General features: G+C 35.7%; 1 protein-coding gene across 2 annotated transcripts; it reads left to right on the top strand.

Moving 5' to 3' along the window:
- Positions 1-15,727: 15,727 nt before the first annotated feature.
- LOC131168086 (probable plastid-lipid-associated protein 13, chloroplastic) lies at positions 15,728-70,656 on the top strand. Of its 2 annotated transcripts, XM_058127287.1 has the most exons (7): positions 15,728-16,062; positions 17,151-17,272; positions 17,353-17,436; positions 29,245-29,341; positions 32,443-32,659; positions 67,498-67,550; positions 69,461-70,656. In XM_058127287.1, the coding sequence occupies exons 1-7, from the start codon at positions 15,778-15,780 to the stop codon at positions 69,554-69,556; spliced, it is 954 nt and encodes a 317-aa protein (XP_057983270.1). In that variant the 5' UTR covers positions 15,728-15,777; the 3' UTR covers positions 69,557-70,656. The 2 variants fall into 2 exon arrangements, with proteins under 2 accessions (XP_057983270.1, XP_057983271.1); XM_058127288.1 differs by lacking the exons at positions 67,498-67,550; positions 69,461-70,656 and adding an exon at positions 56,206-56,246 and having other exon boundaries at positions 15,760-16,062.
- Positions 70,657-72,089: the final 1,433 nt, after the last annotated feature.

Genomic DNA, 72,089 nt, shown 5'->3' with positions numbered 1-72,089 from the left:
TATGATACACGGAACCACAGCTTGAGAGTCCCGGAAGGGTTGAAAAATACTTTCTTTGCAGAGTTGAAATAAACTACTGTTATATGATACGGCACGATATCGTAGCTAGATGTACACGTGCAACCACACGTACTAAACGATGTGGGTACCAAGATGGTCGGCTAGCAGGGTGAAACCATTGGCTGATATTGGTCCAATGGAGGCAGTTGGATCATATGTAGGTACTCGGCAGTGTCTGCACGAACAGGGCATTGGACGAGTACCAGTGCACAACCCGAGCCACGGGATAAAACTGGTTATAGGGATATTTTGCTGTTGGTCATCTGATAAATCATTAAATGGTCGAAAGACAGATGTGGGGAATTTTGTAATATGAATGATGATATACCTGATGCATTACTGTATTGAAAATATTTGATTTATATTCCAGATGTTGAATGAAAATATGCATGTATGCAGTCACACACTGTTGTAACTCCTTCTTCCTTACTGAGAGGTGTCTCACCCTATCTTACAACCTTTGTTTTCAGGTCCGTCCGTGCGTCGGTCCTAGTAGATAAAGGGACTGGGGAGGTTATTTTGGTTAGCTTACGTAAGCATCTAAATTTTGTATTAAACTTGATGAAAGTCCTTTTTGGAGGGTTGTAATATGACGATTACTCTAAGTCCGAATGTATGTAAATTATGGATGTATTAGTAAACTCTAGTATAAGGCTAGTAGTAATCCCAATGGATGTTTATGTTTTTCCGCGACATTTACATCATGATTATGTATGATTTACACCCGTATGTCCCTGTTTAAGGCGGGTTGTTTCCATATCTTGAACAGATATAGGTATTTGATGTATGTGAGTGACACTTGAGTCCGTGTAAAGGGCCAGGTCGTTACATACTGCCTCCTTCTATTTTTGTTTCCATTTCCCTCCCTCTTTATTGTTTAAACAGCATTGTTCTTTGGGTTGTTACAACTGTACGACTTGGTAGGAAAAACAGTGATAGGTGAGGCGTCACCTATCAATCACCGGGTAGAAGATCAGGTTTCCTTGTGGCACATGAGGCTAGGACATGTTAGTCAACAAAGCCTAAGGAGCTCGAGAAACAGGGGCTGCTTGAGGATAGAAAACTTGAGGATTTGTCATTATGTGAGGAGTGTGTCTTAAGTAAGTCTATAAGGCTTAGTTTTAAGAAGTCCACTCACACCACAAAACAGACTTTTGATTACATACATTCAGACTTGTAGGGGCCTGCTAAGGTTAGTTTTCATGGTGGTTCTAGGTATTTTCTGTCATTAATATATGACTTTTCTAGGAAAGTATGAGTTTATATTCTAAAACATAAAAGTGATACTTTTGAGAAGTTTAAAGAATGGAAAACCTTAGTTGAAACTCAAGTAGGTAGAAAAGTTAAAACATTGAGAATAGATAATGGATTAGAATACTTGTCAAATGAATTTTCTAAATTTTGTAAAGCCGAGGGCATTGCTAGATATAAGACTATTAGGGAAACTCCCCAACAAAATGGATTAACTGAAATGATGAATATGACTATTCTTGAAAGGGTAAGATGCATGCTAGCTACTTCAGGTCTGGCGAAGACCTTTTGGGCAGAGGCTGCAACCACTATTGTATACCTTATTAATAGGTGTCCTTCCTCAACTCTAAACTTTTAAACCCCTCAAGAAATTAGGTCGGGTAAGCCTGCTAATTTTTAGGGTTTAAAAGTTTTTGGGTGCATAGCCTATGCCCACATTAGAATTGATAAATTAGAGCCTAGGGCTATTAAATCCATTTTTGTGGGATACCCAAAGGGGGTTAAAGGCTATAAGCTCTGGGTTACAAAATCTGGAAAACAAAAATGTATTATTAGCAGGGATGTAGTTTTTAATGAAATTGCCATTGGGGGGGGGGGGGGAACCAGAAAATTCAGATGAATTTGCCAGGTACTCTGATACTAGTGACCTACAGTTTGAGGTGGAGCAACCCTCCATTTCTCATAGCCATTCAAAAACTGATGCTGCAGATTCTGAGGTGCAACACTAAGAAACAGAAACTTATGGATTAAGTAAAACCTACCTTTTAGCATGGGATAGGGAGATGAGGGTCATAAAACCTCCTCAAAGGTATGGGGAAGCTGATATGACAACTTTTGCTCTTTCTGTTGCTGAAACATAAATTGAGGTGGAGTTTAGGACTTTTAGAGAGGCCATGGATAATAAAGAGGATGAGAAATGGATTCTTGCAATGCAAGAAGAAATGAAGTCTCTAAACAAGAATAAGACATGGGTGATGATGCATAAATCGTAAACGAAAAAACTCATAGGATCCAAGTGGATCTTCAAGAGGAAAGAGGGAATCCCTAGAATTGAACCACCTAGGTATAAAGCTAGGTTAGTGGCTAAGGGATTTATACAAAGGGAAAGGGTAGATTATAATGAAATATTTTCCCCTGTTGTGAGACATAGTTCAATTTGAATTCTATTATCTTTTATTGCTATAAATGACTTGCATTTGGAGCAACTCGATGTTAAAATTGCTTTCTTGCACGGTACTTTAGAAGAAATAGCTTATATGCAACTTCCTGACGGCTTTGATACATAAATGAATAAAAATCATGTATGCTTATTAAGGAAATCTGTATATGGGTTGAAACAATCACCTAGACAATGGTATAAAAGATTTGATTCTTACACGATTCAAAATATTTTCGTAGAAGCAATTATGATGGCTGTGTCTATTATAAATCATGTGATAAATGTCATATATATTTGCTATTATACGTTGATGACATGTTGGTTGTTTGTGGAGACTTGGATATGTTAAATCAAGTTAAATGCATGGTTAAATCTGAATTTGAAAAATACTTAGGACTTGCTGAAAGAATACTTGGCATGGAAATAACTAGAGAAAATGATAAAAAGCTTCTCTACTTGTCTCAAAAGTCTTACATTTCAAAGGTATTAAAAAAATATAGAATGAGTCATGTTAAAACTATTTTTGTTCTTGTTGCATAACATATTAAATTGTCTAGAAAACAATGTTTTGAATCAAGTTAAATGCATGCTTAAATCTAAATTTGAAAAATACTTATGACCTGCTAAAAGAATACTTGGTATGGAAATAACTAGAGAAAGGAATAAAAAACTTCTCTACTTGTCTTAAACGTCTTATATTTCAAAGGTGTTAAAAAGATTTAGAATGAGTCATGTTAAACCTACTTTTGCTCCTGTTGCACAACATGTTAATTTGTCTAGAAAATAGTGTCCTGAAATTGAAAATGAGTCACTGTTTATGAATAGGATACCTTATGCTAGTATGGTTGGTAGCGTAATTTATGCTATGGTATGTTCTATATCTGATCTATCTTATGCTGTAAGTCAAGTGAGTAGATTTATGAGCAAACTTGGAAAATCACATTGGCATGTTTTGAAACAAAATTTTCAATACTTGTCTGGAACAAAACAGCAAGGATTAATATTTGGAAAAAGGGATATGCATTATGAAATAGGGTTAAAAGGATATATAGATTTTGATTATGCTGAAAATTTAGATACTAGGAAGTCTTTGTCTGGTATGGTCTTTTCTTTTTTAGGTAGTGCTGTTAGTTGGAAATCACACATGCAGTCGGTGGTAGCCTTGTCTACCACGGAGGCTGAATATATAGCCATGAATGAAGCCTTTAAGGAGGCTATATGGATAAAAGGACTGTGTCTAGAGTTAGGAATGTATAGTGAAACCGTCATAGTTTATTATGACACTCAAAGCATTATTCATTTGGTTAGGAATCATGTTTATCATGATAGGTCAAAGCATATAGATGCTAGGCTGTATTTTGTGAGAGATATTATTTATAGTAGTGAAATAGAAGTAAGGAAAATTCCAATAGAGGATAATCCTTCTGATATGATGACTAAGGCAGTACCAAAATCCAAGCTTGAACATTGTTCAAATTTGGTTAACCTAGGAAGTTACTAGTGTTTGTTTTGCAGGAATGGCCATTGGAGATGCAAAGAGGAGCATGGGTCTCAAGCTTGCCAAGGTGGAGAATTGTTGGAGTGTCAAGCTTGCTGAAAAAAATCTAGACCATCAATGCAGCGGAGATCTAACGGCTGCAATCTATTTTTTCATTAAGGGCATTGCGGTAATTTTTCTTTTGGCTTGTATTTTATTTGTAAACTACAAACAACAGTGTTGGGTGGGTTTTCAGAGAGTTCAGTCAAGAGCCAAAAGAAAATTCGAGAGAGCACGTAGGAGGTTGGAAAAATTCAGATTTGGGGTTTCTTGCTTCCAGCGCTGGTTCATGCACGGGTAGGCTTGAAACGTAAGTACAGATCTCAAGTTGGGGGGGGGGGGGTTTCTTTCAGGAAAGTCAAGTGAGGAAGAGATGTAGAAGCCAAGAGCTTTTTGAAGGTGCGAAAAAGGGTTTTCTTGGGGTCGTTCGTGAGCTGATTTTGGAGGAGATCGCAAGCCCAAAGAGGTAGATCTGTGTATATATATATATATTCATTTCCACCATTATTAATAAAGTGTCTCCGAATGTGAGTTCCTGCCATGGATGTAGGCAAATTTTTTGGTCGAACCACGTAAATGTGTTCTTGTGATTTTTTGATCTTGCATGTTTATGTTTTATTGCAAATCTTGTGGCTTGCTGGTTGTTGTTCGGTGAAGAAATTATTTATTGATCAAGCTTGGCACCCACGCACACGTTGAAATAAGTAGGTTTCGGTTTTGTTGTTGTTGAGATTGTTATAAAAGAAATAAGCATATTTGTTTTGTTTGTGATTTTTGAAATCTGACAAAAGCATTTATATTTGTTTTAAAATCAGCAATGAGGATTATAATATAACAGTTTTGCATCACCCAACTGATATCAGGGAAAAATATTTTGTTATTTTATTTATTTAAAATATATGAATTAAAAAAAAATCGTAATACTTAGCAATAAATTTGTTAGATGTTAATTTCATAAAAAATTAATGACTAAACACATCATAAAATAAATAAAACATAATTCAATATTTTTAAATTCAAATAACATATCAAACATATAATTAAAAAATGCAAGCTAAAATTTCAAAATTCATATTTTATAAATTTAAATTATAAATTTGAATATTAAATTGTTACTGTGTAAAATATGAGTGTTAAATGGATAAAGAAAAACTCAAATTTATTAATTAGTTGATTTTTGTTCAGTCAATTCACCGACTTTTTCTAATTTTATTAAAGTTGTTATGTTATTAAATACAATATTAAACTAGACTTAGAAAGCAAGTCACAGTTTGACAAACTAGTCAACCTAAGTCATTTTTAATTTATATTTTATTTTTTAAAGATATGTTTAGTAATTTAATTTTGCATGAAATGCATATGAAATGAAGAATAGCTTCCCAAGAGGGGGGGTGAATTGGAAATCTTTTAATTTTATTTGATTTTTAAGTTTTCTAATTTTAATAACCCAACAAAATACAATATATAACAACACTTAAGAAAACTGGAATTTAAAATAATAATTCAATCAACGTAATCAATCAATCAATAACATTTAGGCTTCCATCGCTTTCCCTGTAACCTTTTATTATTCACTTTACTTGATTAAAGATTTCCGCAAATTAATCAACGTACTCCCCTTTTGGGTTTCCGCAAAAGATTAATCAAAACGTACTTTCTATTGATCAAGAACTTAATTTAAATCCTGCAACCTGCACTCACAAATTTTATAACAAAAGCGAATAAAGTACTTAAATTAAAGTAGGGAGAAGTAGACAAGAGTTTTTACGAGGTTCGGCTTCAACACAGCCTACGTCCTCGCCTTTGGCAAAAACACCAAAGGATTTCACTATCTCAGTTCCTTTACCTGGTGGAACAATACCAACTTACAATGCACTCCTTCAATTAGGCTAGAACCCGCCTCTCCAAATAACAACCCCTTATTTGGTTCAACGATTCAACAACTCAGAATCGTTTAAGAAAGATAACGAAGAATATGTGTACAAAAGAAAACTCTCACAGTAGAGTGAATTAATACACCAATCAGCTCACTTTATACCTCAAAGTAATTTAAATATAAGAAATTTCAAGCTCAATTACTTGGTATGGATTATCAAATAATTTTCCAAAGAAGATAAAAATTTTGATCGTTGGAAAACTTAATTTCAGAATGTAAATCGATTTCAGATCAGAGAGTTTATCTTAAAAGAATTTCAGATCCTTTGAAAATAAAATTTTGAATACTTGAAGATTAGTTGATCCAAAACCCTTAAAAAAAAACTTACTTTGATCTAAAAGCTTTGAATATCTCTGGATCAGAAAAGTTGTTGAAAAACACTTGATCTGGAAACTTTAGAGGATTTCTCAATTTCAAAATTCGTTTGAATATTTCATCAAAGTTCTTTCTCTCTTTCTTTGTACTTTCTTTTCTCTAATTTAAAATGTTTGAGATTAGAACTATTTATAGAGTTTTTTTTTGAAATCATCCATTACTCCCAAGGATTTCTAAAATTCATTTCCAAATATTTTGAAATAAATATGTTTAAAAGCATGGTTTAAAAAATCTTCTCTTTTTAAGCCCTTTTTATTTATTAAAAAAAATACTTTTTAGAGTATATATGTTTTAAAAAATATTTTTTATTTTCCAAATATTTTGAAATAAATATGTTTAAAAACTTCATTATTTCAAAAAAAAAATTTCTTTTCTTAAACCCCTTCTTTTTATGGATTTAAGAAATATTCTTTAGAGTATATATATAAAAACATATTTTTGAATTTTTATGAGCTTCAAATTTCTTTATACTTAAGATTTACTTTGAAGTACTTACATTTGAGAATATCCTTAAAAGTATAATCTAGTCTTCAAAACTTGTTCTTCCACCATCTTTGTAGTTGCATTCTTTCCTTTGAGCTTTTCACAATACGACTTCATTCTTCATGCTTTTTGTAATCCATGAACTTTCTTATACACTTGAGCTCTGTTATTTTCCTGAACACTTTTACTTGAAACATATTAAATATATCATTTGATTTGTTATCATCAAAATAAGAATTGTAAGCCTTATTAGGCCAACATTCTCCCCCTTTTTGATGATGACAAATCGAGAGCAAAAATATTAAGCTTTTGAAATTCATGGCTCCCTTTATCAATAAGTATGGTATATTTTCATGACTCCCCCTATCAAAAAGCATGGTATACTTTATAGAAAAAAAACTTCATTAAAAGTCACAAACATACTTCAACATAGCACAAACATACTTCATATTTTTGCACTACAACTTTCTCTCCCCCTTTGGACATCTATCAAAAAGGAGGGAAGGAGAAAAACAGAGATAATACTTCAAGTTAAAGTGCTAGTTTTAGAACACCAAAAGTTGCATAGCCAATAAAAACTTGAATACATAGAAACACAAGAAAAATCAGTCATAACTAGTGGCAAAAATTTTTGTGGTGTAAAACCTTGAGCCATAATCCATTACTTCTCAATGATATGAATCTTGAAATCCCCTGGCTTAATTCAAAGGATCTTTCCCAAAGATATGGAATTTAGTTGAATCTCTTTCCCAAGCATATTTGTTTTGATTCCATTTTCACATCGCTCCATATTTGCATAGAAAATAAGTACAATATTAGGATAATACCCTTTAGCTTGGTAGGTGATGAACCTATCCCATCCAATATCCTTGAAGAGTTCCAAGATTTCGGGAAAATCTGAATGAAATAACATTACGTTGAGTACCTTACCTAATATCGGTTCTGCTGAAGCAATTTCATTTCGGTAGAGGTGCTTGGCGTGTGGAGTGACTAACCATTTCTCCACTTCATGGTTATTGATTCTTGTGGAAGAGTAAGATCTTTTAACACCAACGGATTTTGGTCTAGGCATGGTTAGATGAAGAATAAAATCAAGGAAACTCGAAGCTAATGCTCAGTTTTTATGTGTAAAAAAAAAGGATTTAATGCTAGATTTCTAGATGTTTTTTAGCAAGATTTTTGTATAAAAAGTGATGGAGATGAAGGGTTTCTGAAGGAAAATGAATGGTCAGGTGCCTGGAGGGTTTTAAAATGACTTAGAATAGGGTTTTAGAACCCAACCTTCCGCGAGACAGCCGCCTGTCAACCAGAACAACTCCTAAATAACTTCCCGATTATGAAGCATGCCCAATTCTCTTCTTATAAATATAAATCTTTCTTCTGACAAAGGTTTTGTGAAAATGTCTGCTAATTGATCATGTGTATTCACAAACTCCAGTACTATATCTTCATTTTGTACATGATCTCTCAAAAAATGATGTCTTATATCAATGTGTTTTGTTCTTGAGTGAGATACTGGATTTTTTGAGATATTAATAGCACTTGTGTTATCACATTTGATAGGGATAGTTTGATATTGTATTTGAAAATCTTTTAACTGTTGTTTCATATATAATGTTTGAGCACAACAGCTTCCTGCAGCAATGTATTCTGCTTCTGCTGTGGATAATGCTACAGAATTTTGTTTCTTTGAAGACCATGAAACTAGAGAATGTCCTAGAAAATGACACGTTCCACTTGTGCTTTTTCTATCTATTTTACATCCAGTAAAGTCTGCATCTGAATAACTAATCATTTCAAATCCAGATTCCTTTGCATACCACAAACTTAGTTCAAGTGTACCTAGGAGATACCTAAGAATTCTTTTTACTGTTGTTTGATGTGATTCTTTTGGGGCTGACTGAAATCTTGCACACATACATACGCTGAACATAATATCTGGTCTACTTGCTGTTAAATAGAGTAGGCTTCCTATCATTCCTCGATAATGCTTTGTATCAACTTGTTTCCCTTTTTCATCTCTTTCAAGACTAGTTGAAGTACTCATAGGAGTTCCTATGGGTTTACTTTCTTCCATATTAAACTTTTTTAACATGTCTTTAATGTATTTAGTTTGATTTATAAAGATTCCATTTCTTGCTTGTTTGATTTGTAATCCAAGAAAGTAATTTAATTCTCCCATCATACTCATCTCAAACTCTTTTTGCATACATGTGGCAAATTCTTTACATAGATCTTTATTTGTTGCTCCAAATATAATATCATCCACATATATTTAAACTAGTAACAAATCTTTGTTTTTAGTTTTAATGAATAAGGTACTATCAACTTTTCCTCTTGTAAATTCATTTTTGAGTAAGAATTTACTTAATCTCTCATACCAAGCTCTTGGAGCTTGTTTCAGACCATAAAGAGCTTTTGTCAATTTGAATACATGGTTTGGATGTTTAGAATTTTCAAACCCTGGGGGTTGTTTGACATATACTTCTTCGTTTATATATCCATTAAGAAATGCACTCTTCACATCCATTTGATATAACTTAAAGTCCTTATGGGCAGCATAGGCTAAGAGCATCCTAATAGCTTCCATTCTTGCTACAGGTGCAAAAGTTTCGTCATAATCTATTCCCTCTTCTTGATTATATCCTTGTGCCACTAACCTGGCTTTATTTCTTACAACAATTCCGTTTTTATCTTTCTTATTTCTAAAGACCCATTTTGTTCCTATAATCGATTTATCTTTGGGTTTTGGTATTAGTTCCCATACTTGACTTCTTTCGAATTGATTTAATTCCTCTTGCATAGCAATAATCCAAGAATCATCATTTAAGGCATATTCAATATTTTTTGGTTCATATTGGGATAAGAAGGCACAATGATTGCAAATATTTTTTAGTGAGGCTCTAGTAGTTATTCCTTTTGATGTTTCACCTAAAATTTGTTCTTTTGGGTGATTTTTGTCATATTTCCACTCTTTAGGAAGTTTAAGTTTTTCTGAAAGGTTTTCATTTAATGTATCATTATCCTTTTCTTCCTTTATTTCAAGAACTTCTTCTTTTTGTGAAGTAACTTCTTTTTCATCATTCATATTTTTTATATTATAACAATTTGATTCATCAAAGGTTATATGAATTGATTCCATAATTGTAGAAGTTCTTTTATTATAAATCCTATAGGCTTTACTATTTGTAGAATAGCCTAAGAAAATACCTTCATCTGACTTTGCATCAAATTTTCCTAGGTCATCTTTAGTATTTAAAATAAAATATTTGCAACTGAATACATGAAAGTAGGATATATTTGGTTTTCTATCTTTCCAAATTTCATATGGTGTTTTATCTATTTTCGATCTTATAGATACCCTATTTACAATATAACATGCTGTATTTATAGCTTCTACCAAAAATATTTAGGTAAACTATTTTCATTGAGCATTGTTCTTGCCATTTCTTGCAAAGTTCTATTTTTCCTTTCAACAACTCCATTTTCCTGTGGAGTTCTAGATGCTGAAAAATTGTGAGTTATTCCATGTTCATTACAAAATTTTTCTACTTCTTTATTTTTAAACTCTCTTCCTTGGTCACTTCTAAAGCTTGTTACATTATAACCTTTCTCATTTTGTAGTTTCTTGCATAAGGTTATTAGTTTATTGCAAGCTTCATCTTTGTTTGCTAAGAATATTACCCAAGTAAATCTTGAAAAATCATCTACTATTACAAAAGCATATTGTTTTCCACCTAAGCTTAAGGTTCTAGTTGGACCAAATAAGTCTAAGTGTAGGAGTTCTAGGGGTCTTTTGGTGGATATTAATTTTTTCTTTTTAAAACTTGTTTTTACTTGTTTTCCCTTTTGACAAGCATCACATATCTTGTCTTTTACATACTTAATATTTGGTAATCCTTTTACAAGGTTTTTCTTAGTTAATTTAGATAGTAGGTCCATGCTAGCATGTCCTAGTTTCCTATGCCATAACCAACTTACTTCATTCATAGCTGCTAAACAAGTTATGTTTTGATTTGTTATTTTCTCAAAATTTATACAATAAACATTATTTATTCTATGAGCCATAAACATGGTTTCTTTATTTTTGGGATTCTTGATGACACATTTTTCTTTCATGAACATTACTTCAAACCCTTTATCACTTAATTGAATAATACTTAAAAGATTATGTTTTAGTCCTTCTACTAATAACACATTATCTATAGTAAGTGAAGGTTTCTTACCAATTTTACCTATACCAACAATTTTACCTTTGGCATTGTCGCCGAAGGTGACGTATCCCCCATCTTTTTGTATTAAGGTTGTAAACTTGGTCTTGTCACCAGTCATATGCCTTGAGCATCCGCTATCCAAGTACCATTTGTCTGTTGTCGTTGTTGTCCTAAGGCAAACCTATAATAAGGGACACTAAGTGTTAGTTTTTGTAACCCAAATTCTTTTGACTTTTATTGTTTTACTATTAGTTCCACTATTTGTCTTCCATTCTCCTTGGACTTTAACATATTTTCTCTTTAATGGACAATTAAACATTATATGACCTTTAGTCTTACACATATAGCAAGTGGTGTGTTCATGTTTGTTATTTGATGAAGTGCTAGCATAGAACATAGCTTCCTTGTTAAAGTATCCCATGTATAGCTTTTTATTCTTTTTATTTGTTTTACCATTGTAGCCTATTCCTTCTTTGTTTCCATGAAGACTTTGTTGTCCAATCATTTTTCAAAGTTCTCTTTACCTCTAGTAAAGTTATAGATAATCCTTTCTTTGTCCTCAACTATCTTTTTGAGTTGATTTATTTCTAAATCTTTCGTATTCAACCCATTTGTATGAGTTTTATCTAATTCTTGTTTTATTTCGTCTTCCAACTTATTAATATAAATATTTCTTTCTTCTTCAATAACTTTGAATGATTCTAGTTGCTTTACCAGTTCTTGATTCTGATTCTTCAAAGTTATATTTCTTTTAGACACTTTTATAAACCTTTTATGTAGTAAAAATAATTTAGTTTGTAATTCCTTATAAGGAGGCAAACTGTCACATGATTCATCACAAGACACATTTTGAGATTCTGTTGAAGAGTAATAAGAATTTACCTCTTCATCGTTTGCCATGAAGCATATGTTTGCCATCTCTTGCTCACTTGATTGAGTTTCAGTTTCGCTGGAGCTTGAATCATCCCAAGTAGCTTTCTTTGCTTCCTTCTTTTTCTTCTTGTCTTTCTTGAGTAGTGGACACTCTAGTTTAATATGCCCTGGATTTTTGCAATGATAACAAATTGGTTCATTCTTACCTTTATTTTCTTTCTTACTTGTAACTCCTTTTTCAGTTTTCTTTTTATAAAATTTTCTAAGAAACCTTTTATTTCTTCTATAGAATTTTCCTAATCTTTTAGTAATGAATGCCAATTTATCTTGATCAAGGTCACTTGTTTCACTTTCTTCTTCACTAGAACTATGGTTAGATGCTTTTAGAGCTATGGATTTTTTATTTTTAGGTTCAATATTCCTTTCTTTCAGTGCCATTTGATACGTAAGAAGTGAGCCTATAAGTTCATCCAAAGAAGTAGTTTTAAGATTTCTACCTTCCGTGATTGCTATGGCCTTTGGTTCCCAAATAAGAGGTAGTCCTCTTAGAATTTTCGTGATCATTTCATATGTAGTATAGGTTTTTCCTAAGGCACTTAAAGAGTTTATTATGAGAGTAAATTTGGTATACATGCTTGATATTGTTTCTTCAGAATTCATTTTAAAAGCTTCGTATTCACTTGTCAGCATGTCTATCCTATTGTCTCTAACATCAACCGTTCTTTCATAAGTTACCTCTAGTTTATCCCAAATCTCCTTAGCTATTTTGTAGGCCATGACTCGATTAAATTCATTTGCATCTAATGCACAATATAACGCGTTTATAGCGCTTGCATTAATTTGGAGCATTTTATAATCTGAGTCAGTCATGTCTTTCTTTTCTTTTGGAATATGTTTTCCATCAACTAACTTAGAAGGTATAAGATTTCCATCCATGACAACTTCCCAAGCTTTCCAATCCATGTGTTGGAGATATATTTCCATCCTCTTTTTCCAAAAAGTATAATTGTGTCCACAAAAGATTGGTGGACGGGTTGAGGATTGTCCTTCACCAAAGGGTGCTACTCCGATATTTGCCATTTGATCTTTTTATAGTTTCTTGTTAGGAATTTCTATAACTAGGCTCTGATACCAAATGAAATGAAGAATAGCTTCCCAAGAGGGGGGGTGAATTGGAAATCTTTTAATTTTATTTGATTTTTAAGTTTTCTAATTTTAATAACCCAGCAAAATACAATATATAACAACACTTAAGAAAACTGGAATTTAAAATAATAATTCAATCAACGTAATCAATCAATCAATAACATTTAGGCTTCCATCGCTTTCCCTGTAACCTTTTATTATTCACTTTACTTGATTAAAGATTTCCGCAAATTAATCAACGTACTCCCCTTTTGGGTTTCCGCAAAAGATTAATCAAAACGTACTTTCTATTGATCAAGAACTTAATTTAAATCCTGCAACCTGCACTCACAAATTTTATAACAAAAGCGAATAAAGTACTTAAATTAAAGTAGGGAGAAGTAGACAAGAGTTTTTACGAGGTTCGGCTTCAACACAGCCTACGTCCTCGCCTTTGGCAAAAACACCAAAGGATTTCACTATCTCAGTTCCTTTACCTGGTGGAACAATACCAACTTACAATGCACTCCTTCAATTAGGCTACAGCCCGCTTCTCCAAATAACAACCCCTTATTTGGTTCAACGATTCAACAACTTAGAATCCTTTAATAAAGATAACGAAGGAATATGTGTACAAAAAAGAACTCTCACAGTAGAGTGAATTAATACACCAATCAGCTCACTTTATACCTCAAAGTAATTTAAATATAAGAAATTTCAAGCTCAATTACTTGGTATGGATTATCAAATAATTTTCCAAAGAAGATAAAAAATTTTGATCGTTGGAAAACTTAATTTCAGAATGTAAATCGATTTCAGATCAAAGAGTTTATCTTAAAAGAATTTCAGATCCTTTGAAAACAAAATTTTGAATACTTGAAGATTAGTTGATCTAAAACCTTTAAAACAAAAACTTACTCTGATCTAAAAGCCTTTGAATATCTTTGTATCAGAAAAGTTGTTGAAAAGCACTTGATCTGGAAACTTTAGAGGATTTCTCAATTTCAAAATTCTTTTGAATATTTCATCAAAGTTCTTTCTCTCTTTCTTTGTACTTTCTTTTCTCTAATTTAAAATGTTTGAGATTAGAACTATTTATAGAGTTTTTTTGAAATCATCCATTACTCCCAAGGATTCCTAAAATTCATTTCCAAATATTTTGAAATAAATATGTTTAAAAACATGGTTTAAAAAATCTTCTCTTTTTAAGCCCTTTTTATTTATAAAAAAAAAAAAAATACTTTTTAGAGTATATATGTTTTAAAAAATATTTTTTATTTTCCAAATATTTTGAAATAAATATGTTTAAAAACTTCATTATTTCAAAAAAAAATTTCTTTTCTTAAACCCCTTCTTTTTATGGATTTAAGAAATATTCTTTAGAGTATATATATAAAAACATATTTTTGAATTTTTATGAGCTTCAAATTTCTTTATACTTAAGATTTACTTTGAAGTACTTACATTTGAGAATATCCTTAAAAGTATAATCTAGTCTTCAAAACTTGTTCTTCCACCATCTTTGTAGTTGCATTCTTTCCTTTGAGCTTTTCACAATACGACTTCATTCTTCATGCTTTTTGTAATCCATGAACTTTCTTATACACTTGAGCTCTGTTATTTTCCTGAACACTTTTACTTGAAACATATTAAATATATCATTTGATTTGTTATCATCAAAATAAGAATTGTAAGCCTTATTAGGCCAACAGCATATCATATTTTTTTTGGACAATATAATTATCTAAATTCCTTTTTATGAATTATTAGTACTGTTTATTTATTTATTCATATATTTTTATTTTTTCAAATAATAATTTAATTATATTAACATACTTATATCAATTAATTAGTTGATCCAAACCAGTAGTTAGGTATTTAGCTCACTTATGAATTCAAATTTGAAAAATTATTGTACTTAATTGACCAATTTTTTTAACTTAGTTTATAAAGTTAATATATATATATATATATATAAATATAAATTTATCTTATTAAAATTGTGCAAAGGAATAAAAGTGTCATTTTATTAACCTTATATTGGGAATATGAATTTGGTTTGGATCGAACAAATTTCAATACAATTTTATATTATATCTTATCAAAATCTAATATAATTCTAATATAAGACCTCTCAAGATATAGGATAAATGTAAAATTTTAATTTTGTATTAAATTTAATAATTAACTAACACCTGAAAGGTTTAGGAGCCATTTGATATCACTAAAATTGGAAATAGAAAAATAAAAACTTGAAACTAACAACCTATTTATTTAATATTTATAAAACTATAATAAATTAAAAATTTAGTTAACAAATATTCATTTTCGCTTTTAAATCTAATAATGTTATACAAATATAATTAAAATAATAAATTATAAAATAATTCAGATTGAAAAAAATTATAATAAAAAAGATAAAAAATATTGTAATTATTTTACTTGCTATACATTCAAAATTTACTTTACAATAAAAGTTTTATTAGACATTACAATTTAAAAATAACAAAAATATTTTGTAATGGACTTTATTATTATTTTTTAAAACTTATATATATTTATTTTGATTATATTTAAATTCATATAATTATTTAATTTTGATTTTAATTTTAATTTTAAAATGTATAATATGAATGAACTTAATATAAAATAATTATTTATTTTTTAAATATTTTTTAAAATAACTAAAAATCAACAATAAAAATAAAAAATTAATATTATAAAATTCACATCTGAGCTTCGAAACCCCTGCGGTTTGTTTCCAATGGCGACGGTACCCGGCTTGGTTCATTCAATCTGTGGACTTCCCTACCGTTCTTCGTCGTCCTCACCCTCATCATTCCCTTCATTTTTTACTTTTTCCAGTACGTCGTTAGTTTCTCCCACTAGCCCATCCGGTGGCGGGAAATGCTTCGGCGTCCAGAGGGATCGCCGGAGATCGCAAGCTCTAGTTTGCAGAGCGATGGTGCAGCAAACTGTACATGGAGCTTCGGCAGCTTACGCTAAGGAAATGGAGAGACTCGCTGCTAAGGAATCGCTTCTTCTCGCTGTGAGTTGAATGTCATCAAACCTTTTTTTTTATGACATATAGAATCTTTTTGGAAAATTTTTCAGTAGAGTAGCAAAGTTATGGTTTCTTTTATAATTTTGGCTCATTATTTCGGTATAATTTTTAGATTTATTGACTTATGGTGCGTACTCGTGCAGAAAATTCCTGTCCGATACGATAAATATGTGTTACTTTTGTATTCTATCACGTATCTGACTAGCTGATTAATATTTTGGAAGTACAGTTATTGCTTTTTGAAAAAAAAAAAAAAAAAATTATCGTAGCTTGAAGAGCTTGAAGATTTAACCGGTTCAATGGTTTGGTGAGTGGCTAAGTTATTACTGGTTTTGAAGTACATCTAGTCTGCTTTAATTTAAACACACTTATTCTAACGGAGTGCATTTTTCAGAATGAACAGTTGTGGCTTTGAGTCATCCTTTTCAATTGTTCCTGCTTTTAATTTTTCTTTGATGATGGTTTGTACATTAATACTAGCTCGTTGAATTAGTAGAACTGAAAATTATCCTGACTGATAATTGTGAGGTTGTATTTCTGCTGTTACCAAGCAGAAATTATCAAGTTATTTCTTCCTTTTGGATGTAAGTAAAAAAAATTATTACCTGCTTTTGATTTGGTAAATCACATACCTAAGCACTAAGGGCACTTTTTTTATTGAATGATTATTATACCTTGCTTTGTTCTCTGTTATACAAAATACGTTTTCTAGTTTATAGGGAGGAGCTATTTTGTTAAGTTCTTTTCTATCTTTTCTAAAAGTTGAAGTCATCTTTAAATTGTAATTCATGTGAATCTGAAATTTGTTGTTGACTTTGCTATAAAGGAGCAGATGTTTCCTACCTATGAGTTTTGTTTGTGGGGTCATTTGTGTGGGCGTCTTTGTTCATTGGTTTAATATATTCTATAAATATTTTTTTCTTTGAATTTTTAATTGCACTTTTATTCATTTTGGGAACTACATTGAATTTTTTAATTGTACTATGTATCATTTTGGGAACTACACTTGATCATTTTACCAATCATTGAGATTTGGCATTGAAAAATTAATTTTTCTGAAACTTCTATTTCAGTTTAAAGATTCTGGTGGTTTTGAGGCTTCAGTCAATGGAAAGACAACGCCTATGGAGCGGGTTGATGTGAATGAGAGGATAATTGGTCTTGAACGCGTTAATCCAACACCTCGACCCACAACGTAGGTGCTTTAGCATGACAAAGCATTTCCACATGCATCAATTTTGTACAGGATGTTTATTTGCTTGTTCAGCCATCCAGGTCACCCTTTCTGGAAGGTAGATGGAAGTTTGAGTGGTTTGGATCAGGAAGCCCAGGTTTATTTGCTGCTAGAAATATATTTGAGTAAGCACTATTCTTAATCCACTAAGAGTTTTCTTTATGATTTGATTGTTTTGTTATTTGTTGTCAATGCCAGATCTATATTTCAATAAGCAGTATTCTTCTGAATTTACTATAGTTTTTTTTTTTCATTTATTTGTTATTTGTTATTGATGCTGTTGCAACGTCCCGAAAAAGGGTTCGGAGTGGTGAAGAATAATCATATTGAAATTTGACGGAGTCGCCAGTAACCTATTATTTACCTGAGTGTAGTTAGAACACCTAATTACTACTCATTGATTGGTCACTAAACTAATCCTATGCCAAGGAACCAATAGTCTCAATCTGTTTTTACCAGTGCTGGGAGAATTTTAAACATCTTTCAACAGTCCAATTGGCACATATTCTCCTTAATTCCTTCAAATAGTTTGATTTGGCATCAACCTTGACCTGAGCTGGTAGTGCTGTGTCAACCTCTTTATTCAGACAACCCCTTGATAGCTTTGCTGGAGTTCGAAATATGATTGATATGCGACTTCCTCCTCTTTATGTACCGCCACTAAGTTATCCATCAGAGTAATTTTGGGTTACCTCGGAATTTTGGCAAGATAGTATGTAGGCCTAGCATGAATGCAATGCATGTGAGACAACTTATCAAGGAATTTATGTAACACTGATTAAATTCATTCATGCGGAGAAGGATGGAGCCCCTGTCCCAACCCTAAGTGGATTTATCACTTAAGGTTTTCACTAAGGCTTTATCAAAAGGGGGGGGGGGATTATAGTTAAAATGTGTAGTTCAAGCTCTGTTCATCATTGGTGAAAGGTTCCCAGTATGTCCCCTTATCCTCACCCAATAGGATTGGACAAAGTACAAATTGAGCGGAGTGGTTCACGTGCCCCCAAAAACCTTGTCTCATGAGAGCTAACGGTACTACACCCCTATCTAATCTTGGAAGGTAAAGCCCGAATTGGAGGCTCATGAAAGTGTGTGAGTTCACATATTTAGCCTATTCCCCTAAACCCCACATGTCATCAATCTTTACACATGCTTATCCACATGTATATGCATTCAAATATTCTCAAACATCATTCACAAAATATCATAGAGTAATTAAAAGACTCATTAAATTCAAATTTAGGATAATTTCTAACTAATTAATGCCTCAACTCTCCAAAGTTCTTAGCAGAGTCAAAAGGATCTGAAATGATGAGGAAGGAATGCTCATATTGAAATTTGGAGTAGCCACTAACCTATTATTTACCTAGGTGCGGTTAGAGCACCTAATTATTACTCATTTGATTGGTCACTAGACTAATCCTAGACCAAGCAACCAGTAGTTTTAGTTTGCTTTTACCAGAGTTGGGATTGGGAATTCAGTTATGCGAGAGGGAGGTATCAGCATTCAGCACTCCCTACACCCATTTGACGAACGGTACCTAATTAATTATGATTTATCCCTAAATTGAATTTAATAACCTTTAATTAACTCCTTTTAAAATAAACAAACAGATAAATAAATAAATAAATAAAAAAAATTAACAAGAGGTTAAAAACTTCAGTGCGATTTAGGAATGTCTAATAAGACCTTCACATAAGGGGATCTTGTTAGATAAACCTCTTTCAGAACTAATACATGTGAGGTCTAAAATAACTTATTGCCCTTTCTAAATCATAGGGACAAAAATGAAAGGTGCAAACTTGTTTATTTACCTGGTTTCTTTGCTTGTTTAACGGGAAATGACTTTACTAGTATTTTGACGCTGTGTAGCTCTGATGCCAACTTTAGGGAATAAATCAACAATCAACCACCCCACAACTTTCCTTCTTTCATAGTTATGATGATGACTGACTTTGCTCATCTATTGTATCCATTTCTACTGAAAATCCAATGTCATCTTCCAATGAAATTCTCTTGATTTGAGTCATGCATTCTCATTTTTAGTCTTTTCGTCATAAATTGTAGCAAGTCTCTTCTATGTTTTGATTTTAGGGTGGACTTTCAGACACGGGATGAAACATAGGCTAAGGATATGGTTTTTTAGAAGAAAAGGGAAACTAAGGCTAAAAAATCCCTTCCCAGAATAACATTTATGCCCCTAGTATTGCAAACCATTGATCTTACTTGTCATTTGGACAAACTGCTGACGTACCTTGCTAGAATCAGGTCATAATGTAGTTTATACTCAACAACGAGTTTGACAATTCATTTGAGACAAAAAAACGTACCAATCCAGTTAGCACTTTCATTTGGATCCTAATGTAAGTTGATGGAATTGGCTAAAGAAGAAAAAATTTAATGAGGCCCAAAATCATCAATTTTTTCGAGGGTTATTTGGCCAAGGATCACCTACGAAACATGCCCCTGATTAATTTCCTTTTTCTTTTGTACTTACCTTTTTTTACCACATCTTATGCTTTCTTTCCCCTGAGTATGGGGGATGATCTTTGGATGGTGTATTTAAGAAAGAAAATTTTTAAGCTCAACAGGGTTGTCAAGGGATTTCTTCTTTGATCCACAGTGTAGACATGCGATCGAGATGGCCCGGGACAGGCTGACTTTACAGAACATTGAGAAGAGAACCAATGAAACCTAAAAAAATACGCTTATCGATGGAGGGAGATTGTAGCTTAGGTTCGCCCTCCCAGTAGAAGACAAGGTAGCTATTTCGCTGTTTGTCAATACTCTCAGGGATCCATACTTCGGCCATCTAATCGAGAGTACTCTTCAAAGTTTTGCAGATCTAGTCACTACAGGTGAAAGGATCGAAAGTGCCTTTAGAATGAGAAAAATGAAAAGCGCAGGAAGGGTGTGAGGTCTTGCACCCAACATCCATTGTCTAATTATGTGTCATATGAAAATCTCTCACATGTTTTTCGTGCTTTTACCTCACAATTGTCTTGTATGGAGATTCCTAATACTGTGCAGGATGCTTTGAAAGTTCCTGAGTGGAAGGAGGTTGTCTTCGAGGAGATGAAAGCTCTTGAAATAAATGGCACGTGGGAGTTAGTTGATCTACCAAGAGGAAAGACAACTGTAGGGTGCGAATGGGTGTTTACAGTCAAGTATAAATCTGATGGTTCTCTAGAACGGTATAAAGCTTAATTGGTCGCCAAGGGATTCACTCAGACCTATGGCATTGATTACTTGGAGACATTCGCCCTAGTCGCAAAGCTAAACTTGCAGCTAATCGTGACTGGCCTCTTCTGCAACAGTTGGACATTAAAAATTCATTTCTTAATGGAAACCTGGAGGAAGAAGTGTACATGGATGCACCTCTAAGATTTGGTGAAAAGTTTGGCACAAAGGTGTGTAAACTGAAGAAGTCCTTATATGGGTTAAAACAGTCACTGAGAGCCTAGTTTGAGAAATTCACTCAGTTTGTTAAAAGTCAGGGATATAATCAAGGGCAAGGTGATCATACGATGTTTATAAGACATTTATAGGATGGGAAGATAGCGATACTGATTGTGTATGTAGACAATATAATTCTCACTCGAGATGACGTACTTGAGACGAGCTGATTGAAGACTTCCCTCTCATCAACATTTGAGATCAAGGAATTAGGATCTCTGAGGTATTTCCTTGGAATGGAGGTTGCTCAGTCGAAGAAAGCGATTGTTGTCTCTTAACGGAAGTATGTCCTTGACCTCCTTAAGGAGACTAGGATGAGCGGTTGTAGGCCAGTAGACACTCCAATAGATCCCAATCAGAAACTTGGAGATAACAAGGACGGTGATCTAGTGAATACAACTCGGTATCAAAAGTTGGTGGGAAATTTAATTTACTTATCACATATACGGCCCGATATTGCTTTTACTGTGAGTTTGGTGAGCCAGTTTATGCATTCACCCTGCGAGAAACATCTTGAAGTAGTTTATCGGATTCTTAGATACTTGAAGAGTACACCAGGCAAGGGTTTACTCTTCTAGAAGACCACACAGCCGAACATAGAGGCATACATTGATGTAGATTGGGTAGACTCAGTTAGTGACATGAGATCCACGTTAGGATACTGTACTTATGTCTGGGGAAATATGGTCACATGGCGAAGCAAGAAACAGAATGTGGTTTACAAGGAGCAGTGCCGAGGCAGAATATAAGGCTATGACTAACGCAGTTTGTGAGATGCCGGTGAACATGCCAATGAAGTTGTATTGTGACAACAAAGCTGCCATAAGTATTGCTCAAAATCCAGTACAACATGATCGCACGAAGCATGTAGAGATTGACAGACATTTCATAAAAGAATAGCCGATATCTTCACCAAAGGACTTTTCAGACCTAGTTTTGAGCTCTTTGTAAGCAAGCTGGGCATGATAGATATCTACGCTCCAACTTGAGAGAGGGGGGGGGGGGTGTTGGATTTCTAGGGAATAAATTAGGAAATTCTATTTCTTAAAAACTGAAATTACTATTTCAGTTTCTAGTAATTTCAGTTTGCTGTTTTCTAGCCTAGAGATCTGCTGATTTGATTTGCTGATTTTGTGGCCTTCCTAATTTGGCGGCCTTCCTCTACTATTTATCTTGTAATCGTGTCTCTTGAAATTCAATAAGAATGGTTATTCTTCTTCTTAAAAATCCTTCACCTCTTATTTTGTACTCAGCAGTTTCAAGGAACTCAATGGGATGTGTCTTGGGTCAGCATGACGTATCAGTGAGCAAAGAGTAGGCCATTTACTATTTGAGCAAGAAGTTTACAAAATATGAAGCGAAGTACTATGATTTGGAGAAAAATTGTTGCGCCTTGGTATGGGCCTTGAACATGCTAAAGACAATACGCTCTGTATTATACCACCTGGTTGATTTTCAAGATGGACTCAATCAAATACGTTTTTTGAAAAATCATCAATTATTGACAGGGTGGCCAGGCGGTAGATGCTGCTTACAAAATATGATTGTCTATGTCACAAGGAAGGCCATAAAGGGAAGCGCACTGGTAGAATACCTGGCAGATAGGGCTATAGACGATTACCAACCAATGGAATTTGATTTTTCAGATGAGGACATCGACGTGGTGGGTCAAGTTGAAGAAGGTCAGGACGGATGGACCATGCTGTTTGATGGAGCGTCAAATGTCTGGGGACATGGAATAGGAGCAGTGTTGATCTCTCTTGAAGATAAGTATTTTTCGGTTACAACAAAACTCTCATTCCCTTGTACCAATAATGTAGTAGAATATGAAGCGTGTGTCTTGGGTTTGCAAGCTACACTTTACAGGCGGGTTAAGAAGTTAATAGTGAAGGGGGATTCAACTTTGGTAATATACCAACTAAGAGTAGAATGGGAAACTCGAGATGCCAAGCTAATCCCTTATCAGCAATTCATCCAAGAAATGGCAGAAGAATTCAACAACATTGAATTTAATCACTGGCCCAGAGAGTATGATCAGATCTCTGATGCCTTGGCAACATTAGCTACATTATTCAAAGTAGAATCGGGAGTAGAGATCGAACCAATTCACATAAGGATACATATATATGGAGCTGGCATGTTGTGTAGTGACGGAGGAGATCGATGGGAAACCTTGGTTCCACGATATAAAACAATACATCTAGAGGCGGGAATACCCCCTTGAGGCCTCAGAAAATGACTGAAGGACCCTTCGGAGGTTAGCCATAGGATTTTTCTTGGACGGAGACGTGCTTTATAAAAGAAGCCATGATATGACACTCTTACTTTGTATTAAGGCGAAAGAGGCACATCAGATTATATAGGAAGTCCATGAAGGGGTTTGTGGTACGTATGCTGATGGACATTTGTTGACTAGGACGATCCTTAGGCTTGGGTTGTGACTTTTCCCGGTGGCAACAAGTGGTACCTATCAGAGCACTCACTGAGCACCCTACCCCTTTCGATAGGCCTACTCAGCAACCCCTTGGGCGGAGAGTCTTGCTTCGCCACAGTTCACAAGCGAGAGTTCTCGAGGATTATGGTGTTACGTATCGCCATCCCCTTTTGCTCTGATACCACAACTGTAAAAGCCCCGAACCCCGGTTGGGTCCGAGGGTGCAATTTTCCATAAATTAATTAATATAAGCAGTAGAAGTAAATATAAATTCGAATATTATACACCAGAGTACTCAACAACCGTATTTACATGGGTATTTCAAATAATAATATTTACATCATGTGAAATATACGAACATTTTTAACTAGTATTATGCAAACATTTATTCTAAACTATATTCTCTAATCCCGCCCAGATGCTCGCTATGCCTGATTTCTAGTACGTCCTGCATAGCTATCTGTAATGTGAAATAATAGCTGGGGTGAGATGATGCTCAGTAAGTAAAGAGTAGATTAATATCAATGTGTGGCTAAGATGAACTTTACAGTGTAAAAATTTATTTAATAATTTAACTGTCAAAAACTGTATTTGAATAATTATAAATTATTTTATAATAGTCGTTTGCATATATTTATATATACTTTCCTTTATACTTTTCTTTCACATCATCATTTAGCCCTACTAAACGGGGCCCTGTTCACATATATGTGTATACCTTCCTTTACTGTAAATCATCATGTAGGTCCTTTAAATATGACCACGTATATATATATGCATATTTTTCCTTCAAATCATCATTTAGGCCTAATAAAAAACATTGATCACATAAATATATAAATATGTATTAAGAAAACTCCTTTTGGCCTGTAAGTGTCATGTTTACCTTCATGACTAGGTTGTGTGGTCCGAAGACTAGATTTAGTTGGTTGGCTGGCCAAATTAAATCAAACATCATCATCAATAATTAGCGTGATTTTCCCTATTAAGTCCTGATCCAACCTAGGTGTGCACTCAGGAGAAATCCACTGCCATATTCCACTACTTTGTAAACAATGTGGCTGCACTCTATAAGCTACGGTACCGAACATTCATAACATTCAAGCTATCAGAGTTCTTAAAACATACAATTACAATTTATGCAATAAAAATAGTATCATAAAAATCCCATCATTATTAAACAAGTAATAATTATAACATCTTAAAAATTTATTCATTGCCCATTTATGCAATAAAATAAGTGCATGCCACATGATTTGCGTGCTAATAATTATTATAATGCTATAAATTACCCGAGAAAAGTTATAATATTTTTTAACAAAATATATTCAGGTATATTTAAATAAAAAGCGGGCATGATCAAATCTACGTACTTTAATTTAACTCAAGTATATTTAAATAGAAAGCGGATATGATCAAATCCACGTAGTTTAACTCAGGTTTATATTTAAATAAAGCTGATATAATTAAATTCATGTACTTAATTTAGCTCTGATATATTTATAAAAATCTGACATAATCAAACTTTCTTACAAATAAACTTGGATAAATATACATTTTATAAAAAAATCTGACATAATCTAGCCCACTTACATTGATCTATTCCACTAACGTGATAAAAAAATGAATTCCTAAAGTGAGTTGTGAAAGAGTGGAAAAGTGAGAATTTTAAGCGTATAAAAATTCTCCGTCCCCCACTAAATCTTTTTCTTCACTTTTCCTTCAGTTCCTTCTTTGAAATTTTCTATGAAAATGAATTTAGGAAAACGCTATTTGGGTAATTGTCGATTGTTTAATAAAAACTGTCCATTTTATTCCAATCAAAGTTAACTACTTCATGAATAAACTTGTAGAGTTGTATGTTCTGGAGATAGTTAGACTACATGGTGTACCAGTGTCGCAGTTCTGGAAAAGTTTGCAAAGAATATTGGAATCTCAACTTACCTTTAGCACAACATTTCATTCCCAGACTGATGGACAATCAGAGAAAACAATTCAAATATTGGAGGATATGTTGCGGGCGTGTGTGCTGGATTTCAAAGGAAGTTGGATTTTGTATATGCCATTAGTTGAGTTCGCCTACAATAACAGCTATCAGGCCAGCATAGAGATGACACCTTATGAAGCGTTATATAGTCGGAGTAACTGATCTCAATTATATTGGGATGAGGTTGGTGAACGATGACTTTTGGGGCCAGAGATTATATAGCAAACCTTCGAGAAGATTAAACTCATCCAGGATAGAATAAAAATAGCGTAGAGTCGACAAAAGAGTTATGTTGATACCCGTCGACGAGAGTTAGAGTTTGATGTAGGGGATAATATATTTTTGAGGATTGCTCCAATGAAAGGAATCATGAGGTTTGGAAAGAAAGGTAAGCTAAGACCTAGGTATATTAGGCCATTCGAGATATTGGAGAGGATTGGTCTAGTCGCTTACAGAATAGCCTTACCTCCAGCGTTATCCAAAATTCATGTTCCACGTTTCAATGCTGAAAAAGTACGTTCTAGTTCCAGACCCTTCTCATGTGATAAACTATGAGTCGTTGGAAGTCAACGATACTCTATCATATGAAGAAATGTCAGTCCAGATTCTAGACAAAAAGGATCAGGAGTTATGTACCAAGAAGATTCCATTAGTAAAGGTACTATGGCGCAATCATGCCATTGAGGAAGCCTTGTGAGAATTAGAAGAAGAAATACGTCAGAAATATCCACATCTTTTCAACTACACTTGATACTAAATCAGGTACCCATTTTAATAATTCAATTGATTTCCATTAAGTTTAAAGGTAGCAAATTTCGAGGACGAGATTGTTATAAGGAGGGGAGGATGTGTACCAATTATTAATGCACATCTTATGCATATTCCTCAAAATCTACAAAAGGACAGCTGAGGATAAGTAACTTATATATACATATGGGTTTAAACTTTTATGTCAAGCTAGTCCCTTACTCGCATGTATTAAATCTGGCACACAATGACTCCCTAACTCCTGTTACAATCAATATTAGAGCCAACATCACACGAATGACTATTAACTAGCATTGACAACTTGTTGACCAACTAGCATTGCACGTGTGTTTTTTTGTCCTTCATATTGTATTAGAGTTGATAGTTCATGATGGTTAGGCTAATGGAAATAAAAATACATTTGTGAACTAATTCTTATGACATGTTAACAACTAGAGGACTAATATGTTGTGTGACGACTAAAAGTAATGGTCATCAATGCTAATTAGATGGATCAAAATAGGCCAAGGCATGGAAGACAAAACTAGTTTACTACAACGAAAATGACTTTAGAGATGAGAAATTTTGTTTAATTGATAATAATAAGGATATGTACATTTAAGTTATCCTATAACATGAAAATTGTTTGCATATATAATAAGTTAGTAACAAGGATACTTGCATATAAAAATGAATTGGGTTTTAGTTGAAGTCATTGGGTTTTCAGACCAACTAGCCGAGTCAATTCGGGTTTAATAGCAATGATATTTACATGTAAATTGTAATATGAATTACAAAAATAAATATATATAGATTGATATGGATGTTAGCATTCAAATTGAATGCTTCAATACAACCACTGACAAGGAAAGGAATTCAATTCTAGTTTTGCTTCATCCCCGTCCAGTGCCACATGCATGCATCTGCATGCACCTCCTGCTTGCAGTTAGCACGCCATCATTTGACTTGGCAGCTTGCATGCAAGACATGCATGCATCCGCATGCACCTCCTGCTTGCATTTAGCAAGCCATCATTTCATTTGGCAGCTCGCATGCAAATTGCATGCAAGCTCGCATACAAACCCCCTCCCCAACGTAAAATATTTAATGCAATCTTATCTTCTCTACCCTTCTCCGCATGCATGCGCTAGATTCTGCATGCAAATAATTTCAAAAATACCTACCCCCAATTTCCTATAAATAGGATCAGTTCCTAAATTCATTTTATAGAAAATGTGAAAGAAGGAATTGAAGGAAAAGTGAGGAAAAAGATTTAGTGGGGGACGGGGAATTTTTATACACTTAAAATTCTTACTCTTCCACTCTTTCCCAACTCACTTTTGGAATTCATTATTTTATTACATTAGTGGAATAGATCAATGTAAGTGAGCTAGATTATATTATATTTTTTTATAAAATGTATATATATCCAAGTTTATTTATAAGTGAGTTTGATTATGTCAAATTTTTATAAATATATCTGAGCTAAACTAAGTACGTGAATTTAATTATATCAGTTTTATTTAAATATATACCTGAGTTAAACTATGTGGATTTGATCATATCCACTTTTCATTTAAGTATACTTGAGTTAATTTAAAGTACGTGGATTTGATCATACTCGCTTTTTATTTAAATATACCTGAGTATATTTTGTTAAAAAATATTATAAATTTTTTGGGGTCATTTATAGCATTATAATAATTATTAGCATGCAAATTGTGTGACATGGACTTATTTTATTGCATAAATGAGTAATGATTAAATTTTTAAGATGTTATAATTATCACTTGTTTAATAATTGATGAGATTTTTATGATACTATTTTTATTGTATAAATTGTAATTGTATGTTTTAAGAACCCTGATGGCTCGAATGTTATGAATGCTCGGTACCATAGCTTACAGAGTGCAACCACATTGTTTATAAAGTGGTAGGATATGGCAGTGGATTTCTCTTGAGTGCACACCTTGGTCGGATCAGGACTTAATAGGGAAAATCACACTTATTATTGATGATGATGTTTGATTTAGTTTGGTCAGCTAACCAGCTAAATCTAGTCTTCGGACCATACAACCCAGTCATGAGGGTAAACATGACACTTACAGGCCAAAAGGAGTTTTTTTAATACATATTTATATATTTATGTGATCAATGTCTTTTATTAGGCCTAAATGATGATTTGAAGGAAAAATATGCATATATATATATATATATATATATATATATATATATATATATATATATATACTTGACCATATTTAAAGGGCCTAAATGATGATTTACAGTAAAGGAAAGTATACACATATATGTGAAGGGGTTTTTGAGCCTTAGTTTCCTTTTTATTCTGAAAAACCATATCCTTAGCCTACATTTCGTCTTGTGTCTAAAAGTCCACCACTCCACCTTGAGATCAGAACATTGAAGAGACACTTACTACAATTTATGACAAAAAGACTAAAATGAGGATGCATGACTCAAATAAAGAGAATCTCATTAGAGGATGACATTGGATTTCAGCAGAAATGGGTGCGGTAGATGAGCATGATCATAACTATGAAAGAAGGAAAGCTATGGGGTGATTGATTGTTGATTTATTCCCTAAAGTTGGCATTAGAGCTACACGGCGTTAAAATAGTGGTAAAGCCATTTCCTGTTAAACAAGCAAAGTAACCGGTTAGATAAATAGGTTTGTACCTTTCATTTTTGCCCCTATGATTTAGAAAAGGGCAATGAGGTATTTTAGACCTTGCCTGTATTAGCTCTGAGGGGTTTATCTAACAAGATCCCCTTGTTTGGAGGTTTTATTAGACATTCCTAAATCGCACTGAGGTTTTTAACCTCTTGTTAATTTTGTTTATTTATTTATTTATTTATCTGTTTGTTTATTTTAAAAGGAGTTAATCAAAGGTTATTAAATTCAATTTAGGGATAATTCATAATTAATTAGGTACTGTTCGTCGGATGGGTGTGTAAGGGGTGCTGATACCTTCCCCTCGCATAATTGAACATGTGATCCCAGTTTTGGTAAAAGCAGATTGAGACTTCTGGTTCCTTGGCCTAGGATTAGTCTAGTGACTAATCAAATGAGTAGCAATTAGATGTTCTAACCGCACCTAGGTAAGTAGTAGGTTAGTGGCAACTCCAAATTTCAATATGATTATTCTTTGCCATTCTGGACCCTTCTCTGGGGCGTTGCGACAGATGTAATCAATTGTAGTTGGGAATTTGATAAAAGCATGCCCTAGATCTTAAATTTTAATTGGTGTGTAATTAATTTGGTTGGTGCAATTGTTGTATTGTTGCAGGAGAATTCCCTCGACTTTGGCAAATTTGTCAAAAATGGATGCTGTGATCAAGGATGGATATGCAAAAATTACAGCAAACATGAAAATTTTGAACTCTGTAATATTCTTTGACTGACATGTTTAATCTTTTGCTGCATGTTGTAGACACTTATGACATATTGTTATGTGTTAAGAGGCATTTTGAAGTATTTTATTCTTTATAAACTTGCTTTTCATCTTGGTTGTTTTCTCCCCTCAAAATCCATTTGATACTACACTTAATGTAGATGCCACATTTTTGTGTTTAAACTAATTACATTACATGTTTAACTTTGGTGTGGAATCTGGCCAAAGTAGCTAGGATCTAAATCATAGCCATCATGCAGTCTTGATTCTTGACGGGTTCTAAATCATCACAAAGGCATGGATCTACAGAACTCTCATGATGCATACTTCGAAATGTCGTAAATTGTTTTGGCATTCTGATTATCTAGAATCCATCCGAGAAATATTATTATTTTTTGGGTTGTAGTGGAGTGTATAAATATAGAACATCTCTCAACTTGTTGTGTAGATGTCCTTTAAATCCTGATTAATGGTTGTCCAGCAAAGAAAAATTGCAAGATATGCTATGAAAATTAGGGTTTATTTTAGAAAGATATATAAAATAGGCTTAATGGAGAAAATTGAAGAGTAGAAATATGAGAAGCTAGTTATGGCAGAAGTAGGAAGATGAGGATGAGGAGGTGGATGAATTGGAGAATTTACAGTCACTCCTATGGTGCTTCACAATCAGCTTGAACCCTTTATTTTGTCTAGCTGTCTCTGTAATTTTTCTTTGTTACGAGGACCTTATTTATAAATGCTTGAAACCATTCTGAGTAACCAACTGAAAACAAGTGTTATGTATAATGAAACCAGATATGGCTTCTCTATTATGAAAAGTTCTAAAACTTCTTGTCAGCTGATTACAATTTTAGACTGTCTTCATGGTTGAGCACAGAGCAGAGAAAGAGCAAGTTTAGGAACTTCTTAAAAACAGGCAGACAGATTTAGAAGCTTTAGAAAATAAGAATACAAGAAAATATAACTTATTAAAACGAAAAAAATCCCTAAATTCAAATAACACCCAACCAATTCATAGCAAAACCGAACCCTGTAACTAAATATCTATTACAATAATTATCAAGCAATTCTAAGAAAAGCCAAAAACTTATCAAATTCGCTAGATTAATTTGAAAACAAAGAACATCTTAGAACTTGATTTGTTCATTTCTTATAAACATCTATCTCTGTGTTATTTAAAAATATCTAAAATGAACCTTGGTAAAAGTTTTGATTGGGGTTAGGGAGATCCATGGTTAAATCTGTTAAATCTCACCAATAAGACCAAAGAGTTTCTGATGAACCTGAGTTGTCCATTTTATTAGCATCCACATGTGTGTTAATTTGTCTTACTGGATGGAGCTAAAACATTGTGGTTTCTTACTCGCTCAATTAAAAACTGGCTGATGTACTACTTTAAATCTTCTTCTTCCCTGGATTAAATTGATTTACAAAATTGAGGCAACAATATTTGAAACATAGAACTGCGGTTTCAACATAGTGGACTAACTTAGTACAGGATTATATTGCGATCAGGCACTCCAAAGCAGTCAAGTAAGTATTGTCACCTGGGAAGTGTATGGTATTTGCTTGTACACTTACATTGGTCTTCCTACTATCATTTGGAGTGTTTGTAGTTATGGGTCTGAGTGTGTTTCGAAATTAGTGTCAATGGTAGTCATATTTTTGCATCCAAATGTGGAACTTATCTCTGCACTTTGATGTCGCTGTTGACTGAGGGTTGACAGGTAGAATTTAATCTTTTGAGTGAAGCAGCTCATCTGCCCCCTCATTTCAAGAGCTTTTCCTCAGAATGATTTAGCATTATTTGTCTAGCCTCTTACTAAACACGAATAAACTGGGATCAGTGCAATTGACTGGTGGCCGTATGGAATTTCCATTGGACTCGTGTCAGTGTCTTAGCGATTGATGGAATGGGATGATAATGGGTTAATCATTATGTTTTATGGGTTGCTTTCGGCCTGTGCATTTTATTTTTTTTCCTCTTATCATGGATTTTCTGTGATCCTATGGTTACTCATCTAGGATAAAATGTGCAAAGTATCTGTAAGTTCTAATGAGAATTTTTTTTGGTAACCTGGAACTCTAGACCCCAAATGAGCCCTTCAGACCCTCCTGGACGGCATCAAACTGGAGGCAGAGGCTCGCCCCTTAGGCATGTCTATGTTAGTAGAGGAGGGAGTGTTTTGGCGAGGAACCAAATCCAGGGAGGCTGCATACTTTGGGCGTTCCCCCGAAGTCTGCCGCTGCCACAGAACCCACCTTTAGGGCAAGCTCTATTGAGATTAGACCACGAGAATTTCAATTTCCCCCTTCTTTTTATGAACTATTGACTAGTCAATATTGTGGTTCCCAGTTTAATGCAATTGAAAACCATGTGGTTCATTATTTGCATTTCATTTTCTCTTTTTCCACAGGCTTTAGATTTTCACATACATTTTTAATGTTTTATGAATAATTTCGTTTCCTTTATGGGAACCTTGTACAATTGATGCTATTGCATGGGCTAAATGCTTATTTTACCATAAGCATATTCATAGGAGGTAAAAGGGTGTCCCTCTGCCACAATGCTTCCTCTCTTTGCTAAGGTAGGGGGAGGGTCATCATGGTGTATGCAACCTTAACCCTGCTTTTATGCTGTGAGGCTGTTTCCTTGAGCTTGAACCTGTGCCCAACCAGTCACCAAGGGGGGGCTTATTGTTGACCCAAGGCCCACCCTCAAGCATATCCACAGGAGGTGGCCACAACTAATTATACCTGCGGTCAAATGAATGCCACAACCCACAGCTGTGTCTTTTGTTGACTTCCTTTCTGTAGATCTTCATTATATCATCAGCTGGTAGTTTAAAGAAAACTGTTGGTCTAAGATTTTGTTTGAGCCACTACATGATTAATTCAAGCTGGTTTGAACATGGGTGCTTCTCCTTATAAAAATGCAGTTAGATGTCTGAGTTTCTTAAGTATTTATCTTTGATTAATACGGATCAATGCTTTGACTTCCTATCCTCCTGCCCTGCCGCTGTCTCTGTTTTTAACTTATACAAGATTGTAAAATTTTTGAGTGCTCATGATGTGCTTTTCGATGAAATGCAGATAGAAAGCAAATTTACTATCTCCTCCAAGTTATCTGTTGAGGGACCACTTCGAATGAAAGAGGAATATGTTGAAGGGATTCTTGAATCACCAACAGTTATTGAAGAATCACTACCAGAACAGCTAAGAGGTGTATTTACTCAAGCAGTTAATGCAATGCAGCAGCTCCCTGTTCCTATCACGGATGCAATGGCCAATGGGCTAACAATTCCTCTCAGTAAGCATATCATTTAATCATCGTATCTTTTCCATTGCGTTGTTCTCAGAGTTGGGTGAAAACTCAAGGGCATTGAAACTTTGAACCCTTTTGATATGTTTGTCCAGGTTAGAACTGTGTATCCTGCTCAACTCAAGACTGAATCTGAAGAATTTGTCAATTTGCAAAAGACAAATTTTTTGAATGGATTTTGTGTTTCACTGTCCTAGTCCCTTGTGAAAACGTCCTTGAATTATTCTATTTGTTTACTTATACATGGGTTGCTGATACAGGATGGATGGCCACTAATAGGTTAGATAGGTTTGAGCCTGTTTGGAGGCATCGTCCTGATGGCAGGAAACGCAATTTAGTCACTTGAGTAGTTAGACATTTAGTTATTTTATCTTTTGGGATTATCTTAATTTTGTTGTCTGAGGGATTTAAATGTAAAGGCTGAGTCATAATTTTCATATTTTTAATTTTCTCTTAAATAATCATGATGCAATAGTGTTTAGGTAGGCTTGAGATTAAAGAAATTGGTTTGAACGTATTTTCCCTCTTTCTTTCTTCCTTTCTACCTCTTCTCCCCTTTTTTCATGGCTTCCCATCCTTCTTGAGTAACAGCAAAGGGCTGTCTATCTTCCAACCAAAAAAAAAAAGAAAAAAAAAATCCTTTTTGTGAATCTCTGCCCCCACTGTCAACAACATCCGTCCTAATCCTTAGTCCATCTCCATGCAGCCCCTGCCTGTTTGCTGCCATTGCTAGAACCACCATATATTTCAGGCTGTTAAGATGCCTCTGCCACTTGTCTTCTATGAAACTCGCTAGAAACTGCCTACAGGTGTGCGACAGCTGCACTAAACATCCTTTCTGTTTGCTCTTATCATCGTGAGCCTGCTGTTCCGCGTCTGGCTCACCAGTCATCAATTTCATCCATTCCTAATTTCCCACTACCATTCCTTGCTCTGTGACTCCACTTCTCCATCTGAAACCTTTAACCCACACTGTAGACAATTGCCCTATCCACCATTGTTATTGGTTGTGCAGCTATTCAAAGCCTCAACTCCGTTGTGGCACCGCTTTTTTCACACCACCGACGCTGTCAACTGTCGTTATTCCTGATGTCTCTGATCTATGTTGCCATGCCAGCTGCATTGTTGCTGGAACACACTGCTGAACCACCAGCTACTTCAATGCTCTGGCGAATCCTAGCCCTCGTCTCCTTGTCTTCTACATTCTCGTTCAATGAGGCACCCTCGCCAACCCGTAAGGCTCAGAATGAGCTAAGGTCGTGAACCTAATCTAAACCAGACATGCCTGAACCAACAGAAGAGGTCCAGCCCGGTTCAACGAGATTTTCGTTAGTTTCTTAGTTTTTTCCTTATTATTTCTTTCATTTTATTATGAATTATCTTTTCTGCTGAAAAAAATATCCACAATTAAAAGGGGGAATGACAACAAAAGAGTGGTGACCAAGACTAACAAAACTCTTTTTGGATGTTTGGTCCCTAGTTTGGCAGTGTCCAACCCATGGAAGATTCCATTGATGAGCTCAAGGCTATGATGCAAAACTTATCATCTAAGCTTTCTGGCAAAGCTCCATTTGGCTCTCCGTCTCACCAGGAGAACGGTACTATGCACTTTGAGGAGAACAACCTAATTTTCGAGGAATTAGACTAGATGTTCTTGATTTTCATGCTGACATTCTTGACAAGTTAGAATTCATGCTGACATTCTTGACAAGTTAGAATGTTGAGTTTATTTCTTGGAAAATTATTTTTCGTAGGTATGACTTAAATGAAACCTGAAATTGAGTTCAGCTTCTAGGTGCACTGCTTGCATTTGGTAGCTTAAGCAGCAATATATATTATTGTTGCTGCCAAAATTTGTCTGGGAGAATTTGGATCAATCACAACTTTGATTACCTGCCAAGACAAAGAGAAAAAATGACTTGGAAGACCTAGGGTGTATTTTAGGGGATTACTCCGTTGCCTAAGTTAGGGAATTTGGAAGGATTGCATGTTTGCAACAGTGAAAGTATGGATGAGAATAAGATAAAATGAGATGCTTTACCTTCCTTAGGGGGTCTTCTCCCTTATTGATTTCTTTACTAATGGATCACAGGGGTTACATTTCAGATAAGTTACTAGGGAGTAAAGATTGTTGTGCTAATTTCCTGCTTTAATTAACGGATGTTACCTTCTTTCCATTAATCCCTCGATGTCTTTTCAGTTTTTGATCTTACAATAGTTAATGTTGAATTTAATGCCAGGGTCTCTTCTAGGTTATATCAGTTGCCCCCCTACCTTCGAGCCAAACACTACTCTCGAGTCTTAGAGTTACCTTTTTAGCTCGAGAGTATATTGTATTTACTATAAATCCTTTTATTATCACGAGATTCAAATTAAGTCATCAAATGGACATCTTTGGGCCTCATAAGCGATGCTCATTAGATGGATCAATACTCTACCGAGTAGTGTCCGTTTCTTATTGCCTTATTAATGGTGCTCATCAAATTGGTCTGTACCTTTCCGAGCAGTGCTCATTTTTTGTTGGCTCATGAGCGGTGCTCATTAGATGGGTACTTTTGAGCCTTATAAGCGGTGTTCATCGGATGGACCAATTTTTTATTGAGTAGTGCCCATCTCTTGTTGCTTTATAAGGAGTGTTCATCAAATGGACATTTTTGGGCCTCATGAGCAGTGCTCATTAGATGGGCCAATTTTTTGTTGAGTAGTGCCTGTCTATTGTTGCCTTATTAGTAGTGCTCATCAAATGAGCATTTTTGGGTCTCATGAGCGGTGCTCATCAAATGGGCTAATTTTTTGTTGAGTAAAGCCCATGTCTTGTTGCCTTATGGCAGTGCTTATCAAATGGGTCAATTTTTTGTTGAGTAGTGCTTGTCTCTTGTTGCCTCAAAGTAATGCTCATCAAATGGGCATTTTTTGGGCCTCATCGGCAGTGCTCATCATATGGGCCAATTTTTTGCCAAGTAGTGCCTGTTACTTGTTGTCTCATGAACAGTGCTCATCAAATAGACATTTTTTGGGCCTTATGAGCAGTGCTTATCAAAAGGGTCAATTTTTTGCAGGGTAGTGCCCATATTCTAGGTTGATCTTTCTAGCATGATTCGCGTATCACAAAGCCTCGTGGTCCGTGCCGCCTTTTTTTCTCCTATAAATAGTCCATATTTGAAAAGGAAGTCTTTACTAGAGGTATGTCTCCTTGCTCCTCTCTCGACGATTTCATTAGCATCTCTAGTATATTTTCTTTTCAAATCTGAGTGTTTTTTTGTTTTTTGTTTTTTGTTTTTGTTTTTTGTTTTTGTTTTTGTTTTTTGTGGTGATAACCTCCTCTATATTGATATATTTCTGGGCTCGCACCATTAGCTCTCCCATATCAGCCGTTGTCAAGACGGATATTGTTACTCTGTTGTCCAAGTTTTTGATCTCCAGAGTTGCATTAACGAAATGACACATAAATATTTTCAATGTTTCCCTCTCTCCTTGAAAAGGGCTCATAAGGTGGGCTGAAGTCTTAGCCATTTTTTGGTTGCTGACAAAATGCCCCACAAACTGCTGTTCCATCTCAGAGAAAGACCCAACTGAGTTGGGCTTCAATGTCTAGTACCATGCTCTAGCATTCCCCTTCAAGGTTGTTGCAAATGCTCGGCACATAATTGCATCAGGTGTACTTTGCAATTGCATCAACCTTCTGAAGGTGTTAAGGTGGTCTAGGGGATTTGACAAACCCATCATATCCTTCCATGTTGAGTATCTTGAATTTATTGGGTAGAGGGATCTCCATTTTTTCCTTGATAAAGAGGGGATCATAAGATCTAACTCATGTATCCTTTGTTAAGGGTTGGCTGCGAACTTCTTTTATCAACTTTTCCAATTGATCAATTCTCTCGAGTTTTTCTTCAAATTCCTGGGACTATTGCTCATTAACGCCACACTGTTGGCGCCTTCTACTTCCTTTGTTGGATATGAAATTTTCAAGGATGCTTCATATGGTACCACCGCCATACCCTTAGGTATCGTTTTTGCTTGAAAAGCCCTTAGGCCATATTCTATAGGATCTTTTTTTCCGTTGTAAGATCATGCTAAACATGTCTTCCACAGTTCCATCCTCCTTTGAAAGGTTAGAAATTGGTCTAAAGGCAAAATTTGTGGTAGATTGTCTAGTGGTGGGGAGTGAACTGATTGGGGCGATTGATCCCGAGCAGCGGGTTCGGAATCTGAATTGTGTGATGCAGCCATGATTGAGTTTTAAATGAAATCCTTCCAAGTTTCCCACAGACGACACCAACTGTTGTTGCCAGGAGAATTTGAATCAATCACAACTTTGATCATTTGCCAAGAATAAGAGAAAAAAATGGCTTGGAGGGCCCAGGATGTACTTTGGGGGATCAAGATGTACTTTGGTGGATCACTCCAATGCCTAAGTTAGGGAATTTGGAAGGATTGTATGTTTGCAACAGTAAAAGTATGGATGAGAATGAGATAAGATGAGATGCCTTACCTTCCTTAAGTGTCCTTTTTATAGAAATTTGGGATATCCCCTATTGGTTTCTCTACTATGGGTTGCATTTTAGATAGGTTACTAGGGAGTAAAAATTGGTGTGCTAACCCCCTGATTTAATTAATTGATGTTACCTTCTTTCAATTAATCCCTTGATGCCTTTTCAATTTTTGGTCATTCGTTAGTTAATGTCGAATTTAATGCCAGAGTCTCTTTTAGGTTATATCAATTATGAAGATTATGCGTGGTGAAATGTGTTGTGCAGTATCAATTTGTTCCTCCCAATCATCAGCAATATGTTCATCTACAACTTTTTAGTGCGAAGTAGGACAATCACATGACTGTCTCCAACCACTCCAGTGGATATTATTAATTGGTTTCCTGGGCAGATATGGATCAGAAAGAAGGTGTTATGATTGTCTTTCATTGGCATGGGTTGAAACTTGTGGTTACCTCCAAACTTTCATCATGTGGCCGAACTACACTTGGCGATGCACTTCAGATTGCAACTCAGGTGGAAGAGGTTATGCAGCCTTATTGTACTTGAGAGAAGAAGAATATAATTCAACCTAAAAGAGGTCAAGAAATCCTCAAGACAAAAAGAGAACAATAAAAGAAAAATGAAGATAAGAAAACCCCTTCACCGAGCACTTTAGATTTGCTAGTTGCTACTGACCCTACTTAACCTTTCTTTTAGCTGCAGCAAAAGACATTTCATTTCCTTCAGGATCATATAACCATTATCCACAAGCCCAATTTTATCCATCTTTGACCTTCTAGTCTTTTTCTTGATCTCATCCATTGGAGCGAGCAAGATCCCATCTTTTCACTGTTGCTGTTTATCCATTCTATCCTCCCCAAAATTAGAAACACTCTCCAAACCTCCCATCAGAGATGGTGGCATGTATGATATATCCCCAAGTAGGATTGGGCATGGTTCAGTTAACAGAACCATTCCCTTAAACTATTAACTGACCTGAATGTTTATTGTTTAGTGAAGTGAGACCAAACAAATTTAAATGGTTATTTGGTAGACTGATTTGTTCGGCCAATAACCATGGCTAATTGAGTTGGGCCAATTTATTTAAGAATTATACATTTCATGCCAAAAAGATATGAAGATAAATTTTTAGAAAAATCACAATTTACAAACATATGAAAAATTAATATTGTTTTATTTATGTCCAATCACATACATAATTTATATAATTTATACATAAAATATGTTTAAAAATAGTATATATTTAAATACACAATATATTTATATAGTATATATTTTTTATATGTATAAAAAATTATAACTCGGTTTGTTTAACCAAGATTATTAAATGGCCAAACTGATGAAAAAAATAAAAAATGATTAACCAATTTTTTGGTTTGATTTTTTTGCGGCTCAATTTCGTTTTTGTTGCTCACTTGCTCGTCCTATCCTCAAGTAAATTAGACGTTTCAAAAACATACACAAATTATTACCAAATCTCATCCAAAAGCAAACTGCCAATCCATCGTCATAAGCAAACTTGTTAATGTTATCACTATCATTTTCTGACACACTATCCCATTTCTTCTTCTTCTGAGCTTGCTAATCCTCTCATATGTATCTCCTTTCTGCCACCATCTACAAATTTCCTTCCACAGTTCGCAAAGTTTTTGTCATTATCCCATTAGATTAGGGTTACCATGCTTTCTTCAAACAAAATTTTCATTTTTGCACCTGCCTACACTGCCATCCAATGTGCACAAGCCTTTCTGCTGCTATCCTTATTGTTTTCCTTCCCTTGCTAGTAGACTTTATCCTCACAGCATCAGCTTTACTGTGAATAGCATCCATACACCCATTGTGGATCTCAATAAACACCCGCCCCCAAGATGAACCGAAAAAAAGGGAAATCAGTCCCTTGTTACAACCAGTTTAGGAGACCTTTGAGTTCTATATCACCAGACATCTATGATCTCTGTTTTAATTGTTCAGAATCTTCATCACATTTGTTCATTCATTGTGGCTTTGCTTGGAGGATTTGGAATAAGTGATTTGGTATTTAGGTGAATGTTGGGTGAGTTCTAAGATAGTGGAGGTTTTTTTGGCAGTTTCTTTTGCTTGCCTTGGCTGGAAAAAGGAAAGGGCATCGCTGTGGAAATGTGTGTGTGTGTTTCTTTTTTTTTTTTTGCAGTCTTTTGGGGGTTCTGGATGGAGCGTAATGCACACATTTTTGTAGAGAAGAAGTCATCTCAGTTCCTGGTTTGGGAAAAGATACGTTATTTGGCTTCTTTTTGGTGTGTGGCACAAGGGAATTCTAAGGGGGTGAGCTTTTATAATATTCAGCACAATTGGCGTTATGCATTGGAGTATTAGTTCATGCTGCTTTTTCTCTCTTGTTTTTTAGTCTTTAGGTTGTTTCTTTGTATTTTTTATCTGGATTTTGCAGACTATGTTAAGGAGATGTCTTATTCTCCTGGCCTGTATATTCTTATTCTATTCATGAAATTCTTTTATTAGGAAAAAAAAAAAAAAAAGGCTGGCAACCACCCATCCGTATCTCAAAGATAATTTTTTTTCTAGCTGTCGTGAAAATCTTTAGTTATTGCTACTAGAAGGAAGACCTTGATTGTTAATATTGGTAATGTGGCAATTGCAATCTCTAAGGAAATTAGAAATTGTGGAATGGTTCAAATGAAGGATGCCCTGCTGTAGAAGAGTCATTTTAGAAAATGCACAGTAGGAGGAAAGCTTTGAAAGTTTGTTATTGACAGTGAGTCAGTGACAGTTGCAAAAATGCGTGATGAAGTAGTTGTGGAAAGATTGAAGCTTTAAGCGAGTGGAACACCTGTAGCTGTATCACGTTGTTTGCCTGAATAAAGAGAAGGAAGTATTTGTGACAAGAAGGTTTATTGTCAATTTTTTGATTGGAATCTTTTGTAAAGAATCTATTTGGTGTGACGTACTATCAATGGAAACACACCATATTCTACTTGGTAGTCCTTGGCAAAGTCACTGAAGTTCTGTCCATGTTGAGCATGCCAATTTCTACTCTTTCTTCAAATTGGTGACAAGAAGAAGGAGCTAGTTTTAAGGCTTATGAAGGATGTTGATGTGACAAACAATAACAAGAATGAAAGGCAAGCTGATACTTTTGATAAAACAAGCCAGATGTCACTCAAAATGACAAGGGCTTGATGGAATTACCAAGTGTTTCCTCTGAAAATAAAATTATGGCACATGAAGGTCTTGGTACTTTAACACATTCTAAAGATATGGGTGGAGTTACAGCAGAAACATGCTGTGTCACTAATGTTGATCCAGTTCCTTTGAATGGTTGCCACAAAAATAAGGCTTTTGATGATCGGCAGCAAGATTTGATGAAGTACTGTTGCTACTAAAGCCAAATCAAGAGTAAGACAGCAGCAAAATATTGGTTTCTACACACCTTTACTAGAGCCTACTGCTCCATGGATTGAGGTAATTATTGATTTTATAGTGGGATTGCCCAAAATAGCTAGAGGTATTGATTCTGTATGTGTGGTGGTTGGTGACTTCTGAAAAATGGCACATTTAACAGCGTGCAAAAGACATATGATGCTCCTCATGTATCACATCTATTTTTCCAAGAGATTGAGATTTCATGGCTTGCCCAAGATGATATTGGTCAGAGAGTCAAAATTCCACTTTGTATAAGCACTTTCATTTTCTAGTCATGTGGAAAGGAAAGCCCTGACCATAGGAAGTCTTAGATAAGCAAATCAGAGCTTATGCCCTTCCCGCAATTATTGTAAATTTCTAAGATTCTATATTGTCTTTCCTGCATGCACGCTGCATCAGTTTCTCTTAAGCAAAGAAGAAAAACCACCCTCTCCCATTTTTGGTAAAAGGATTTCCCTTCTATTGGACAGTTTTCCGGAGATAATCTTCTCTCATGGCAATTATGGATTTCAAAGTTCGTATTGGTATTTGTTGATTCTAGTGCCGAGATCAGTGCAATGTGCCCTACTCATGTCATGGAACTTGCAGAGAATGAGGATGAAGATAAGACAATAACTATTGATGATGAATGTGATAAATTTGCTACCCTACCTGTCTAGTGTTTCACCATATGCTGTCTTCCATTAAAAGTGACGCTATCATACCGGAGGCACGCCAGTATTTTTTCAAACTCAGGTAATCTGTGAACTGTGATGAGTGGTTGTGTTCTTTAATAATTGATCTTGGTAGTTGCATTGATGTAGTGTTGGAGGAAGCCACTCTGAAGCCATGCTTGAAGGTTGAGCCACACCCTCATTCTTACAAGATTGCTCGAGTAAAAAATACTAACTAGTGAATGATTGTTACTTGCTCATCTTCAAGATTGGGTCACTGGAGGAGACAATGCAGTGTTGACATTCTCCCTCTCAAGATCTGTCACACTCTTTTAGGGTGCCCTTGTTTTGGTAAAACTCTTATTTCTTTTTCAGTTGACAAGAAGTGCAAATTGATGCCTGCCCTTCCCGTGATCTTCATACAGTGAAGTTGAAACCGACTGGTGCTTTTCTTATGCAACATGTTGGCTCTTAGGCTTATTTTGGCCCCTTTGTGGCTTTTGAAAAGGAGCTGTTGGGATTGTCGTAAAAATTATTTGCCCCCCATGAAAAAAGAGTTGTTAGAAAGAAAAGGCAAATTTGGAATAATTGGTAAAAAAGTTGTGAAGTGCTTGAAAATATTTAAAATGACTATAATGGACATGTATTTTAGAAGATGTAATTAATGCATTGATACTTTTGTAATATCTGAAAAAAACTGAGGACTACAATGGAACAGAATAATTTTTTGGGGAAAAGCTACCTTTAGCTTTTAAAAGCTTCAAATCCATAACTTCTAAAAGTTCCCTCAAAAGCTAAAAGCTAGAATTTTAAAAGCTAAAAAAGTTGTTCACCAAATATGTTATACTTAGATTTTACTTTTAAAGTTGAGAGGGGGGCAAACTCTCCTTTATTTTGGTGATGGTATTCTTGATCTTTTACCCACTTGACGGAGTGAGAGTTTTTTGGGGGAGAGTTGATGTAGGACTGTCACCCACAACTTGGTTGGGTAGGTTCAAGCTGATTTTGGGGGTTATTTTAATTATGCAGCATTAGGGATTTTAAATGCAATGGGTTTAGTCATAGTTTTCGCACTTTATTTTCCTATGAATAATATTGTTGTACTAGGGTTTAGGGAGGCTTGAGATCAATGAATTTGGTTTGAACTTACTTTCCCTTGCTCTTTATTTCTTCCTCTTCTCCTTTTTCTTCATGAGCAACTCCCATTTGTTGTCCTCTTTGGTAACAAAGTCGTCCTTGCTCAACGTTCACAGTTTGGTACTCAGTTAGTTGTCACCATATGTAGACTATAGAATCTTTCCACCTTCCTTTTTTCTTATTCTAGCTGTAGCCATCCATATATACACGAGCTGAAAGAGAATATTGAAATCTGAAAAAAACGGAAAAGGAATAAAAAGTAACTTGGTTATATATATCATAAAGCTGCATTGATGAACATTTACTGTTGGATTCTAAGTATGGTCATTTTAAGAAGGTTAAAAGACGACTCCCCCTCCCCCTTTTGTAATTGATGAACATTTACTGTTGGAAAGGCATTTTCGATTTCTCTATGTTGACTATTATGGACAAGTAAAATCAAACCATAGAGGAAACCTGGGGACTGGTGCTATAGAGAAATCTTAGGAAGAGGTGATGTAGTATCCAAGGTTGTCAGAATTGGGATTCTATGTAGGATTGTTGGAGGGGTCTGCAGGATTGGATCGTAGAATCAGATCAAAAATCGTAATATTCTGCTTTCAGTGTAAAGTAAATATTTAAAATCAGTGTATATGGAATTTTATGACAATTCTTAACACTATAAGCTTAATTAATAAGTCATTCAAGTTAAAAAAAAAAAACCAAATCAATCATCAATCAAAAAGAGAAAATTTCAATGAAGTTAAATACTTACCTGGAATCAGGTTGAAGATTGAAGAGTGCTGACTGTTGTGGTGTTCGACAGAGAGAAGAGGACTGAGGAGTGGGTTCAAACACCAAAGAGCTATCAACAATTGAATGGCGACTGGCGAGTGCTGATTGAACACAAACAGGAGTAGACGAGTAGTCAACTGGAGGAGAGTGACAAGAGGTGTTCGAAGGGTTGGCTGGTTGCTGGAAGCTGCTGATTGAACACCAAAGCTCTCTGGTTCTGGCTGCACTTGTCGAACAGAGCTGGTCGATCAGTGATCACTTGGTCAGTCAATTGTCAAAGATTCGAAAAGAACAGAGCTATTGATCGAACACCGAAGCCTACTGCAGCTGGGAGCTATTTTGTTCTAGATTTGAAGATTTTGGGCTAAATGTAAAAACTTTGGGCCCTCTGGTACAGTAAAAACACATATTGGGCCTTATCATTAAAGCCCAAAAATAAAAAAAACCCAATCGAGGCAGCATTGTAGGATCATTGTGATCCCACTTATGATTTCGATTCCATGATTCCAATGATTCTGCTCTACAGCAATGCGATTTTCCGTAGGAGTTGGATCATGGGGGTGAAATAGGATTGTAGAATTTGCGATTTTAACAACCATGGTGGGGATTCCAAATTACTAAACAAGCATCCAATTAGGTATTCCTTGGTTAGTTTGATCCATATCCCACTCGATCATACAATCTTTGAGAGTTAAAAATCTCTGTCATGACTAGGGACAAGGGGAAGACAACACTATAGAGTAAGGTCTTCCCTTTATCTTATCATAAGTGGGGTTTGACTTTGGGAACCAAGGTGACTTAATTGGATACATAGGATTAAACTAGCATTATAAGTTAAGACATCATTTTTGAAAAGGGTTATTATTATTATTATTATTATTATTATTATTATTATTTTTGAGTTTTTCCCATTTTTTGGGTTTTTGAAAATAACAACAAAAGAGAGAACTAAATAAAGAAAATAACATAAGCGTGCATAAATTAACAATAGCATATGTTAAAGTTCATTAAAACACTCTTAGAACCACTAACCTAGACTAATCACATATATGTAATATCACAATACATTAACACATGATAGTATACTCACTATTAAATCACTAAGCACATACATTAATCACACTTACATAATATCACAGACTCATTTCAACTCCCAATTCTACACATGCATGCAAATCCTAGCCTACACATTATTATCTCACACCCATTCCCCATGTGCATTTTTTATATCTCCATACATGCATTTATATGCCCTGTATGTTCTAGTGTTAACAATTACTACTAACCCATTCATACCTTCACTCACATATTTGTCCATATCATGTTTAGATAGATACATATTCATACATGCTTAGGAACATACATACCAAAGCACACTTATACAAAAACAAAAATAATTCTAGTCCATGCACATACCTTAGCCTAAGGCTAATATGTTCATATGAATGTACCGAAAGCCTTAGATTTCAACACCATCCAAGTACCACTACGTGTATATTCAATTCACATGCTATTCCATATCCTAAAATATGTATACACAATGCTCCCATATGGCCAATACAACCAAAAAATGAACACACATACACTGCCATTTCAAACTTCCCATGCACATCTAATGACACTAATTCCCATGTGACATGGCTGCACCACATGCATTCTAATTTTCACACAAAAACTCACCAATATATATTCATTCCACTTGACACCCATAACGCAGTAGGTATGGATGCATAATATACTACCCATATGCATAACCATACCTTGCATACATATTTATCACTAACATGTGAGAAAGCCGTGAACCTACTGAAGTTAGTTAATTCAGTTATTTAGTTGAAAAGTAAGCAGGCAACTCAACTTACAGTCAGCAGAACATTCAGTAATAAAATTATTCCGTCAGCAAGTTGCAGCCAGTGTGATTCTTATTCAAAGTTCTGTTCAGTTTTTTCAAAGTGGAATACAGCTGTCATCCATTAATAGCACAGGAGTGAGTTATTTAGTCTAGGAACTTGTCATATTATTTGCCTTGTTTTTAGGTTTATTTAATGAGTTGTTAAGCCCCTAGAATATTAAAATTTCCTATCTATTCCCCATGTACTCTGCCCTATAAATAGTGGCCTTAGCCCAGTCATTTTAAGTAGTGAAAAAATAGAAAAGAATCTCAAAATTCAGCAAAAAGTGCTGCAGCACTGTAGCTTTTTATATATGTAATTTCTTCATCAAGTCAGTAAATTAAAGAGGCATTTTTCAGTATTTTTCTTCTCTGTTTTTTCTGTTTTTATATTCTTCTGTTCCAACAAAATTTGGTAGCAGAGCCATGTCGTCTAGCACCTCTTCCTCTGCTGGAACTATGTTCAATTATTCTCAAAACCAAGTACCCATCTTCGAAGGAGAAAATTATGGGTACTAGGCTGATCAAAAAATTTTTTCTTCATTGCACGAGACTTATGGGAGATTATTGAAGAAGGGTATGATGATTCAACTTCAGCAAATGATGATTCATCCTCTACAAACACAAGCACAGCAACCTCATCTCAGAGATCTGCCCAGAGCAACGAAAAAATAAAAAATAATGCTCTTGCTTTGAGTTATCTTCATCAAGGGATCAGCAAGACCATCTATCCCTGCATCTTTGGCATTCAAAAGGCTAAATACGCATGGGAAACACTGCGGAAGGAATTTCAAGGAAACAATAAAGTAGTCTCGATTTGACTACAATCTCTTTGGAAGAACTTTGATTGCTTGGCAATGAAAGATTCTGAAAGCATCAAAGATTTTTTCTCCGTGGTTGCTGAAATAGTCAACCAAATCTGAGCTTATGGTGATCGAATAGAAGAAAAAAAGATCGTTGAAAAAATTCTTAGAAGTTTACGACCAAAATTTGATGATGCAGCTGCAGCAATTGAAGAATGAAAAGACCTCTCAATTATGACCATGTTTGACCTCTGTGGTTCTTTAGAATCACATGAGGAAAGAATTAAAAGATCTTCAGGTCAGCCCTTGGAGTAGGCTTTTCAATCAAAGCTCAATTTGAACCGGAAAAATCAAGAGAGAGAGGGAAATTTTCAGCAACAAGACCTGTCTCAAAGAGGCCAAAATAATCAGTCCCGTGGTCGTGGAAGAGGCCGTGGCAGAGGCAGGAATTTTCAGCCTCAAAGGTCCAGCAATCAAGGACAGAATTGCATCATATGTGAGAAGTCAAATCACACCTCAGTTGAATGCTATTTAAGGTGTAAAAGGTACCGCATTCCAAACCATTCAGACTGGGATTGTTGGCACAAGAAGAATGAAAGTTTAGAAGCAAATTTCAGTAAGGAAAATGATGAAGAGCAAGTGTTTCTCACTTGTCTCAATGTTGAAAGCAACAACAACAAGGTTTGGTACCTTGATAGTGGCTGCAGCAGTCATATGACAGGTAATCGTGAGTTATTTGTTAAAATTGATGAAAATGCTTCAAATTCCATCATTCTTGGTGATGGGAAATTTGTAAAAGTTGAAGGAAAATGTGTAATAGCAGTGCAGTCCATATCAGGTGAGCAAAAATTCATCCATGATGTTCTTTATGTCCCAAGTCTTGCTCACACTCTCTTAAGTGTGGAGCAGCTAATTCAAAAAGGATATCAAGTCCATTTCGAAGGAAATGAATGCAGAATCATAGACAAGAAGAAGAACTCACTGATGGGTAAAGTTGAGATGACTCGAAACAAGGTTTTTCCACCCTCCATCAACTACACAAGTCTAGTGGCTTTGAAGAGTGAAATTTCAGACAAATCTATGGCATCTTAGATATGGGCATTTATATCATAAGGGACTGCAACTTCTCAAGCAAAAGGATATGGTTCGTGGTCTTCCCCAAATAAATCAAATTGAAGGAGTTTGTGAAGGCTGTATTTACGGGAAGATGCACCACCTTCCTTTCCCCAAAACTTCTTGGAAGGCCAAAGCTCCTTTGGAGCTTGTTCATGCGGATATATTTGGTCCCACAAGAACACCATTTCTTGGAAACAAAAGGTATTTCATCCTTTTTGTTGATGATTTTACTAGAATGATATGGTTGTATTTTATTCAGCAAAAATCAGATGTCTTCTCAATATTTCTGGAGTTCAAAGCCCTCGTTGAAAGGTAAAGTGGGCTGAAAATGAAGACCTTAAGAATTGATCGTGGAGGTGAATTCATATATCACCCGTTTATGAATTATTGCAAGAAGGAAGGCATTCAAAGGCAACTAACAGTGAGTAGAAGCCCTCAGCAGAACGGAGTTGTTGAAAGAAAGAGCTGGACCATTGTTGAAATGGCTTGGAGCATGTTAAAACGTAAAGGACTGCCTAATTCTCTTGGACCGGACCTTTGTTGAAATGGCTTGGAGCATGTTAAAAGGTAAAGGACTTCCTAATTCTCTTGGGGCTAAAGCTGTACATACCACTGTTTATACCTTAAATAGGTCACCAACAAAATCAGTGAAGAATAGAACTCCCTATAAGGCTTGGAGTGGGAGAAAACCAATGTTAGCCATCTGAAAGTGTTTGTTTGTCTAGCGGCTCTAGCCTACTCACTCAACAAAGCTCCTAATAAGGACAAGTTTGATTAGAAGGGAGAAAAGCTTCTGTTTATTGGATACAACGATGAATCAAAGGGCTACCGGCTGCTGAATCTTGTTAATCACAAGCTGACAGTGGCAAGAGATGTCATCTTTGACGAAAGGGGAGTATGACAGTGGACTTCCAGCGGCCAAAACTCAACAAATATTCCAGATTTTGTACTAGCTGAAGTAACAAGACCTAAATCAGCTACTGAATCTTAGAATCCAGCAATTTCATAAGCTGAAATTTCACCTGGGAACCTTAGTTCAAAATCCGAAAATTCAGAAAATGAAGGAACTTCATCCTTTTCACCTGTCCTGAAAAGATCTAAAAGAGTTAGAAGACCTCCGGAGAGGTATGGTGATTTTAGAAGCTATTTTTCTAATGAGAATTCAGAATTTGCTCTTTTCTCTTGTGAGCCATAGAATTTTGAAGATGCAATTAAGGATAGAAAATGGAAAAAGGCCATGGAAGAAGAGCTGAACGTGATTGAAAAGAAGAACACATGGAAGCTTGTGGATCTTCCTGAAGGCAAAGACATTATTGGTCTCAAGTGGGTTTACAAAACCAAGTACAACGAGGATGGTTTCATTCAAAAATACAAGGTCAAATTGGTTGCCAAAGGTTATTCTCAACAACCTGAAGTTGAATTCAACGAGACCTTTGTACCGGTTGCAAGAATTGAGACAATTCGGCTTGTACTTGCAATAGCTGCTAAATTGGAGTTAAATGTGTATCAAATGGATGTTAAATCTGTGTTTCTCAACGGAGAACTGAATGAGGAAGTTTATGTTAAGCAGCCACGTCGATATGAAGTGAAGGGCAAAGAAGAAAAGGTGTACAAACTGAATAAGACTTTTTATGGCCTCAAATAAGCTCCACGAGCTTGGAACAGTAAGATTGATTGTTATATTTAGAATTCAGGATTTCATAAAAGCTCTCATGAACTAGCTCTTTATTTTTTTTAAAAAGAAACTGATTTCATCATTGTTTGCTTGTACGTTGATGATCTGATTTACTTTGGAAGCAATCTTTATTTACTTGCTGTTTCCAAGTGTTAGCCTTACAAGACTTAACATCTAGTTTTGATGCTAACAAACAAGTAGAACTTAACATGCTTTGTTTAGTGATGTCTTTTCAGGACTCAATGATGAAAGCAAGGTTAAAGAATTCATGAAAGCTTGTACTTCAAAGAAGGATGATTATATCAAGCTTAAGGCATGGATTAAAACTTGAAGATCATGAGAACATTGATATTAAAGAAAAAGCTTCAAGAATGAAAGCTCAAGTGATCAACATGGAAAACTCAAAAATCAATGAAGCTCAAAATCTAAAGCAATATTGAAAGATTAAGAGAGATAAATCTTGAAAGCTCACATCAAATTTAGGATCATTGAAGCTCAGCAATAAAGAGAACTCAAAGTAAAGAAGAGTCAAATGAGTCTTTAGGACAAGCTTTGTAAGTACTTCAAGTATGAATTTTCATTTTGAAGCTCATTAGGCAAACGAGACTTAGAGACCTTAGTTTCAGATCTTGGAACATATTTTTAAAAGAAAAAAAATTGATATTCCAAGAAATAAGTAGGCAAAGAGAGAGAGAGAACAAAACTAAGTTTAAAACTAGACTTTTTACTTGCTAGACGACTAACTCTAGATGGATAGTCTACTATCATATTAAAGATTTTAAAATGTACAGATAGAAACTTGTTAGTCAACTGTCTAGGACTTGACAGACGACTGACAGTGTATTTTGAGTCGACTGACTGAGTTTTGTCAGTCAACTGTCACCCTTCTGCTTGTCTTTAAAAACTCAATTATTCAGTGACAGGCGCCTGACCCCATGTTGACAGGCGACTGTCACCCTACTACCTGTGTATTTTATATGAGTAATGCATTGACAGGTGACTGACAGAAACCTCACAGTCAACTGCCACGCGACAAAATTTAAAATGCATAACGGACATATTTTGAAAAATTCAATTACTTGAGGCTCAAACTTATTTAAATCTTGAACCCTACTCCAAGTAAACTTGGGGAACAAGTTAGATACTTTTCTACCTCTATAAATACACCCAAGTTGAATTGATTTAATTACCAAGAATTGAATTCAGCATTAAAATCTCTCTCAATTGCTCTCAAATTTTCAAGGCTCTCTCTTCCTTTCAACTTGCACGAAACTTACTGAGTTTTTGTTGATTCTCACTCACTGATATCGTGCTACAAGTTCTAATTCTTTCATCCATTGAAAGAACCATTCGGTGATATACTTTTAGAGCTTCAATCTAAATTTCATATTTTGAATTACATTGAAGTATATAGTTTTGAAATTGTACTAATTTGCTCTTTGTGAGAGTATATTTGTACGCAGCTTGTATCTTGTGTTTTCTTGTAGTTCTTGGGTGTTTCAAGGTGTTTGGATTGTTGGCTAAGCGTGGGGTATCGCTTAGAGAGGCGGACTCTAGCCTAATTGAAGGAGTGACCAAGTGAGGGGATATCACTTGGAGAGGCGGACTCTAGCGTACTGAAGGAGTGTGTAACGGTGTTGTTCCGCCTGGCAAAGGAACTAGTTTTAGTGAATCCTTTGGTGGTTTGCCAAAGGCGAGGACGTAGGCTGGGTATAAGCCGAACCTCGTAAAAATCCCGATCTCACTCTCTCTTTCCCTTACTCTCTTTATTTTCAGCACATATAACACTGAGTGGATGTTTTAAATATCTAAATCATATACACTACGTGGATTAGATATTAAATAAACTTAAGATTAATTTATTTTTGGGATTGCGGAAACTGAAAGGGAGTACGTTAATTGATCAATCTTTTGTGGAAACTGTAAAGTAGTACGTTGATTGATTCAACACCCCAAGACTCTTTAACTTAAAGTTTATTTAAGGTCTTAAGTATTTGGAAAGAGTGATTGGATGTTGTATTGGATATCAAATTGAGAGACAAATTTCGTGTATACAGGGCTTGATTCAAATTTTTATAAACTGGGCTGCACACAAGTTGAAAAAGCTGAGAATTTCCATTAAGTTGCAAAGTATATCTTGATTGAATGTTTTATGATTGATTGGCTTGGTTAATTTGTTTGATTGAATGTTTGTGTGGTTGTGGATTGAATAAAAAGAATTAAGTTGTTGTGCATTATCAACAAAGGTTAAGTTTTCATTAAAGGAATTAAAAGAAAATTTTAAAACCCAATTCACCCCCCTCTTGGGACTACACTTTTGTTTTCACCAAGCACTCAATGATGAAAAATTTTGAGATGACAGACTTAGGGATCATGAAGTACTTCCTCGGGATGCAAGTTAAGCAAGGAAGAAGGGAAATTTTCATTTCCCAAGAAAAGTATGCAGCTGATATCTTGAAGATTCATATGAAGGACTGTAAGGTTGTAAGTACTCCTATGACTCTAAATGAAAAATTAAATTCTGATGATGGAACTAAGAAATTCGATGAAAATCAATATAGGAGTTTAGTTGGATCCCTTATTTACTTGACTCATACTAGGCCTGATATTACACAAGCTGTTAGTATGTTGTCTGGGTTCATGTACAGCCCAAGTGTACTTCATTATGCAACAGCAAAAAAGGTATTAAGATACCTTAAAGGCACACTAAAACTTGGACTGAAGTACAACAAAGATTCTGAGTTTGTTTTGACCGGTTTCATTGACGGTGATTGGGCCAGATCAATTGATGATCGAAAAAACACATCGGCATATGTTTTCTGCCTTGGAAATGGCACCATTTCATGGTGTTCAAGAAAGCAAAACATTGTTGCCTTGTCATCTGTAGAAGCAGAATATATTTCAGCAACAGAGGCTGCTTGTGAAGGAGTTTGGCTGAGGAAATTACTTAGTGATTTAGGGCTGAAGCAAGAGGGTCCTACAACCATATTTCGTGATAATATGTCAGCAATAGCTCTAACTAAGAACCCAGTTTTTCATGCCAGGACAAAGCATATTGAGGTCAGACATTACTTTATTCATGACCTTGTGCAGAAGGAAGAAATTTAGTTAGAATTCATCAGCACTAATGAACAACCAGCAGACATGCTCACAAAACCTATTACTATTGAGAAGTTTTTGAAGTTCAGAGACATGTTTGGACTCATGGCTTTAGAGGGGAATTTGTGAGAAAGCCGTGAACCTACTGAAGTTAGTTAATTCAGTTCTTTAGTTGAAAAGTCAGCAGACTACTCAGCTTACAGTCAGCCGAACATTCAGCAATAAAATTATTTAGTCAGCAAGTTGTAGCCAGTGTGATTCTTATTCAAAGTTTTGTTCAGTTTTTTCGAAGTGGAATATAGCTGTCATCCATTAATAGCATAGAAGTAAGTTATTTAGTCTAGGAACTTGTCATATTCTTTGCCTTGTTTCTAGGTTTATTTAATGAGTTGTTAAGTCCCTAGAATATTAAAATTTCCTATCTATTCCCCATGTAATTTGCCCTATAAATAGTGGCCTTATCCTTGTCATTTTAAGTAGTGAAAAAATAGAAAAGAATCTCAAAATTTAGCAAAAAGTGCTGCAGCACTGTAGCTTTTTATATATGTAATTTCTTCATCAAGTCAGTAAATTAAAGTGGCATTTTTCAGTATTTTTCTTCTCTATTTTTTCTGTTTTTCTATTCATCTGTTCCAACATAACAAGCATCTATGCATACATACATGTACACCGTACACAATCATTTATTCCAATGCAGAACTACACTTCATGCATATATCCTAGTTCACATGCATATCATGAATATTTGAGCCTATTCAACATGCATGCATCTTGGTACTGTACACCACAACACCTGCATATAAATGAACCCCACAAATGCGCTCATGGCTATAAACACACACTCATATGCATTTACCAATACATATCCATTTACTCATATATGAACCCTTGAACTTAATCTCTCAAGCATACATGCATAATATGAATGCATATATGAAAATATGCATATTCATACATGCTGAAACAACACATCATGCTCACAAATTCCTGCATCCATAAAAATGCCAAGAAACACACGCATCCTACACTAGCCATTTGCATGCATCTGTAATTTACACATGTATAGAGATGTATATCCCACTCATTTGTGCATATAAGAATGCATGCACTCTCATGAATCTAAACCTACACCATGAACACGTAGCTTTGCATTCACTGAGAGGGAGGGGTATAGACAGAGAGGAGTGAATAGAGAGAGATAGAGAGTCCTCCTTTGTAATTTGTTTTTGGGGCTTTTAAAGGCCTCCAAAATAAATAATAAATAATAAAAAAGAAAAGAAAGGGATAAAAGAGAAGGGGGGTGGCCGGTTGGAGCAGGGGCGCAAGTGGCCAAAGCTGGCTCTGCTAGCTTTGGTTTTGCACCAAAAGAGGTTTGGGGGGAGAGACAATGAGAAGAGGGAGGTCTAGGATTCATTTTGGGACGTCTTGGTGGTCAAATGACGTAGGAGGGGCTTGCCTCATTGACAAAAATGCGCCTTGCTAGAAAAGAACAAGGAAGAAGACGACGAATAGGGGCCAAATGATGTTATTTTGCCCTGGTTACGCGATAGCATATATTTTTTAAAAAACGTGTGGTCATGCATTGATTCTTTACCAAAATGAAGGAAATTGCAAATAGGGGCGTAGAAAAATACCCAAAAAATCTAAAAGGCTAGAAAATAGTAGAAAAAAAGAGAAAGCCTTAAAAGATAGGGTTTTCTTGATTTTCGTGTAAGAAGCCTTAAACTATTTTGGACTGCTCCTAACTATTTTGAACTGCTTCAAATGATCTAGAGTGGTAAAATATGGCAAAAAAAGGAAGGCAGAAATGCCTTGAATCAACAAGATAGAGGGGAGACTGGGGTTCAACCCTGACTCAATTTTAGTGTTTGGACCATCCAAGCAAAATGGCCATTGACAATAAATGATAAAATCCATGGATAAGTTCCTCCATGGTCTTTTTGGAACAAGTAGGGGGCTTCAACAACCCTGCGTCCCTTTGCCTCTTCAACTTGTCTTGTTGGTACGCAAGACATGCCTTGACATAGGCTTCAACGTCTTACTCCATCGCAGGCCAAAAGTATGACCTTATTAGCAGTGCTGATATCCTTTCCTTTTCCGGATGATCAGCCCACTATGCATCATGTCATTTCCTTCGTTTGGATACTCATTTCTAAATCCTCCAGTCGAAGGAACGTATACCCTACTTTCGTTTGTGTATAACAGTCCATCCTTTAACCAATATCGATGCACAATTCCATCTTGCATTATCTTTTGGAGTCTCTCAAATTCATAATTTGTCTTTACAACATCTCAAATATGATCTAAGAAGTTACATTCCAATTGAGTGAGGGCTGTAATGTTGGCCTTCACTTCTTTTCGACACAAAGCATCAACCACTTGATTCTACATCCCCGGCTTGTGCACCTAGTCAAAATTGAACTAAGCCAGAAACTCCTATCAACGAGCTTGCTTTGGTGAGAGTTTCATTTGATTTTGAAGTTTGTGTTCACCACATTATCATTCATCACTGTGAGCTGCATACCTAACAAGTTGTGTTTCCATGTTTGCGGTGCACTATTGTAGTCATCTCTTTCTTATGAGTGGAGTACTGGGTCTTATACTCGTTTAACTTTCTTTCTTAAAGGCCATAGAATGCCCTTCTTGCGCAAGGACTCCTCCAGTAGCGTTGTTTAAAGTGTTAGTGTGCACCTACAAAGGTAGATCAAACATAGGCGACCGTAGTATTGGTTTCGACGAACTACCAACTTAATTTCATCAAAGGCATTTTAACACTCATCTGTCCATGCCCATTTCTTTGTCCTTTGTTAACAAATCGTTCAATAGGACAACTCTTTTTTAGTACCCCTGGATGAATTTCTAGTAATAGTTAGCCAATCTCAGAAACAATCGTAGTTCATCGACTTTCCAAGGCACAAGTCAGTCAAGAATAGCATTTACCTTTTGTTCATCCATTCTCACCCATCCTTTGCCCACCTAATGTCCCAAGAACATCACTTGGTGACAAAATTCACATTTCTCCTTCTTGGCATTCAATTGGTTTTCTTGCAGTTGGGTAAACACCTTCCTTAAATGCTACATGTGATCTTCCATAGAATCATTATAAACAACAATGTCATCCAAATATATAACAACAAACTGATCTATAAATTGATAGAAGACATCATTCATTAAATTACAAAAAAATTTTAGGATTGATAAGTATGACATTGAGACAAGAAGTGAATAATAAAAGAGAAATGCGAGAAAATGAACACAAGATTTATGTGGTTTGGCATATAGCCTACATCCACTAGTGAAGATGGCAAGAGAACTTCACTATTTGGAAAGAGATAGAGTACAAAAGCATTTAAGATATCATACTCTTTGACACACTTTCCAAGGACCTACAAAGGCACCTATATATACACCCGATCAAGAATAACTCCTACTCAAATCAAATTAACTCTTCAAATCAGGGATGCAAATTAACTCCCCTTGAGGTCAACTCTTTAATTTCCTTTATTCCAATACAAAAAAAAAAAAAAAAAAAAAACTCCTCTCTTTAATTTGAATTTATTATGAATAATTCTTATCTTTAATGAGAGATTAATTGTGAAGCATGAATGCATTGACCAAGGCATGGGAAGACAAGTAACTCTTGTCTTGAATGAGAATTTAAATGAGAGATTTTTTTGCGAAACATTTATATGGGGTTGGTCCATCATTAACAAATCCCCCACTCTTGTCACATATGGATGATTATTTTCTTCTTTCATTTTCTCCATCTTATGCCCCCACGAGCATATTTCACGAATCACAGATTCACATCAAGTCCAAGCAATGCTTGAAAACGATGCTAGAGACTTTGTTAACATATTTGTGAATTTTAAATACCTATTTTCTTTACAATAATTTTTTCTTGTGAAATTATATCACGAACAAATGATACCTGACATCAATATGTTTTGTTCTTTCATAGAACATTTGATCCTTAGTCAAATGGATAGCACTTTGACTGTCAAAATGAACTATAGTCTTGTTCTAACAAGATGTAAGCTCATCAATCAAACCCCTCAACCCAATAGCTTCTTTGGCTGTCTCTGTTATGGCCATGTATTTTGCCTTCATAGTGGATAATACAACAACATGTTGTAGGCTTGCCTTCCAACTTGTTGCATATTCTCCAAGAGTGAACACATAACTAGTAATGGATCTTTTCTTATCAGATCCCCAACAAAATCTGAATCAACATAACCAATAGCATTGGACCTATGTCTTCCAAATTATAAACAAGCATCAGAAGTACCTCATAGATATCAAAGTATCCATATTTTATGCTTGAATGCTCTTTATGTTAGCCATGTACCTGCTCACAGCACTAGCGACATGTAAAATGTTTGGATGCGTACAAATCATAACATACATTAGACTTCCAACCGCAATAGAATAAGGAACATGTGACATCTAATCGTTTTTTTATGTCTGTTTATGTAGACAAAACAACTGAAAGTTGGAGATGAGTAACAAGTGGAGTGCTAACTAGTTTGACCTTTGTCATGGTAAAACACTTTAAAACTTTTTCGACATATTTCTTTTGTGTTAAATACAATAGCCCTTCCTTTCGATGCTTGTGAATTTCCATGCTAAGAATATATTTTTTTTGCTCCTAAATTTTTTTATTTCGAATTCCCGACAATCTAGTCCTTCAACCCATTGATCTCAGATTTATCTTTAGAACATGTCATTAACATATAACAAGAAGTAAATAAAAGAATCATCTTTGCGTTTCTTGAAGTACACACAACCATCACACTTGCTCCTTGAATAACCATTGTCCAACATGAATGAGTTGAACCTTTTATACCACTGATGAGGAGATTGCTTCAATGCGTATAACGACCCTTTTAATAAACAAACATGATTTTTTTTTCATCAATAATAAAACTTTCAGGTTGACGCATGAAAATCTTTTCCGCAAGTTTACTATGCATAAAAGTTGTATTAACATCTAGTTGTTCCAATGCCAAATCATGCGTAGCAGTGAGAGATAACAATACATGTATAAAGGCATGTTTAACAACAGGGGAGAAATTATCATTAAAATTTACTCTGCAATTTGACTATAACCTTTTGCAACTAATCATGCCTTATTCCTTGTGTCTTCAACTTTTGGAATACCTTTTTTCTTTTTCCTTTCTTTCCCCTTGGAAGATCCATTTGCAACCTATAATCTTCTTTCCCTTGGGAGGCTTTATTAATTCCCAAGTGTGATTCTTGTGTAAAGACTCAATCTCCTTTTGTGTAGCCACTAACAACTTAGCATAATCTACACAAGAAATTGTTTCTGAGTATGTTACGGGTTCTCCAGTTTCATTAGTTTCTTGTGCACTTGCCGAAGCATAGCCAATAGGACTGGAATGACAAAATTGGACAACATTAATAGACCTTGAAGGTACTTTGATCTCTCTTCTAGGCCTATGTTTGGTAATGCAATTAACCTACTTCACTAGTGTTATTAATTGAGCCACTCTGACTAGGAGTTGTCTCTTGCAAAGGGGTAGTGTCATCTTCTATCTCCACTTTCTTGATGTTATTCTAACTTGGTTAACTTCTACAATGGCATCTTCCTCCTCCTTTGGGCTAAGCATTACCAATTCATAAAACTAACATCGCTGCTGATAATAAACTTGGCTGATTTGGAATCAGGACACCAAATTCTATAACCCTTCACTTCGGTTGCATAACTAAGAAAAATACATTTCTTGACTCTTGGCTCCAATTTCCCTTGACTAACATGTACATAGGCAGGACACCCAAAAATTTTTAGATTAGAATAATCAATAGATCTACTAGATCATACTTCTTCTAGGGTCTTAAACTCTAAAGCTGAGGCTGGAGAACAATTTATTAAGTAGCAAGCAGTAGAAATAGCCGTTGCCCAATCCCTCGATAAATCAACGTTTGAGAACATACAACGAGCTCTCTCCAAGAGAGTTCTGTTCATGTGCTCAGCTACCCTATTCTGTTGTCCTATATGTCTAACCCTCTTATGCCTGACTATGCCTTCATAATTTTTGCAAAATTCTTCAAGCTTAAGTGAGCAAAATTCCAATCCATTATCAGTTTTGAGTCACTTCTTTTTAGTTTGTTTCTCGATTGTTGCTTTGCACTACTTGAAATATTTGGACATTTCATTCTTATGCTTCAAAAAGAACACCTTGGTCTCTCTTGAGTGGTCATAGATGAAGGTAAGCATGTATCGAGCTCTACCTTTAGAAAGAACACATGAGGGTCCCTAGAGGTTAGAATGTACATAGTCCACAGTACCTTTGGTTTTGCAGATGCTAGTGTTGAAAGTGACTCTCTTATGCTTTCCAAACGTTCAGTGTTTACAGAGTTCCATCTTACCTATACTTTGTCCACAAAGAAGACCTCTTTTGCTTAGAAAATTTAGCTCTTTCTCACTCGTATGTCCCAACCTCATATGCATGCCATAATTTGGTAATGTTAGAATCTGGCATAGAGGATTGAGAAGCAGTAGTAACACCTGAAACTATTACACCTTGTGATACTTATAAATTAGGAGGTAATTTTTTTTCTTTTAGAATAACAAGGGCACCTTTGCTGTCTTTCAAAACTCCACCTTTAGCGGAGTACTTGTATCCTTTAGAATCAAGGGCTCCAAGAGAAACAAAATTCTTCTTCAAATCTGGAATGTGCTGATCTTTGATTAGAGTTCTCACAACACCATCATACATTTTGATTCGTACCTTTCCAATCCTAGCAATTTTACAAGCTGTGTTGTTGCCTATTGAAACAATCCCACTAGAGATTGATTCATATGAGAAAAATCAATCTTTATTGGGACTTATGAAACGAGCATGTTGAATACATCACCCAGTGATTTTTAAAGCATGCATCGCTAGTAATGGAAAGAACAAATTCAGCACCTTCAGAGTCATTATTGGAAAACATTTGCTTTAACCTCTCTCATTTTTTCTTAGATTTTGGCCTTGTTTGTTATCTTTATTCTTGTTCTTCAACTTGTAATAGTCAACCTTGATGTGCCTCTTCTTCTTGCAGTAATTGAAAAATTTATTTGCACGTCTGGATCTTGATTTGAATCTGTGATATGAATTTCTTTCCATGGTCCTCCCCCTGGCTACCAAAACATCTCCTTGTCTTTCACCATTATTTCCTGTAATGTGTTTTTTGAATAATTCTTTAGAGAATAATGAAGCTTTAACATTTTCTAAAGAAATGGTATCTCTACCAAATAAGGAGTTTTCTTAATATTCTTATAGGATAGGGGTAAGGAACATGACAATAAAAGGGATTGATCTTCTTTTTCAATTTTGACATCAATTGAATTCAAATATGTAATGATGGAATTGGATTCGTCAATGAGGGTTTTATTGTACATACCTTTTATCATTCGTGGCAAATACAAGCCGTGCTTCAAATATAATTTATTGGTGAGGGACTTTGTCATGTACAACAACTCCAATTTAAACCATAAATTGGTTGCGGTATTTTCTAAAAGGACTTCTTTTAGAATAGTGTCTAAAAGACGTAACTGGATTGCTGTCAAAGCTTTTCCATCCATATCGCCTTTGATCATTTGTCAAAGTACTCAGCATTTTCTATTTTCTTAACAATGCTTTCACCAAACCATTTTGGATTGAGACAACATGCATTTTGAATTGTCAAAGATTAAAGCTACTGGAACCATCAAATTTCTCAATGTTGTATGACGTTGAAGCCATTGGGAACCTCGCCTTGATATCACTTGTTAGGATTGATAAGTACAACAATTGAGAAAATAAGTGAATAATAAAAGAGGAAATAGATACAAGTTACGTGGTTCGACTTATAGCCTATAGCCACAGGCAAAGATGGCAAGAGCATTTCACTATTAGGAAAGAGAGAATACAAGAGCATTTAAGATGTTATACTCTTTGACACACTTTTCAAAGATCCACAGAGGCACCTAAATATGCACCCGGTCAAGAATATCCCTTTTAGATCAAATTAACTATCCCTCAAATTAAGGGTGCAAATTAACTCACCTTGAGGTCTACTTTTTAATTTCCTTTCTTCCAATAAAAAAAGAAAATCCCTTTAATGAGAGAATAAACTCTCAATTTATTAAAAATAACTTCTATCTTGAATGAGAGATTTGTTGTGATGCATGAATGTGTTGACCAAGGCATGGGAAAACAAGTAACTCCTATCTTTAATGAGATCTTAAATGAGAAATTTATTGTGAACAATTCACATGGGGCTGGCCTAAGCATTCATATGGGGTTGGTTCATCATTAACAGAAAGTAGTAGGGGCTTTTGTCAAACCACATGACATCACTAGTGTTGTTTATGGTGTGGCTCTTATACTTGGAGTTTCATAAACAAGGGAAGGAAGAAGAACATGGAGGGGCTGCACAGCAGGCACTCGTCGACGAGAGTATGGACACGTCGACGAGTGGTCTCCTTCGTATCATCGACGAATCCTTGTACTCGTCGACGAGTGTCGCCTGGGCCGCGAAGAGAGATTCAAAATTTGAATTTGGACGTTATGGTAGTTGAATATTTGGAGGGAAACTTCTGAGAAACTTCTATTTATGTACTTCTGAATGTATTTTGTTTATAGAGAACTTTGTAAGACTAGTGTGTTGTTATTCTTCACATTATAGTGAACATTGAGTGCCATTTGCTTTATTCTTATGTGATAAATTGTTGTTTCTCATCCGTATTGGTTGTGTTGTTGAGGCTTGGTGATTTGTTGCAAGTTTACATCTTTCGCTGAGTGTGTGTGTATCCTATACTCAATTAAAAATCACAACAAATTGGTATCAGAGCGATTGTTGTTATGGCATCGGGATCGTCTTCTGCAAGATTTGACGTTGTCATATTTGAAGGAATCTGAAACTTTGGTTTGTGGTAGAGGAGAGTAAAGGATATTCTTGTGCAACAAGGAATGACTAAGGCTCTACTTGGTGTTCAACCGGTTGGAATGGATGAGGCAGCATGGAGAGAATTGGAAGCAAAGGCCGTTTCTACAATATGCTTGTGTTTGGCCGATGAAGTTCTCTATCATGTGATGGAGGATGATTCTCTAGCGGTTGTGTGGCGAAAGCTTGAAAGTCGGTATATGTCTAAATCCTTGTCGAATAAACTTTTTCTTAAGCAAAGATTGTATTGACTTAAGATGGTCGAGGGTTCGGATTTGAACCAACATATCAACATTTTTAATCAAATTGTGAGTGATTTGGCACGTGTTGATGTAACATTCGAGGAGGAAGATAAAGCATTGATGCTATTAAATTCCCTTCCTACGTCTCAAACTTACGAAAATTTGGTTACAACTCTTACATATTGCAAAGATAATCTGAATTTGGAAGAAGTGACAAGTGCATTGCTTGGTTTTCATCAAAGAATGACGATTAGCAATGAAGCTTCACATGGTGAAGGACTTTTTGTAAAAGGTAATCAAGAACATGGGAGACGTTAGTCCCAAGGAAAATCTCGGTTGCAGCAGTCCGGGAAGAAGAAGAAGGACGTGAAATGCTTTAAGTGCAGTGAAATTGGGCACATAAGGCCGGAATGTCTAGAGTGGAAGAAAGGGAATTCTAAAAATTAGCAAGGTTCGTCAAAATTTTTGTGTGTAGTAGAAAGAGATTCAGAATGCAGTGATGGAGATATGCTGTGTATTTCATTGGGTTCGAAGTGCCTCACAGAAGACTCTTGGATTCTAGATACCGAATGCTCTTATCATATGTTAGCAAACAGAAAATGGTTTGACACCTACAGGTTAGTCAATACTGGTTATGTTCTGATGGGAAATAATATTTCATGCAAAATACTTGGTATTGGAGATATAAAAATAAAAATGTATGATGATGTTGTAAGAACTATATATGATGTAAGGCATGTGGAGGGTCTAGGAAAGAGTGTTATTTCATTGGGTATTTTAGACTGTAACGAGTATAGTTATGAGTCTGAAAAAGGAGAAATGAAGGTGTGTGAAGCGATTCAATAGTGATGAAAGGAGAAAAGATAGAGGGAAATATCTATGTATTGCAAGGTGTTACGGTTGTAGGTGGAGATACAGTCGTTGAATAGGAATCAGTTACTTCGTGGTACATGCAGTTGAAGCATATGGGTGACTACATATATTCAGATGTTTGAGAACCGATGATGATAACATCAAAGGAGAGACATATGTATTTTGTGAGTTTATCACGAAAGGTCTTGGTGTACTTCATGCAGTGGCTGAGGTGGAGAACAAGATCGGGAGAGAAATCCTTATGTTAGACATGGGGACTGAGTATGCTGGTTTTGTTCAAGAAGTTTTGTGAGCAGGGCAGGTTATATGCAGAGCTTGTAGGGTACTTCTTAATTAAGTCAGTGAGTATGATGCGTCTTGTATGATCGGTCGCCAAAAGTATCGCTAGATGGGAAAGTTGCAAGTGAATTGTGGGCATGTTTTTGCGGTAGACTACTCGGTTGTGAGTGGATGTCCACTGGTGCACTATTCTAGAGATGGAGGATCTAGGTTTGGTGTTTTGTCCGAACGGTACCTCTTTCTTTATTCACTAAGAAAGGAGGGTGCAAGTTGGGTTATCCTGTGGCAAACAAAGGGGTGATCGAGGACATGACTTTTTGTTGATGACATCTTGGGGCAACGTACTCAGGTAAAGGAAGAGAAACAGAAATGTTAGAAAACTGCGGTAGCAGCAATCGTGTTATTCAGGTGGAGTTAGGGACTTAAGGCAGAAATGCGGGGAGTTCTAACTCAGGTTAACAATATCACAGATTAAATGAGCTTGTGATGCAGGTGGAGCAACAGACTTAGGGCAGAGATGACATTGGTCATATTGCAGGGAGTTTCAGCTCGGGAAACCCGTAGAATCACGATAAGCTCATGTGCACTATCAGACCACCACTCAGGTGTGTGAGGTGGTGAGGCTTCTAATATGGGTGATAAGATGCAGTGGAGTGATATGTCTGTTGTGTATGAATGACATGTTATTGGCTGAAAATGCTTTTATCGAAGCTTTAATCAGTTGGAAACTCTGTTGGAAGGTTTTGACATGAATGTGTTTGGGTACGACCAAGTGGTTTGTTGATTCACATGGACAAAGCTGCGAGGAGATTGATATTATCTCATGGTGGCTTTGTGGACGGAACCGTAAGGAGACTTCGTTTGCTCTCTCAAGGGTGTTCTGTGGAGAATCATTGTGAAATGTCTACCGCTCAGTACCCAAGGACGGGCTGTGATGTCCGGGACATGTCAAAGGTCCTTCATGATTGTGTAAATGGGGTGTTTCAGTAGGCAACAGAGTGGACCGTCAGTTGTGAGATTTGTTGAAGACTATGTAGGGGGCTTTGGTAATATAAGGCTTGCAACAGTGTTTGTTTATTGTTGTTGGAAGGCTTTGTTGGAAGCCTAGGGTGAAGTCTTCGGGTGATGAATCTACAACTGCGTCGGGGTTGATGGTAGAAGCTAAAGCTGCCATCGGTAAGTTCAAGCGGTATTGCTTGGACTTGGTATTTGTCTCCAAGTGTTAGAAGGGAGACATAGCCCAATTGGGCGATTCAAGTTCAAGGTGGAGCAGTTCATATGTTTTTCAGTATTCTCCTAAGGGGGCGTATAATCGCCAAGGTGGAGATTATTGTTTATGGTGTGACTCTTATACTTGGAGTTTCATAAACAAGGGAAGGAAGAAGAACATGGAGGGGTTGCACAGCAGACACTCGTCGATGAGTGCCTTGAGCTCGTCGACGAGTAGATGTTGAGAGTCAGAATTTCTCAAAATTGAAGACTCGTCGATGAGTGTATGGACACGTCGACGAGTGGTCTCCTTCGTATCGTCGACGAATCCTTGTACTCATCGACGAGTGTCTACTGTGCCGCGAAGAGAAATTCAAAATTTGAATTTGGACGTTATGGTAGTTGGGTATTTGGAGGGAAACCTCTTAGAAACTTCTATTTATGTACTTCTGAATGTATTTTGTTTATAGAGAACTTTGTAAGATTTGTATTGTTCTTCTTCACATTATAGTGAATATTGATTGCCATTTGCTTTATTCTTATGTGATAAATTGTTGTTTCTCATTCATATTGGTTGTGTGTTGTTGAGGCTTAGTGATTTGTTGCAAGTTTACATCTTCCACTGAGTGTGTGTGTATCTTATACTCAATTAAAAATCACAACAACTAGTTACTCGTAAAAGCAATATCTAGTTAGACAAGTCATCTTGGATTTTCCCCTTCAATCCTCACTTACTAGTGCCCTGATTGCAGGTCTAGCTTTGTGAAATATAAAGCTTTGGACAATCAATGAAAGAACACTTCAAAATTGGGAAGAGGACACTTGTTCTTGATCGTAATCTTGTTCAAGGCTTGATAAAACACATTTGCAGAGACTTATCTCGTTTTTTCTGGAATAACACTGGAGCACCATAAGGAGCCTTGGAGAGTTGGATGAGTCATGCACTTAGCAACTTGTCCAATTGTTTCCTCAACTTAGCCAACTCCAAGGGTCTCATTTTGTATAGGGCTTGTGCAAGAGATTTAGCACCAGACATCAATTCTATTTGATTGTTAGTTGCACGTGTTGGTTCAAGAGATTTTGGAAATTTTGTGGGCGTGACATTAGAGAATTCCCCCAAAAGATCTTAAATCACATCAGGGACTTCCACCATTTGTTATGGTGGCCAAGAATGTGGACTCCCCTTTCCTCAATTCATCATTCAATTGCATGGTTGATATAACGCCAACCTTCCTCTCTCCGAATTTCTTGCTTGGATCCTTGTATACTGCAAGGACAAAGCAAGATTCCTTCTCATTAGAAATTAGTATTCCAACAAGATGGATATCACTTTAACCTTCACAAAGAACTCTGTACCAAGGATGACATGGAAATCATCTAGAGGCATTATCATTAGGCTGCATTGCCCTTCCCATAAACCCGTAGTTAGGGTAGTAGTCACCATTCCTTGAATGATTCTTGCTTTTGAATTTACATCCTTGACCCAACTTGAATCCTGAGTGAGTTGCCATACTTTGTCACTTCCTTATGGGCGGGCCCTGAGTCTACCATAGCATCAATTTCAATGCCACTGATCTTCACTCGGACATACATTAGACCTTTATGATTGAGGGGCCTCGTAGTAGTGATAGCAGTCAACAACTGTTGTGGGTTGACATGCAATGTTCCATCATCATCTGAATCAATATCTTTCGAGTTTGAGGCTACCAAAGCATTTAATTTCTCCATTTTGGACAGATATGGGCTTAGTGAGGACTGGTATAGATGAAACAACCAAATTTTTGGGAATTTTGGGAAGGATCGTTTCCTTTATTCTGATTGCGGCGTTCATGCTTTGGTTTATCCTACATATCCTTTTTCTTCTCCTTCTCTTCCTTGGCTTTGCCTTTGTCCTTGTATTTCTTTGGCTTGGCCTTGGAACCCTCGATCTTAGCATTGATTAATGAAATCAACCAAGCCGTCTATTGTTACAATGGATGCGAAAGAGAGATTTTCGCCCTTCGTCTCCTACAATTCCATTTGTGTCCACGGTTGTAAGGTTCAGGGACTCAAACCTTATAAGAAGCCTCACTCCCACTAGAACTTGAGGAGATGGATCTCTTCATAAGAATGACCACACCATCTATGGAACCAAGTCTCCCATTCACGGTTTTAGTTAGGGTCTTCATGTCACTTAGCAAGGTCGATATCTTGACTTCTACAGCAACCTTGAAATCTACATGTTGGTGTAGTTCAACCAATCCGTTGGTTAAACACTCACATTGTACTACCTTGACGTAGTGATGAAACCACGTCTCACTTGGTTAATCAAATGACACACAATCCAAATTCGTTATGATCCAAGAAGTGCGTTTAAGTAAAGTATGACATAAAAAGAGGCAACAACGCAACAACATTACAGGAGCAGCACCTCCAACCTTATTCTTATCCAAAGACAAGGATTACACACTCAAGACATGTGCAGGAACACCATGAACGAATTCTCTCTAATGTCTTGTGCCGCCCATATGTCATATTTATACAGTTGACATCCCTAATTGTCTAGGGTGAATATTTGACAACCCCAACTGCCTAGGTTCTATTTGATGCAACCAGAATTTGCCAACAAGGCATAATTGATTATGTCTACAAATATGTGGCTAGGAACATTGGCATATGTCAACCCTTGAGCTATACTCTTGACAAGCATGTGTGTCGGCACCTACCAAGAAATTGTTAAATAACCGCTTTGTTTGGTCAACAAGTTAACACTGTAGCTTTTGTCATTGACACTGCATATAGCCTGTGGGTCAACACCTTGTGTCAAGCATGATTTCTCTTTGACCATGACTTACCCACACATAAGCTAGCACCATATGTCAATGAGGAACATGACATATATGTCAAAGGCCATGGCTCCAACAATCTTCATCTTTGACCATGTCGCATAAACAACTCAGCATCTATGTGCTCCCTCCATAGCAACATAGAGTGTCAATTTACCAAATGCCACAAGATATCTCATGACAGGCTATCTCCTACTATCGCCTTGGCACACGAGTTAACAACTTCACATGCCTGTCACGAGCTAAGCTTGTTTAGGGCATTATGCTTGCCTGTGACCACTTATCTCATGTGCTTGGGATGAGTTTCCATCATATAAATACTAGTGTAGGGTTATTTTCGGCTAGTAATGTCTTTGTATGCCAATTAAGGTAGTATGACTCCTCCGTCACTTTAATGTTTCCTAGTGCTAGAGTGGGAATGACCTAGAAAGCTCTTTAGGGGAGGGTAAGTGTTCATCAGTCATTGTAAAACTCACTAGCTATTGTCAACGTGTTTAGCCTACTTGCCTCCCTCGCTAAACACACATTGTCAACGGAGGTGTTGCTAATGAATTTCGTAGATTCAATGTTTACTGCTTGCTTGCCACTGCTTACATGAATGGTTACTGTTTCCGTTGCCATTTGATTGAATGCTAATGAAAGTGTTTCATGGATGAATGTTGGTAAACGATAGGCTGACTAGTTAAATAAGAGTGTTTTAGCTAGCGCCGCACGGCCCTTTCACAACGGTGTGAAAATAGTCGGACCGTGACACCTTGGCATGTCAATGGTGATCAAGGGTTTGAAAGAAACCCTAAAGAATGATGCAGAGCTTGAGAGGAACAATTTCCCTTGGTCACTCTGTATATCTCCACAACTGAATAAATCTTCAAGGTAAGCAAGCAATGATTGTGGATCCTCAAGTTGGTTGCCTAAGCAGTCTTCATTAGCATGCTATCCATTTCAATGGCCAGATTCCTGGTCTATACTAGGAGGTTACTAGGTTAGTGATATTTCAGAATACTCAAGGGAGAGAGTGTTTGATAGACCTCGGGATTGTCAATGACATTTGCTATTTACTTTTTACCTCCCCTGCAAGTCTGCAATTTTGCGATGCTGTAACCATATTGAAGTAATGAGTTATCTCCTACTCAAGACATTTGGATGTTGTGCTATCCCACGTAAGATCAATACACTATGATAAGGCTACTCCTTTAATGGATCCATTAGTGATCTCCAGCCTCTGTAGGAGTTTATTTTTGTAGTGTTGTTTCTTATGGTACATTATTTTGTGACGTGTAGACCTCCTTCTCTCACTATACCTTCTTATCTTCCCCTCCCTCTATCTCTATATGTATGCTTATTTATTTATAGAATATACAGTTCTGTTATGAATCCAGGCTGAATTCTACCTTTTTTTATGCCTTCAGGTGGGACTTTCCAGCGACTCTTCATGATTTCCTATCTTGATGATGAGATACTTGTAAGTTTCTCCCAAACATAATTTTAGTGTCATCAATATGGAATAACTTTTATGCATTTGAAATGTTGTGTCTATTTTCTGGCCAATATTGCTGCTGAAGTTGTATATTCTTCTCTTTACTGTTTAATAAATTGCACTTCTACCTTTCATAAAGAAAAAAAAAAAAACCCTGCTGAAGTTGATGGAAAAGCAGATATGCTGAAAATACTAAATCATGAAAGAAAAACTGTATGGGGCATTTCTTTAAATAGCGTTCTCAAAGCAGTCAGCTGTAATCAACACAAAATGCAAGTAACAATAGCTGTGGCCTAAAGAACCCCTCTTTTTTTTTTTTTTTTTAATGTTTTGTTCTCTCCCTTGTTTTTCTTGGGTTCTGTTTTTTAGTGGGGGGTGGGGGAGTCGGTACACAGGGAAATGAATTGTTTCATCACTTTCATCATATTTTAATGCACTGATTCATCACTTAAATGGAAGCAGTGAAAAAGCAAAGACAGTCTCTGCTAATCAATCGGCCGAAAAGCTTTATCCTACAGATTCTGGGGTTCAGTTACAAGGATCTTTTGTGTTTCCTTGCCTCTCCTTTCTTCTTGGTTTCTTCCATTCCATTTGGTCTTCCTCTTGTTAGTGTAGAGCATATTTTGGGTTCAATTTCATGTTACTTATTGTTGCACTTGTTTTTCTTTGTTGTGCATTGCTACAAAAGGGCTAATTTCCTGTTCTGGGGGAATCGAAACCACCCTTTTGTGGTTGCTTCAAATAAATATGATGTTTCATTCCTTGTTGTATCCTTTGGGCATAGGAGTGCTCTATTATGAAATCTAAGGTTCATTCAATAGATAAAAACCTAAGCATACAATATGCCTTGTTTTTCTTGTTTGCGCGAGTTACAAACTGGGCTAATTTCCTCTGCTGCAGAAATTACAGCGACATCAATCCAGTTTCTTTAAAAAAAATCTGCTGTTTTGGTCCTTTGTATCATACCCAATCCACCTTGTTACCCAAAAAATGCTCAATGTTTGCCGGTGTTCCCCTCCCCCAACCAACACAAAAAAAGAACTAAGGTTAAGGTTTTGTAGATGTAAAATTAAAAAAAAATGAAAATAAGAAATAATTTTTAACTCATGTCCTTACCATGGCGGGCTAAACATGAGCTGGATAGCCTTGAGCATGAGCTGGATAACTATGTGTCTAATCCAATTTTATTCAGTCCTGCGAAACCCAATTCTGCGAAACAAAGATGCCCTTACGAAACTTATCATGTCTTCTATTTTCCAGTGATCCTCTTGGGTGGAAATAGTAGTTTTAATTCTTAAATATAGGAAGGCTGTAACCATGCTACCCTGCTTGCCTTGTCAGCTTTCTCCTTGGAGAATTTTGAACATGCAAGATTTTCTAATGCAATAATTTTGGTCTTTGCAACTGTGCATGCCCTTTATTTTTCTTGGTCGGCTATTATTTATAGTTGCTTCTTTTTCACTTTATGTGATATCTTTATTGTGAAAAATGACACCAGATTTACAATTTCGACAATTTTATTTAACGAAACAAGAGTTTACTGCTCAAAACCACAGATTGCATCCCGTTATGATGCCAATTGCCACTCCCTTCCCCCACCAACAAATAATAAAAAAAAGAAGTAGACTGATTTTTTAGCCTTTGGTGAGTTTGTGCTGTCCAGGCGGCATAGAAGGCAAATGGTTTTGTGCCTTGCGGCTCTGGTGTTAATTAAACATGTCAAGGGGCATAAGTTACAGATGCACTGTATGCAAGCTGCATGCATGCATTCACCACAGGCACCCTATTAGCTTATCCTGCAACATAGCTATGTAGGAATGGCTACCTAAAAGGCATAAGCTGTGGCCACTGGCCATCATCATATTCTAACTTCTGCCACTGCTTTGATTATTTAGATAATAAGGGACACTGTTGGAGTTCCTGAAGTCCTCACAAGGTTGGATCCTGCTCCCTCTCTCATGGCTGAGATCAGTACAGAGTATGAAAGCTAGATATTCTTCCTTTTCCATGCATGGGAACGATCTTCTCCCATTTTTACTTTTTGATATTGATGCATTTTTATTTATATGTATAATCTCCCTCTCTCTCTCTCTCTCAAAAAAAAATGGGGCAAAAAGGTGCATTAGGGGCTTTGCTCCTTTGCTTTACCTTCTTTCCCTTTTCTTTGTTCTCGGGATAAATTTTTTGGGTAATTCTAGATCACGATGTTAGCACAATGGGTAGTCTGGAGCACTTTATTTTAACTCATGAACATGTGAGACCTATTATTATTTTTTGGAGAAAAACTAGGTCTTCCAGGAGGACTAATGTAGTCCTCCCATCCAATGAAAACACTAATCCATCAGATTATATGTGAGCCGTACCATGTGATGCTCACTCTTTAGTGTGCTTTCATTTGATGGGAGAGCCAGTGATGTCTCGATGCTCGGATTTATAAAAATCCCACGTGTGCATATACCTGCAAATAGTTTCTGTATTCACTTGTGTTAATTTGTAAACTCTGAGTTTGAGTTCTGGGCTAGAGATCTTGCATTCTGGTTATGGGCGGATGTTGGTCCTCCCGGGGGACCTAATTGTTCTTTTTTTTTTCTTGGAGTTATTTATGGCAGCTTGGTCAAAATGCGAGTCCCACATGTATATGTGTTAAAATAAGAGTGATCTGAGACAAACCACTTGTTGACATGGTGATTTAAATCACCCAAAATTTGCTCGTTTTCTCCTTGTTTTCTTATTTTCTCTCATCTCTACGAATGATACGAGGGCTCGACAAACTCATTCACACAGAGAAACTGTTAAAAAAAAAAAGAGAGGGTAAAATCGAAGTCTGACGACCGTGAGTTGAAGCCGTTGGAGACCTGGAGCAGGTAAAAATTATGGGGGTAGTGAGGGAAAGGTAGGGTAGCGGGTAGGCTTCACGGTTAGGCTCAATCTGTGAAGGTGGCAGGTTGTGTTTTGTATTCTCCCATTTACATTTGTGTTTGGAATATGAATGTAACATACAATATATGTAAGTAAATAATTAGGGCTTTTCAGGGAAGGAAGTTCTAAAGAAACAAGAAGGAAATACACTTCACATGTGTTTATTTGTTTATTTTTATTGCTTCCTATATATATTGGTCTACCTGCCAAGGGGGACTATCTTCTGACTTCGGATAGAACTTTGGTGTTTTTCTTATTGGGATATTTTTACTTTACCCTCGTGGGTTCTTAAGAAAATGGAAAGAACATTCTGTTTGAAAACCCATGTGAGGCTTGTTTGGTGAGGAGGGATATTTCATAGTTCTCTATATAAAAAAAATACTGAAAAAAAGATGAAGATTGCTAAAAGTGAAAGGAAGGTGATTTATTAAATCAAAATTTTTAATTTGATTTTAAATTATTTTTACCGGGGATATTTTAAATATGAATTTGTAATCAGATTTGGATAATAATTATATAAAATTATATTAAAATTTGTATAAATTTACTTAAAATTTAAATTTAAAATTTGAAACTATAAACGCAGGCTTTTTTTTTTTTTTTTTTAATAGTTCAAAATTCATGATCTCGAGCGTAACTTGGTTGAAAAGATAAAAACATTTTTGGGTTTCCAGGGCCTTAAGCCTAAACAGAAAAGCTTTTTTGGGGTTAGTGGAAAAGTCCTTGTTTGGGTCGTCCTCCCATGTGGGCAATCTCTGTTTTCTCACTCTTGTGGGGCCCTTTAAAAAGAACGAATGGACGGACCATCAGTTGAGGAAATAGACAAAGCATTTTCTGAAGTCTGACCAAACATCACTCTATGTATAGCATTGCTTTTAAATAAACTGGGAAAGGGAGGGGATGGGGGTGTTTTGAAAATCCCAACCAAACATGAGATTCTAGTTTCCATTGTTTACCATTTTTTTTTTCTCTCATCCAATGCATTGGGGTTCTTCTAAGCTCTGACAGTAATTGGAATTCAAATTCCCTGAAATCTGGATGGGCCATCCCCAAACAACCAACATCCCAGGGAAACATCTCAGCACACTACTCCATTAAGACATGGCAAGCTACTATTACCCCAAATCTCTCGTAATTGCCTGCACCAATTCCCTCCTCCCTCAATTTTTTATTGCCTCCCTTTAAATTTTTTGGGGATGTTTTCTAAGGACGAATTTGGGTCAAGGATTTTGATTAGGAAAAGGAAAAGGAAAAGGAAAAGGAAAGGAAAGGAAAGGAAACGAAAATAAGAAAGAAGTTTATTTTTCATTATATTTTTCTCTTATGCCAAATACTATGAAAAATGAAATTTGTTTTAATATGGTTACAATTTTTAAAAAATTAAATGTAAATGATGTGTAAAATCATATTTATAGTCATTAACTTGGTGTATTTTTATTTATTTATTTATTTTTCTTGATAACCAAAAGTGAGGAATGTAATGAAAAATATTAGAATTATTATTATTATTTCATGTTATTCCAACCAATATGGAATAGGTAAGAACTATATATTTTTATGCTGAAATTTAAGAATATTTTTTTCTTATTTTTTCTTGTTACCGAA

The sequence above is a fragment of the Malania oleifera genome, chromosome 11, assembly GCF_029873635.1.
Source record: "Malania oleifera isolate guangnan ecotype guangnan chromosome 11, ASM2987363v1, whole genome shotgun sequence".
In the NCBI taxonomy this organism is placed as follows: Eukaryota; Viridiplantae; Streptophyta; class Magnoliopsida; order Santalales; family Ximeniaceae; genus Malania; species Malania oleifera.
Note: the sequence above shows the minus strand (reverse complement) of the source record. Positions and strands in the feature narration are given on the sequence as shown.

Coding starts and splice junctions, on each gene's coding strand:
- LOC131168086 (XM_058127287.1), top strand. CDS start 15,778: ATGGCGACGGTACCCGGCTTGGTTCATTCAATCTGTGGACTTCCCTAC. Junction 17,273..17,352: donor CCAACACCTCGACCCACAAC/GTAGGTGCTTTA, acceptor TCAGCCATCCAG/GTCACCCTTTCTGGAAGGTA. Junction 29,342..32,442: donor ACATGAAAATTTTGAACTCT/GTAATATTCTTT, acceptor GATGAAATGCAG/ATAGAAAGCAAATTTACTAT.